Raw genomic sequence first — 72,089 nt, 5'->3', positions numbered from 1 at the left:
CTAACCTGCTTAATGACACTCATGAAAAATGATGAAAACAACTTCTAGGGTTTGGCTGTGGTGCTTATATTGACTTTATACCTTCCAAACTCTCTCACACACACATGTCACTCTTTAATCATCATTAACTATCTGTGGGGTCCAGTCCTACCTATTGCTCAATTCTGGCAAACTCAGACACTGAGGGAGATAAATTCATCCTTCTAAAATGTTGCATTATTTCTAAAGCTCTAAAAGAAACATAACAGTTTGTCAAGCACAAAATGTCCAACTAGGGAATGACTTGGTCATTTGGAGCCCACCAAGTATCTCCTATGTAGGATTTGAGGTTACATTGTTTGCAAAACCAGACCTGAACTTCAGAGCTTTCATGAATCTCCCATTGTCAATATTGCAATTTTGCCTGCTTCTGTTATGTTCAACAACTTACAAACAAATATTCTATGCATAATGATGATACATGGAAATCAACATGACCTTTAACTACACAGACGGGTCTCTAGGTGAAAATCTGTAGAAATCGTAATGATTTAGAACATTATAGAGAATAATAGTTCTAAAACAGAACACTTACATGGCAGTTGTGAAAAAGAACTAGGAACTTTTTCATTCCAGAGTCTGTATTTTAAAGATGTCGACAGCCAGGATATCAAAACAAACCATTTGTGTTATGTCTCCTGTGTCTATTCAAAATGAAAAGTTCAAGGAAATTTGCCAGGTATTTTAAATAAACACTGCTGGTTAATGTCCCTATACCAGAACAAGCAAAAGCTCGAGACTCTATTTCTGGTAGGTAGAAAATGCTTTTCATATCCAAAAAGGTAAATTCACTTACATAAATTACACATTTTCTTATTAAAATTCTTGAATTAAAAAATCCTCCAGAAGAGTATGAGTGACCATCTAGGGGACCAAAAACAAAACAAAACCTGGTTTTTTGTTTGTGCTAGACACCACCAGTTATATAATGCTCCAAAAGAAAAACAAGATCTTAAAATTATGAAGCCACAGTGTACCAGGCCCTGTAGCTCTGCTATAGAATGTGAACAGGAAGAGTGTCTCTGATAAATGTATCAGGTCTTGACTGAACCCCGAGCACCAACATGTGAAGTGTCATATGAATATTATTTTATTTAAACATTATCACAGCCACCTGAGGATCATTCCCATTTTATAGATCAAGACACTGAGGCTTGAAGAAGTCAGTCATGCAGCTAGTAAGAAGTGATATTTAAGATTTGAATCTACTGCTACCTCACCCCTCTGGTCCTCTTTATTTCCTTCCCCTTTCCAAAGTTATATGTGGTTAATTACTGGGTTACCTTATAGACAGATTTCTTATTGCACTTTTTGGTGCTACTGTTCATCATTATTCACCCCTTAATCTGCTCTCCTAAAATGTGGATTTCCTAAGACAAGTTCTGCATCTCATTTATCTCCATGGTCCTGGTATAACCCGTAGCCTTGTCCCTCTCAAAGCAGAAACTCAACTGAAATAACCTAAAAGAATCTATTGCTCTCAGGGTCTATAATAGTTCCCTAAATTCAAAAGCAGATCCAGGTAATACTTTGTTAAATAACTTTATGTAACTTCCACATGAGAGTCTTCACAACTAAGAAAACAATTAACTTTTCAAGAACTGCAAAATAATGGAAAAAGGACAAGTGAAGAATCTATACACTCATACACGTATGCACACATACCCCCTCCTCCATGGGAGGAATCTTTTCTTTCTGATAACAAAGGAATATCTCTCATTTGGTTGATAATTTCATAGCATTATTTTCCTTAAAAGGTACATTTAAGGCTCCTTGAAGAATAGCACAATATTTTGATAGATATATAGCCATGCAACCAAGTGTGCAAAGCTATACTTCATTTCTAGTAAGCTGTTGCTCTCAAGTACAAAACATGAGGGAGACTGGCTATTATTCAGAAATTAATTTTGCCACTCCTGCTGCTGCTTAAGCCAGATGTCTTTTTTGAAGCAGTAATTTTCCTTCAAGAGGAGAACATTCTCTGAAATTTAAACAGTATTTCGTAAGTGTGGCCCTTGTCATTACTTGGCTTGCTTGTTAAATAGGACAATTCTTAGGCTCCTCCTCGAGCCTGGTGAATCAGAACCGTAAGTCATGCTCAGAAATCTATCTGACAAGTTCCCTCAGTGATCCTGATGCCCAGGACATTGGAGAACCACTCCAGTCTAACTGATGAGATCTCCTCCTTCAAGGGTTTTCCTGTTCCCTGGGGTCTGCACGCTCCAGTCTTGGGGCGGAAGGTCTCAACTTTAACAACCTAAATGTAGTCTCAAGTTACAGCCGAAGGAGGGGGCTTTCAAATTACTGCCATTGGAATGTTTGAATCCATGGAGCAAGTTAATTCCATCTCCAGATACTTGAGTGAAATTTTTACAGAATAAATTTTCCACTGACACTGTCTATGGGACCCTGAATAAATCCTGCCAATATCTACCTTATCAGACCCCTGACACTACCTAGGTATTCAGCTGTATTCCCTCTGAATTGAGCTAGACACAACATGCTGCTGGACCCCACCATTCTGTTTTTCTCTGTTATTCTGTGTCACCAAATGATCCTGACATCATGGTATCATTTCTTGTGCACTTGCTTCACTGCTAATGTCCATTCTGCTGATGTTTTATCCATAGATCCCTTAGACCCCCTTCCTGCCCTCACTGAAATGTTTCTCCCCTGATGATGCCTCTTCACAGACTACCGAGAGCAGAGGCAGCTCATCCTACTACATCACACTTGAGACTCTAAGATCCTGTCAGCTGTCCCCTCTCCTCTCTATCCTCAGAGGTTCATGTTATCTAGCTCAGGAATATTTTTCTCCTCAAATGCCTCTTGACAAATAAGTGTCCTCATTCCTACGAATCATTAATTTATTCATTCATTCAGTAACGTTTATGGAGTGTTTAATATGTGCCAGGTGCAAGAAATAAAAAAGATAAATGATAGACTGGTAAGGGAGACATATTGTAAGAAAATGCTTAGATTGTGTTATGATGTTATTGTAATAATAGAGACTATATTGAAGAAATGATCACATCCAGGAATTCAACTAGCCTCTTAGAATTCCAAATCTTAACCTCCAGTTCAGATGTCTCTTTCGACTTTCTAACAGCAATTGCCAACTCTGATGAAACATCTAAAACCCAAGTTGTCAATCCCTTCCCCTAAGCTTCTTCCCCTGGATTCCATCTTCCTCATCGTCACAAGTCACATAGATCCCTCCATTAGAAACCGTAGTGCAAGGAGATAAAAGTCAAATGGTTACAGAAAAAAAAAGAGAACCCATAAATGAGTGAAGTAGGACAGTGGTAAATAACTGAAAATGGTAGAAACTGGCAAACTGAAAACGGTCTCATTTTTAGGAGATAGTCATTGCTCCCTTTCTAACAATTACTATAATTTAGGACTAAAGGCCCCAATGTTGCTACATCTTCCAATTTTTAACAAGAATCTGGAAATCCAGGTTTTTGTGAGCAGTTTCATACGTTTTCTGATATCGTTCAGGCAGCTAAGGATCATCAATGTATGCTAAAAGTTCTGGGTGAAAGGTTGTTAGGAAGCAGTATAGACATAACATTTTAAAGTTACCTACCCCAGGGACTGCTTATTAATTATAAAAAGGAAAAGGCATCTTCACAATGGAGGCTGACAGAGGCCACCTTGAGCAAGTGATCAAACTTAACACCACCACCAACAGTGAGAGGACAAACTGAAATTACCTGCCCCTCTTACAATTCAGTGGGACGTATACTACAGTCCCAGAAAGGTTTTACCTGAGGAAACAGTCAGACAGATTAAGACTGAGGGACGACTCTAAAACAACTGACTGGACTTCATCATAAATACCGCATAATGTCACAGAAGATGGAGCTGAGACACTTTCACATTATAGGAGAGGAAAGAGTCATGGCAGCTAAATGCAATGTGTGATCGTTACATGGATCTCGGATTTAAAACACATGGACACAACATTGTTGGGGCCGTTGGGAAATTCGAATATGGACAGTAGAGAAGCTAATGTTATTGTATCATATTAAATTCCTTGAGTTGGATAATAATTTGGAGATTTTTCTGGGAAAATATCCTTTTTCTTAGAACACATATGCTGGAGTTATTTAGGAGTAAGGTGGCCTGTTTTCAGTTTACTCAGAAAAAAAAAGTGAAGATTAAATGTAGCAAACCTAAAAAAATAAATAAATAAATGTAGCAAACCTAATAGTTGATGAATATGGGTTATTTATGAGCGTCCTTGAACAACTGTGTGTTTGTACAATTTTCTTTCAAAATAGTACCTAGAATCAAAACTAACAAACAAAAAGCCCATTTTGCTGGACCCCTTGTCCCCATCCTGAAAAATCTCCAAATTTATAAGCCTGTGACTGAGAGGCAAGTAGACTACAGACCAACACTAGTCTGCATTGGTTTATAAGACCTACCTTCTGCTTTCGCATTTAATTTCTGGTCCCATTCTCATGCTGAAACTTCTCCATCACCTGCTCGCTGCTCCCAGCCCTGTAATCCCCACTTTCCAACCCTCATCCCCATGCATCTCTAACCTGCTCTACCACAGCCCCCACATCTACCAATCCACGTTCTAAAAAGCAATCTACCTAATAATCTCTTGCTCTCCACAATCAGAAGTCTAAATTTACCAGCGTGTGAGTAAAATGACCTTCACAGTGTCTCCAGACTGCATGCCTTCTCCCTTCTTTTCCAAAATATTCTCTACCCATGACCCCAAACTGCTTACAAGTCCCCAGTACACCACACAATCATATTCCTTTGTTCAGGTTGTTCCCCTCCCTACAGTGACCCGCCTTCCCTTATCAGTCTAGCAAATTCCTGTTCAGCTTTCAAGACTCCAGTTAAAAATCAACTTCCCTGAATATCACCCCTCTCCTCTGAAAGAATGAAGAGGCTCTTCCTTTGTTCCCGTCCGTATCTCTTGTCTTACAGTCTTTACTGTGTCTCTGTCTTCCCCTTCAAATCATGTTTGTTGAGAAAATACCCAGGCCTAGAATAATGCCTAGGGCTTGGGAAACTGTGCAAACATCTGATGAGCTGATTGACTTTTTCAAATTGCTATATTCAGCCTGTTTCGATTCCAGTACTTTCTCTGAAAAAGCTTACCTATTCAGAAAAGGTCAAAGCTGAGTACGCTGTCAGAAGTAACTAAGCATCAGGAGGAAGGTAATCGAAAACTAATTGACAAATGTTACACGGAGAATTACTGGCTTCAAAAGCAAAATTAAGTTTCTGGGCCTCTTTTAGATGAGAAGAAGATAAATCCCAGCACCAAGGCCTTCAAAGCATGACAGAGAGTTTTGCTGCTGTGAGGTGTTAAAGGCTTAGCTTCTCTGCTTCCAAATGTCTGTGCTCTCGAGAACTCTGTTTCTTGGGAAATTCTAAACATATTACCATAGCCTTTTCAATGTGAGGGTCTGTTTCCTGTAACTCTGTGCCTCCTTTCAATTAAGATCAAATGGAATTTAACATTAAGCGGAGCCACCACTCTTTCTCAAGTTAATGTTAATTATAACTTCAGTGGATGCCTCGCAGCTTATTCTCAGCCTATCTGATTTTATGAACAGACAGGGGCAAAGCTTCAAGGAGACTGAGCACTCTGCCTCTATTATTATCGTGTTTGCCTGTAACAATGCATAGGAATTTTTTCTTCCCAGGAAACCTTCATATAACTATTTCTTATATTTATTTATTTTTTTATTTTATTATTATTATTTTTTATTTCTTATATTTAAAACAGTAATCTATTCTTGAAGCTAGGAATAAAATCCCCTTTATTCACTTCTACTATGTTCTTTAGGTAACTTGGAAAAAAAACCTTGGATATTCTTTTTTGACATATCTAATGTGATATACGCCTAAATATCACCTCATATCTAATGTGATATTCTTTTTTGACATATCTAATTCTTAAAAATAGAATATTGAAAGAATTTACTATGTGTAAAAGGAGAATAACCATCTCTGGATCAACCTTCAGAATAATATATGTTATACTAAATGAAGGTCATGGGTAAGCCTCAGAGGTGAATACACAAAAGAGTCAACATCCCTATTGTTTACTTAAACTAGAATTTGCAAAGGGATGGGTGACTGATGTTAGATTTGCCTGATGAAATACAGATAAACGGATAAACAAATTCAAATGTAACTGAGGGTTCCTTCATTTTTATTTGCTAAACCTGTCAACTCTAAGGATAGGCTGGTTTTATTTAATAAATGTATTGTTTTTAAAAATACAGATATCAACTAAAAAATATATAAAAGATATAGCGCAGTGGATTCACATTCTTGCATTACATCAGCTGGAGCTGAGTATGTATCGCCCATTTTATTGACGATCATTTGCTCTCTAGTTCAATGCAGTCGCTACCTGCCCAATTCCTGGATCCTGAAGGCATGAGTTTTCAACGCTCAATCCACTCTTTATGTTTACAAACTGTGTGTTTACATACATCCACCAACAGTGACATCTGCACATGACGGGCATTTGACCATGTCCAAATTCCAATTGAGAAGGAGGAAATTTTATTAGAATGGTGTGCATCTGTCCTGAGTATACACTGTTGTAGCCCATCACTTATACCTTAAAAATGCATGTGATTTTTCACATACTTTATAGCTCTTGCTTTTTTTCCAGAACCTCCAATCAGTTGAGCCTCAGCTCTAAGCACTTTAGGTGAGCTAATATGCCACAATGGAAAAAGTAGTGGGTTTTAAATGAGAATGTTGAGCATTTTAGTCCCCTCTCAATACCTAAAACAATTGTATATGACTTTGGAAGGTTATTTAAACTCTCAACATCTCAGTCTTTCCATCTGAAAAATACAGACGTTGGACAAAATAATGATGGCTTTAAGTCTCTATTACTGTTAAAAATGGATGATTCCATGAAGTTAGTTTATGGGCGAGTCTTTCTAAAACTGTAAAATCAGGACATTACCTTCTGAAGTAAACAGTTAAGTAACTTTCCTGTATTACTGTAAAATTTTATGACATTGGAAAACATTTATCTATTGTCAGACTTGCATAGCATCACTGCAGATTGCTAGGAGACAGTAAATGTTTTTACAAGCAAAAAGCCTTCACTTTTTCCAACTGCAATCTACAGCAAAAAAAAAAAAAAAAGTTTGCACAGCTACTGGTCCATATTTCTTTTATTGACTCAGAGCAATAGATATACCTTTTAAAGATCTAAGTTGAAGAAAAGGATGAAACTTATCATAATTTAATTCCTTTAGCAGAACGGAAAGTGGCTGTGTAGACCAAGTTCAAATAAAATAGTGTCATTGAAGAGCTATCCCAAGCAGAGGTTTGGTTGACTTAGATCTACCTAAAACTGTGGGTTTTCAGAAGCAGGAAGGTGAAACTGTCGTCCACACTATAGAGACAAGACCACACCTGAATACACCCACTCTCTCTGAAAGCATTAAACACTTACCTCATTATAAAAACTTCCCTTTATGCAAACTAACCAAATTGCCTCAATCTTAGAGGAACACAATTAACACTTTCTCAACAGATGCACTTATCTCCCCTCACTGCTTTTTTCTCAGTTCCTATAATCATAGATCATTGCTTCTTAAAAAAGGCAACATTAATCCTACCCTCATTCCCACAATTAACTTCCACAGTTAAATTATTCTGTTGTAAAAACTAAAGAATGAGCCAGACAAGTGGTATCCTGGAGAGAGAATTGTTAGCCATGGGACCAGGAAAATACTTGTAGTTTATTAGATTGCTGTCTTTAAAAGAAAAATGATAATAATCCACTGTTATACTTGGTAATTATAGAATTAAGAGGCACCAAAGCAATTAAGGTGAAATGGGAAAGCACAATAGAAGATGTGATCAGAATTTACAAAAAAAATTCAAGTCTTTGCAATGACTTTGTTCTGCCTATTATTTTGTTTAAAAGAATATCACAGAAAATACAAACTATCCCAACTATTTAGTCCTTAAAATAGATTATGTGTTCAACCTTACTTATTACTTAGATCTTCAAAAAGTTGCATAGATAAAAATTTAGTTATATTATTTTAAAACTAATAAAGGCATTAATGCAGTTATACCATGTAAATATGTAAAATTATCCAAAAACAAAGGAGCATTCTAAACTTAATCTACTTCATCTCTGTTTAAGACGCGTTTGACCACTTGTCAATGAAATATAATAAGCAAATAAAAAAACCTGTCATCTCAATAAAGATGCCATGTCAATGCCCTGTCATTCCATCATTAGCGTATAAATAAGTCAGTAAATATTAACTTTATATTGTATTTGCATATTTGGTAATAGACCATAAAATGCTTGCAAAAATAACAAAAATTCTAATTAATAAAGGTTAGGGGGAAAAAAGTTGGAGGCCATTAGATCAACTCAATTAAGAGACTTATTTAACAAAGATTCTAAAAGTTCTATTTACCATATTTGCTATGGTGGTATAGCTTCTCAAAGGGGAGTACTAAAGAAAATGACTTTGTGTCATGCTTTCCAGAGAAACTTTCTGACCCTTTCTTTTTCTGAAAAGAAAAAAAATAAACAATAAGATTTATGATTGCTTTGAGATAAAGTATAAAAAAGTATATACATACACACAGACTCTTAAGAACATTGCTTGGCATGGCAAAAAAAAAAAAAAAATTTAGGGGTACCTGGCAGGTTCAGTCAATAGGCATGCAACTCTTGATCTTGGAGTCATGAGGTTATGAGTTGGAGCCCTACATTGGGTGTAGAGATTACTTAAAAAAAACTTTTTAAAAAAGATTTTATTTATTTATTCATGAGAGACAGAGAGAGAAGCAGAGACATAGGCAGAAGGAGAAGCAGGCTCCCTACAGGGAGCCTGATGTGGGACTTGATCCTGGAACTCCAGGATCATGCCCTGGGCCCAAGGCTCAACCACTGAGCCACTCAGACTTCCCTCCCAAAAACTTTTTTTTAAATACCACCAGTAATTATTACAATTTTGGTTTGTAGGAAGACATAGCAGGAGGAAAAAGGCATATGAGAAAATACTTTTTCCATAAAAATTTCTCTCATGAAAGCAGAAATAAATGTTCCAGATTATTTTGAAATATATTGTCTTTTGAGCTACCTAAATAACAATCCAAATTCTGACCTTTTTAAATTTGATAGAGAAAATAAGACATGAGACATCCGTAAAGCACATGAGGGTGGATGTAGAGCACAAGAAATATAAAATGGCAAAATTATCAGCTTTTCAAGAGGCTTTATAGGTCTTATCTTCACAAGACTATATCACAAAACCCATACTATTTTTTGTTAAATGTGAGTAGAAAAAATTCTAAAAATAGATATACTTAGTTGTGGAGCCCATTCTTATACAATTGTCTACTTTGTAACACCTTTAAAGTCACATAATCACACATTTCAAATACATCTAGAAAGTAAAACATAGCTTTGTCAACTTTTTGTTATTACATTCATGTGAGAAAATGAAGGGGTTTATCCAAGACTGAAAATATTTACCATTGGTTCCCACTTTGTTCTAAATAGTGTGCGAAAAAAAAAAAAAAAGTGTGAAGCACTGAAAATTCAAAGATACAAGCAGAGTACTTGTCCTCAATTTAATCTCTTAATTTATAGGGAAAACAACTTCTTTTATGAATCAAAGAGTGGTAGAAATTTCATCTTCAGCAACCAGGGTAACATTCACATTGAATATGGGAGATAACTTGGAAGAGAAGGCAAAGGAAACTATTTAGAAAAAAAAATTAAAACTAGAGAGAAAATATAGGAAAGGACAAAAAGAGAATCCCAGCTAATAGATAGTTGAGAGTTGTGATTTTCATAATATAAGGGTTTTGCTAATTATGCTTATTAAAGGTTAATATGATTATGAAAAATCAAAATCTCAGTTTTCTAGCTTTGGAAATGTAATGATAATAAATACAAGATGAGATATCTAGAAAAGTCAAGAGATTAGAATCAGACCAAAGGATGGGTTCTGTCATGGCAAGTCTAGGCCTCCTTCTCACCCTGTAATTCTTTTTGAAGAGTGAGTGAAGTGAGATCATCTTGGTAATTCACAATGATGGGGCAAGAAGAATTGGCATAGTTCCCATATGAGTAACAAATGTTAAGTGTGAGAATGTAGTTACCAGTCTGTGGTCTGTGAATAGTAAGAAAATCTTTAAATTTAAAGTTAATAGAAGTTAAAAATGAAAGGACAGTTCTTATGGAAATGGCAAAGGAAAAGTCAATTACCATTTAATTGCATATATTTGTTTCTACAGTTTCAACAGCAAAACACTGGTCAAGTTTGATCCCAACATATAAATATTTCTCAAGTAAGAGTCTCCATGAAAGGGGGGAAGGGGCATTACTTTAATTAGGCCTTTATATTCTAAAGCCTGACCCTAGAAATCATAGGTGAATTTGAAATTGAGAAGTCATAGATCATTGGGTTAGCTAACTCGAAACAGACTGTGTTATAACGGTAGGGATAATGGATTTGTGTATTTGTTTATATTTTGGAACGTAGATTCATGCAGCATAGCTATATTCTTTTCATGTAGGCTGGTCTCCATGGAAAGTCAATTTATGATAGAATCATTGAGTATGAAAGGGGAATCAGTTATATGATTGAAATATTTAATGGCGTTAGATTCTGAGTCCTACATCTGTACTAAAGGGGTTAGATATTTGATTCAGAACTTTCACTGTATTAGCCCATGTCAATATCTGACTCATTGTAATTATGTTTTCTGTTTCTTTTTTTTTTCTGTTTTCTTGTTAAGTATCTCTTTTCAATTTTAACTTTCTATACATTTTGCATTTGATCGAATTTGAGTTTTCTAAACATCCAAGTGAGATTACACCCAGAATGATTTGTTGGGGTTCCAGGTGTTTACAATGTTTTTAGTTAGAAATTTAAACCATCTTTTTTCCTCCTACAAATAAGTAATCTTATTGAATAATTGTGGATTTTACTAGTTTAACTCTCAGAGGCCATTTTCTTTCCCTAATTTCCAAGTGCTTGGAATAGCACAACTTGTTTCTAGGTTCCACTTACAAACTTTATTTTTGGTCACCCAGAAACTTCACAAGTAGAATTTGATTAGGGAAGAAAAGTATACATTTTCTCTCATTTAATTAACAAAAATATGCAATTTTTTTGCATTATACTACAAAAAATATCCGTGTATTCCCAAAACCAATATATCTGTATAACATGAAGCAATGAAAATGTAAATATTAATAACTGAAAGTATATCAAGCCATAGAGCAAATATTGGTACCATTTGTGACCTATGGAACTCAAGCTAAGAAGTAGATTTGGGGGAAATATGATTAATTTTGTCTGGTACATGTTCTGTTTTGCATTCCTTTGAAATATCCAAGTACTTTCCAGAGATAGTTCTGAATCCAAAGAAAGGAGTTATTGATAGTGGCATATATGTCACAAGGATCAAGCAAGAATAGAAAACTGTTTCTTGAGTATAAATCTAAATGTTACTGGGGCACCTGGGTGGCTCAGTGATTGAGCATCTGCCTTTGGCTCAGGTCGTGATTCCGGGATCCTGGGATCAAGTCCACATCAGGCTCCCTGAGGGAAGAATGATTCTACCTCTGCCTATGTCTCTGCCTCTCTCTCTATGTCTCTCATGAATTAAAAAATTAAATCTTTAAAAACAAAAACAAAACAGTTTATGTTACTGATGACTACATGAGAATGGATTCTCTTGGACATAGCACAGAAACAAGATTTCAGTGGGTGGAAGAGTAAAGTGGGACATGTTTAAGCAGATATAGAGGAGATTCTTTCAAGAAGTTTGTTTGTGAAGGGGAGGAAAGAGAGGACCAGATTGTTGCTAGACAGAAGCTGAGGTAAGAGAGGTTACTTTTGGTTACGTTTATTTTGTGCTTTTATGGGAGAGACTTGGGCATATTCAAATGATGAATGAAAGCTTAAAGAAAAGAAGAGGTTGATACTGCAGGCAGTATCTTACCATATTAACATTACAAATATTTACACAGATTAAACAAGTTGATGTCATTTTATTCATAAGCCAAATCTAAAAACTGTGATATTTTCTGAGGGTTAGTTTAAAAAGGAAAGACAAAAACCAAAAAAAACAGCAGTCAGTGTGATAAACTCAGGAGGGTCACATACAGGGGCTTAAGAGTCATACCTGGAGTTATATTATTGTGCCAGCAGCAGAACACTGTTTCATCTGCAGATGCAATTGAATGCTTCTCCCAACTTGTGGAGCTCGGTGAGAACCCAGGGAAAGTCAGGAGGAGCTTTATGCTGGTTTTGGAAGTGTTCTTTCCTTTCAGTTTGCTCTCTGTACCAAGATGATTTTCATCCACCTTGGGAAGTTATCCATAAAAGACTTCAACTTCATACCTTTGTTTTCTAAAGAACAGCTACCCATATTTAAAGCTCCAAACCCGAATATATGAAGATGCTTAAAGGAAACAGAATTCAAGAACAGCTAGCTCCAAGTCAGACTACAACTTTGGAAAAAGAAGTCTTGCAAAAACTTTGAAAAGAAAGTGTTAAAAGAGAGGGGGGAGTTAATAATGTGTCAAAAATGAAAAGCCCTTGCTCAGTTCATAACATTTTTGTATTTGAAAGCTTCTGAAAAGCTAAGGATGGTTCATCATAGGTGAAGCTGTGACTGTAAGTGAAAACTGAAAAAAATCTGTCTAGTCTTAAAAATATGTATATGTTGAACTTGTTAAAGATAATAACATTTGTTATAATAAATAAAATCTTAGGAGAAATAGTTGAAGTTGGATGTGTTAGAAAAGAAATAATAGATCCAAAATGGAGTCACCTGTGCTAAGTCCCATTTCAGCCAACCAATACTTAACCTAATTGTAGTTTCAGCCTCATCCAAGGAGTGGAATGTTAAGTTAATCAATCTGGAATGGTCTGATCACCACTAATAGAGGTAATCCACATGATAGACCCTTTCCCTTCCCCACTCCCAAACCCAAAAGGCGACCTTGCCTGAAATAATCATTTCTTTCATTTATGGCTCCCCTGCTCCTACCCACTTTAGCTTGTAAGAGGCTTCCATTTTATACAACTTCTTAGAGTTCTTTTCTGCTTCCTGGATGGGATACCAGCTATAAAATTAGGACAAAATTGGTAAGTAATTTATATTCAATTATTCAACTCCTTTTCTTCAGCCCATGAACTTCAGCCAATGTAATGCATTTTGTATCAATATCCTGCTTTGGGAAACACGGATATAAGTACATGCTAAATTTATTTTGAGTTTAGGAACTACTGAAGATCAAAATCACCTAAGCAAATACAACATGGATTATTTTTACCTTACACAGTTCAGACTGTGAACTTCATTTTTACTGGATGATATGAAAAAAATCATTCTTATTTCTTTATATTATTGAGGCAGGAGTTTCCTTTTCCAAATTGACTCAAATTACAGGCATACCTCAGAGATATTGTGGGTTTGGTTCCAGAATACTGCAATAAAGTGAAAATTGCAATAATGTAAGTCAAATGAATTTTTTGGTTTTCTGGTACATATAAAAGTCATGTTTACATTATACTGTAGTTTATTAAGTATGCAACAGCATTATGTCTAGAGAAACAATGTACATTTCTTAATTAAAAATACTTTATTGCTACAAAATATTAACCATCATCTGATCTTTCAGCGAGTCATCATCACTTATTGCAGATCACCATAACAAATATAATATTAATGAAAAAGTTTGAAAAAAAGAAAAAAGAAAAAAAGAAAAAGTTTGAAATACTGCAAGAATTATCAGAATGTGACACAAAGACATGAAATGAGCAAATGCTGTTGGAAAAATGGTGCCAATAGATGAGCTTCATGCAAGGTTGCCACCAACCTCCAATTTATAAAAACTTCAGTATCTACAGAGTGTAATAAAGTAGAGCACAATGAAACAATGTATGACTTTATAGAAACTACAGTATTCTATGATTGTATATTTTTTCTAAAAACATCCAGGACTCATCTAGAAATATTCTCCTTCCTACAGAAAATTTCATATTGTTATCCAGAAATGATGGTTTTACATGTAAGTAATTCCTAGTATTAGTTGCAACATTTTATAAAAGGAACTAAGAGATTCATAAACATTTTTTTCATTGCCTTTTCTTTTTCTAAAGTAAAATTTAAAAATTATGTAGCAATTGTAATCTTTGCTTTAAACAAAAACAAATAAATCTGCCCTAATATGCCCTTAATCCATTCCTCTTCTAGTGTAATGAAACAAACTGATAGAGAATATTTCTAGTATATTTTAAATGAACAGTTTACATATAACATTTTGAGTCCTATAGGGTACTTTTTGCTTATTGACTGATTGACTTGACAAATCAGAGATGATGTATGTTTCTTACATAAGATTAGATGTTTTTCATAGATAAGATTATCTATTAAGGAAAAGAAATGTTTAAAAAGCAATTGCAAATTCCCAAATATCTTAGGGGGTCTTCCCCTTCATCAAGTCAGGTAGCAAAAATATTAAAATATAGTAAAAAGATATTAAAGCATAAAAATTATTTCATAAAATTATCTTGCTTATCTCATAAAATTGCCTATGTTTATTCAATTTCAGTGTTGACTCATTAACTCTGTAATCATCATAAACCAATGTTAACATCCACCCCAAATTTTCACCTTATTCAAATTACCTGAGAGGTTAGAGTCACCAGATATGTGTACAAGTTTTCATATTATATTTAGTGTCTAAGTTTATATGGCAGAAAAAAATACTATATTTCAATGATTGTTTTAATTTCATATTATAAGGTATGGTTGAAATCTAATTATATTTCCACAAGAATCTAATCATATCAGTTATTAAACAGAAGGTTTAAATATTTACTCCATAGTGAAATACTAGAGTTATGATATTAAAATGTGTCTTCAGTTTTCAAATTGGTAGTGGGAAAATTTACCTCAGACAATAGTTTCAGAATTTTACTGGGTTTTCAAGATTGACATAACCAATTGCCTAATTCAAATGTCTATGAAATAAAGAGTGAGAGGACATTTTCCTCCCTTTTCCCAAATCTTCTATTTGTCATTTGCAAACAGCTTATCTATGTAGGGAGAAAGTTATTGATGAGGCCATTTGAACCTGATGTAAAGTACCATAATTATTTGGAAAACCCCCAATTATAAAATTAGAATATCTATTTGGGGTAACATTCCTTCCTTAAGTTAAAATTTTCAATAGGCCAAAAGTATTGCATTTTGTGACATTGTGTATAAAATTCCTGGAATTATAGATGTTCCAAAGCTTTCATGCTAAGTAGATTTTTTTAATGAAATGGATTTTTCCATGCAATGCTGTAATAACTTATTTTTTAAGGAAGTTAAAAAATGTAAACAACAATACTGTTTCATTGCCATCAATAAAAAGACCAAAGGATTGGAAAGAACATTAATAATTCATTCTGAATAGCAGTTTTGGAAGTTAAAATGTTTCACTAGAAAAAGATAAAGAAGGAGTGTCTGTGAAGGATATGGTGTTACATTCCCAAGCACATTAGCAGCTAATTCCTGTGGTTCTCCCTCTATGATTTTAAATTTAAATAAACGATTAGATACACACACACATACACATAAAGTGGATGTTTATTTACAGGCATACTTCATAAAGGTAATATGTCACTGAGGTTTTGATTTCTATTTCTCTAATGCTGAGTAATGTTGAGTAAGTTTTCATGTGTCTATTTCCTGTCTGCATGTCTTCTTTGGATAAAGATCTATTTAGATCCTCACTCCATTTTTTTTTAACCAAAATTGTTTTTTGGTATTGAGTTGTAGAAGTTCTTTATATAGCTTGAATATTAACCCCTTACTGGATATATCATTTTTGAATATTGTGATCAGTGATCTTTAATTGTACTATTGTCATTGTTTTGGAGTGTCATGAACTGCACCCATATAAGATGGAAAACAATCAATAAATGTGTGGGTTCTTCTTGCTCCACTGACCAACCACTCCCCTATCTTTGCCTCACCTTGGACCTTCCTACTCCCTGAGACACAACAACATTAAAATTAGGCCACTTAAAAACCCTGCCATGGCCTTCAAGTGTTCAAGTGAAAGGAAGAGTCACACATCTCTCACTTTAAATCCAGTGCTAGAAATGACTAAGATGAGTGAGGAGAGCATGACAAGAACCAAGAGAGGCCAAGGGTCACATGAGTCGCTCAGTTGATTAAGCATCAGACTATTGGTTTTTGGCTCAGGTCATGATCACAGAATTGTGAAATCCAGCCCAGTGTTGGGCTCTCTTTCTCTCCCTCTGTCCCTTCCACTTGCTCCTTTTCTTAAGGAAAGAAAAAAAAGAAAGAAGAAGAAGAAGAAGAAGAAGAAGAAGAAGAAGAAGAAGAAGCAGCCAAGAGAAGCCAAAAAGTAGGGCTCTAATGCCAAGTACCCAAATTGTGATTGCAAAGGAAAAGTTCTTGAAGGAAATGAAAAAGGCTACTCTGGTGAACTTACAAATGATAAGAAAGCAAAACAGATGAAAACAGCCTTATTGCTGATATGGAGAAAGTTTCAGTGATCTGGATAGAAGATCAAACCAGCCACAACATTCCTTTAACCAAAGCTTAGTTCCAGAGCAAGGCCCTCCATCTTTTCAATTCTATGAAGGCTGAGAGAGGTGAGAAAACTGTAGGAAAAAAGTTCAAAGCTAGCAGAGGATGGTTCAGGAGGGTTAAGGAATGAAGCTATCTCTGTAACATGAAAGTACAAGGTAAAACAAATGCTGATATAGAAGCTGCAGCAAGATATTCAGAACATCTAGCTAAGATCATTAATGAAGGCAGCTACACTACATAACAGATTTTCAATGTAGACAAAATAGTCTTATGCTAGAAGATGCCATCTAGGGCTGTAAGAGCTAGAAAGGAGAAGTCTGTGCCTGGCTTCAAAACTTCAAAGGACAGGCTGATTCTCATGAAGGGCTAATGCAGCTGGTGACTTTATTTATTTATTTATTTATTTATTTATTTATTTATTTATTTATTTTTTAGATTTTATTTATTTATTCATGATAGAGAGAGAGAGAGAGAGAGAGAGAGAGAGAGAGGCAGAGACACAGGCAAAGGAGAAGCAGGAACCTGCCTGCCCAGAGCCTGACGTGGGACTTGATCCTGGGACTCCAGGATCACGCCCTGGGCCAAAGGCAGGCGCTGAACTGCTGAGCCACCCAGGGATCCCCAGCTGGTGACTTTAAAGCTGAAGCCAATGCTCATTTACCATTCCCCAATTTAAAACCCTTTTTACCCTGCTGTGCTCTATAAATTGAACAAAAATGCCCAGATGACAGTACATCTATTTACAACATGGTTTACTGAATATTTCAAGCCCACCATTGAGTCCTACTGCTCAGAAGGAAAAGGTTCCTTTCAAAATATTACTGCTCATTAACAATGTATCTGGTCACCCAAGTACTCTGATGGAGATGTACAACAAGATTAATGTTGTTTCATGCCACAGTATCCATTCTATAGTGCTCTACTTCTATAGAGGAGTAGTTTCAACTTTCAAGTTTTATTATTTAAGGGCTATAGCCTATTATATAGGTGTATAGCTTCCATACATAGTGATTCCTCCGATCCGGTCAAAGTATATAGAAAGCCTATGGGAGAAAAATTCATTCTGAATGCCATTAAGAACATTAGTAGAACAATTCATAGGAAGAGGTCAGAGTTCTTGAAGATGGGATTGAATTGGTGCAATCTCGTGATGAAACTCAGAATAGATGAGGAGGTGCTTCCTATGGATGAGCAAAGAAAGTGGCTTCTTGAGATGGAAACTTCTCCTTGGGAAAACACTATGAAAACTGTTGAAAATGGCAACAAGGATTTAGAATATTACATAAATTTAGTTGATAAAGCAGCATCAGGATTTGAGGTTTTGGCTCCAATTTTGTTTTGTGTTGTTTTGTTTTGTTTTTTAATTAATTAATTTAAGTAATCTCTATACCCAACATGGGGCTTGAACCCATAACCCTAAGATCAAGAGTCACATGCTCCACCAACTCAGCCAGACAGGTGCCCCTGCTCCAATTCTGAATGAAGTTCTACTATGCATGAAAAACTATCAAACATCACATGCTCCAGAGAAATCATTCATGAAAGGATAACTCAAGCAATGTGGCAAGCTTCCTTGTCTTATTTTAAGAAATTGCCCCCACCTTCAGGACCCACTACCCCGATCAGTCAACAGCCATCAATAGTGAGGCAAAACCCTCCACCAGCAAAAGATTAATGACTCTGAAAGCTCAAGTGGTAATTAGCAAGTTTTAGCAATAAGCTATCTTTAATTAAGGTATGCATATTAATTTTTTAGACACAATGCTATTGTATACTTAATAGGTTACAATATAGTGTAAACTTAATTTTATATGCACCAGTAAAACAAAAAATTCACTTGATTTGCTTTACTGCAATATTTGCTCTATTGCAGTGGTCTGGAACTGAACTTGCACTATCTCTATGTTATACCTGTATAGATGCATTTATCTTTGCTGAATGTGTCCATTAAAAGAGACTAAAGCAGTGATATTAGTTATCCAGATTAACTTGAAGAAACAGCTGATTCTGGGGCTGGGGTAGGCAGAGTTAAATATGAGCCTTGAATACCTTGTGGTGCCAGAAAGTAAAAAATTGCTCAGAAAATGATAGAGATATATAAGAGGGACCCAGCTTGAAGCGGTATTATAGGCCAAATTTGGGATGAATTGATTATCAAAATTCAGACTGTGACAAATCTAATTATATTGCAAATGTAGGACATAACCTCTCTAAAGTAGGTGCAGAAAAAATTTGCTGACCTAAGTAACTTTGGAAAACAGTATCTCGATTGGAGACCATCAGGCTAAAGACAAAAGAAGTAGGCATATATAGTGTACTCTAGTTTATAAACTTGTTCTTCAGTGGAGTAGAGTTTGACAATTCTGAAAGTATGTTACATCTATCCTTGGATTAAACAAATAAATAAATTAGTGTTAGATCATGGGAACCAGGTTTCTCACTGTAACATGTAACAGAAAGAAATTACAATCAAGTGAAGAAATCTAGAACGAACTATGTGGAACTAAATTAGAGTTGAATCTTTAGATTTGCTTGATGTTATTAAGGTTGCCTCAAAGTTTTAAACAAATTGATTGAATAAACTGAAAGTATTTTTCAAAAGTATCAAAATACTTATCTTTAATTTGTCTGCATTGACGCAGGGTCATCTTAAATGTCCAATATAGACAAGAATTCTCTTATAATAACCTTGAATAATTACAATGACTGCCCTCTAATTTGTATGTATTTTGTCTTTTCTGCTCTCCTATGACAGTGAAGTGGCTAATTGCTCTTTGAAATAGCCAATTAAATCCACAGTTAATTAACTGCATTAATTATAAGACTTCTTGTACAATAGAAAGTTTCAGGTATTACAAATAAAATTAACTTCATTTCTTAAAGAATGCAGGTACATTATATTCAGTAAATATGCATTATTGCTTATGGTAAAAAAAATAAATAAATAAATTAGAGTTGAGACATCAGTATGAACACGTGTTTAGTTTTATAGATATGTGGGTAATAAATAAATAGATATATAGATGATGATAGGTGATGATTGATAGATAATAGATGATAGAGATAGATGATGGATATTTGATAGAGAATTTTAGGTATATGCATATACATTGATTAATATGCATTCAAGTATCCCATAGCACTTTTCACTAGAAGCAATGATACCCCAATAGCAATGGGGAAAGCTGGACCCAAGTCTTGGTTTTTAATGCCATTCTCAATTGAAAGAGAAATGGTTTTTCTAGGACTGGGGCAGAGAAAATAGAATATGAGTCTGGAGCATCTTTTAGTACAAGAAAGTAAGTAATTTCTCAAAAAAAAACAAAGAATACAGGCATATCAAAGATACATGTGAAAGATCTCCCACTGGCCAAAGCTGACAATTTGAGAAACACAATAAATACCATACAATTGGATTATAATCCAAAGTATAAAATAAATATACAAGAGTTCATAATAATATAAATAAATAATTGAATGAAGAAAGAAGAAGGAAAGGAGGGAGTAGATAAATTCTCCTTATAGAAGAATTATAAACAATAGATGTAGATATTTCCCTCCTGGAAATGCAGATTAATCCCCTCTCTCCTTCAGTGTGGGCTGGATTTAATGATATCTCCTAAGAATAGAGCATGGAAAGGGAAAACCAGCAAAGACTATATTAATGAGGTGATCAAGGCTAACAGCACCAGTGATAAATTATGTTGATATCATATACTCCCTGATTTAATGTGATACTGTTCCTATGTAAGAAATATTCTTTTCTTAGGAAATGCACACTAATAATTCAGTGTTTAAGGGGCATGATGTTAACTTACTATTACATGGTTCAGAAAAAATACTCACACAACACATAATATGTGTATATGTATGTATGTATACACACAGAGAAAATGACAAAGAAAACATGGCAATTATTAACAGTTGGTGAATTGAGGTGTCAGGTCTATTGTAATTCATTATACTATTCTTGCAATGTTTCTGAAATTTTAAATTTTTCTTTTCTTTTATAATATTTTATTTATTTATTTGATAGAACACAAATAAGGGGAGTAGCATGCAGAGGGAGAAGCAGGCTCCCCACTGAGCAGGGAGCCCAATGGGGGGACAGACTCCAGGACCCTGGGTTCATGACTGGAGCTGAAGGCAGGGGCTTAGCTGACTGAGCCACTCAGGTACCCCTGAAATTTTAACTTTTTCAAATAAAAAATTAACAAAATTTTAAAAGTAACAATTTTTCTCATTTTCTTAAAACTTTTCCCATTTCTTACTACAGGATCAATACATGGTCATTGTGAAATAATTTTTAAGAAACAAAACCAAAAATTTTTAAATCAATAATAACAATAGATTATGAATATTTGATATTTTCAAAATGCATTTATATTTTCTAAAGAAGCCATATTAGACAAATTGATTTTTAATCTTTTTTTTCCTATATTGTGAATGTTTTGTCATATCATTATAGTTATACTATCGTAATGGGTGAGTGAAATTTCATTATAGGATTATTTCCCTGATTCCTAATGCTGCTTATTCAAATTGTTGACATTTCAGTATAATAACCAACACTGACATGAAACATATTCATAGCTATATCTTTTCCCACATGCCTAAATATTTTCTGAGTATAATTTTCTGGCAGCTATCAATTTTTCATTACATAATAACATTATATATATATATATATATATATATATATATATATATACACATATATAAACACAGGAAAAAATTTCAACAACACCTAGGGAATCCACAAACCCCAGCACCCTAATTCTTTTCTGCAGATGTCATGACCACAAATGTACTGTTTTCAGTTCTGGTGATTCCATTATAACTTTAGATCACAGAACCGTTTCTTTATCTGTTTACTTCCAGATATGAAAAGTGAGGGAATTAGTGCACTTAACTCAACATCCACCTTTCTTTCCCCTCTCAACCTTCTAAATTATATTATAATCTTAGATTTATTATCAGTCAGCATGAACCATGTGCCAGGCACTACATAAAAAGAGGAAGAGTGTCAGAGAAAGCATAAAGATAAAATAAAAATATTTTCTTTTTCTTAATTGATCTATAGATAGCAATTTGTTCAAAGTAATAACAGCAACAATGTATTGGGGGATTATTCTTTATTAAAAAGTGAAATAAGTGATATCAATGTTATAAGAAGAGGAGAGGAAAATTGAGATCACTTTTATAAGATATCAGCACTATCCATGAAGCATTACAGTGTTACTTGAAGATGGACTTAGTTTGCTGTAAATGTATATTGCAAAATCTAGAGCAACCACTAAAAAGGTTTTAAGACGTATAATTGATATGCTAAGAGAACAGAGGAATGGAATTGTGTTAAATACCCAGTTAATGGTGGAGAAGGCAGGAAAAAAATGGAAGATAGAAAAGAGAAAAAGAGTAAGAAAGCAGTTACAAATATGGTAGATATTTTTCTCCCATGTGCTCAGAAACAGAGTTATTCTGCTGTAGGGTGGTGGCAACAATTACCTTCTCTTCTCTTGGATCACTTTGGTCCCCAGCTGCCAAGGATTCTGATACTTAGAAGCTGTCCCTGCTGCCACTAGTGATCAGAAGAGTAGAAAGAATGTGTTATATTGAGGCATGTGTATCTTAAAGCAGTGCTGCAGTGAGCTAGCATCTTGTAGAAATTTTAGTGAAACACTCTTTTCAGTGTTTATCTCCCCATGCTTTTTTCCTAGGAAAAAGGCAAAAATTCATGGGCACTGGGCCAAATGATTGTCTGGATGACAGAGACACTGCTTTACTAAGAATCACTGTCTCTTCTTTCTCTTTCTGAGATATTGTCCTTAAATCAAGCTCTATTTATTTATTCTGAGAAGTTATAATACATAGTGGGAGGCACTGGCGACCAACATGAGTATAACCCAGTTCCTGATCTCAATAACTTCACATTCTGGCAAGGTGGAGAACGGAAATAGGATTACATGATAGTGCAACAAGTGCTATGACAGAGAGAAGCATACTATAGAAGCACAGAGTAGAAGTAGCCTAGACTGGAGGGGGTATCCAGAAAAGATAAGATGACCAAGATAAGCTTTGAAAGGTGGGGAAGGGCAAGTTTGGTGAAGAAATATGTGGTAGATGATGTGAGCAACTTATGCAGGGACAAGGATGTGTGTGAGACCCTGACATTTTCAGAGCTGTGTTAGCACTCTTAGGATAATTTCTCTTTCAAAAGGTTTTTTGGTTCCTTTCACAACATGACTGGTGTCTCGGCCTGCACCTCAACTTATCAGACATCTAGGGACATTTCTTAAAGCAAAGGTTAGCAGTTAAAGTGCAAAGTGGAATCATAACTGAGGAAAAGTCATTGTTAAATCATAGCTAAAAAGAGAGTACAAGAAGCAAAATAAGGAGAAAGACAACACCTAACTCCTCTCCTCATCAAATGTCAGAAGGTACCATACTTGAGGGTTTTGGTTCTGAGTTAAGAAGTGGCCTTGGGAAATGATAGACAATCAGACATGTGGTGCAGAAGTTATTTGCACTAGCATATTTGTGACTTGAGAGATGCCAATACCTGGCAACTTAAACTAGAAGAAAATATAAGACTTTGTCAGAAACTTTCAATGACAGGTGCTAGCTTTCCTACTATGACCTTATCTGGTGAGTTCTCATCCTTTGCTATGAGAACAACTCCAGAATTTATCTAATGATCTGACATCCTGTGTTAACCTTGGTTTTTCGGCTGATATAACCTTCAGGATGTTTGGCAGTAAGAAAAGAGTCAGTTGTGTTTTTAAGGTCCATACTTTGTGGTCCTACATTTCAGCATCCACAGAAAATCTAGCTAATTTTTCTTTAATTTCCTTTTCACCTTAATACATAGTGTCCTACCTGGAGTTGAGAAATCAGCCAGTTATCCCTAAGCAGACTTAGATGTCAAAATATATCATACTTCATCTTACAAACAAGTCCAACAAGTTGCAAAAGCTTGAAATGTCATCCTCACAATATGTACCAATACGTACCATGTGAATTTAGCGTGTCAAGAACACATCAAGGTAGAGCCTAATGTAACTGGCCATCTAAAGTTCTCTCTGTAATGAGCCTGGATCTCATAGGAAAGGACTTTTTAGAGCATGAGTGAAAATGCATACACTTAACTCCTTGTCTTTTCTTTCTACTCTGCTCATTCTTGATCAAGATTACTAAATCAACGAAGTAGTTTTGAACTCTTACCTTGATTTCACAAACGTTATTATCTCTAGCTTCTCATCTTCTTACTTTTCCCCTGGATTCAATTCAGAAGTTAGCAGTGTCCTCATTGGCTGCGTAAGCCACCACAATTCTCCTTCATGGCAATTCTCTTTTGCATTAATGTCCAGACAATTCAGTAAAATAATTTATTTCCTCACATTAACTTTTGAACTAAATGAAAGTATTAGGTAGATTTGGTTTCTAAATATGTTTTCTGAAAGTTTTTACATGAAAAAAAAGAAATAATATGCTAATCCAGAAATTCTTGGCTTATATAAATCTTTTATGTATGGTAAGAACCTGAGACCTAACCAAGCCTTTGGATTTAGATACACTTGTTTTGTTTTTAAAAAGTTAAAAGGATCAAAGGAAGCATCTGGAAAAATAAATAGATAAGAGAAGTTAATAAAAATAGATTTCAAAATCATAGCCTGAGCTCTAAAATGCCCTTCTAGATAATAGAATCTACTCTGAAATTAGCATAGCTTTTATGAGGCTGTTATAACAAAATACTAGACACAGTTTTCAATAAAACAGATTTCATGGACCAGAACTGACTCTATTATATATAAATTATAATATGATATAAGAAGCATCACAAATCAATGAGAAACAGATGGAGAATGTAAAAAAATCCCATTACCCCAAAATTCAATGTCATAGAAAGGGTGGAAAGAGACAATTAGAGACACAACAAAAATGCAACATAGGGACTTTGGTCTCAGATGCAAAGAAATCAATTATAAATAGACATTTCTGGGGATCCCTGGGTGGCGCAGCGGTTTGGCGTCCGCCTTTGGCCCAGGGCGCGATCCTGGAGACCCGGGATCGAATCCCACATCGGGCTCCCGGTGCATAGAGCCTGCTTCTCCCTCTGCCTGTGTCTCTGCCTCTCTCTCTCTCTCTGTGACTATCATAAATAAATAAAAATTAAAAAAAAAAAAAAAGACATTTCTGGAGTTTCAGGTAAATCTGGATATGGACTTCATATTAGTTGATATTAAGGAATTATTATTAATTTTGTTACATGAGATAAAGACATAGTAATTATGTATTTTAAAAAGAAATGTCTTTCTCAGTTAGAGAAACATGCTAGATTATTTACAATGAAAGGACCAGATCTCTAGGATTTGTTTTAAAATAGTCAAGATTAGAGAACAAACAAAAGTGGGGAGGAAAGAAAGAGATAAGTACAAAATGGTCATTGGTGAAGTATGGGAATTCATTACATTATTCTTGCTACTTCCCTGTACTTTTGAAAATTTCTATAACACAAAATTATTTTAAAAAACACTGGAATCAGTTCTTCAAATAAAATCTCATATCATAATAGGAAAAAAGGGCAAAGTATTTTCCTGGAAAAAGAGAAAAGAGAGAGCTACAAAACCCTAGTTTTTCACCCTTTCCCAAGAGAGCCCCTGAAATGTCTCCATGGAACTTGGTTTTAAAACTGCTGCGTCTGATTCAACTACCAAAGCTAACAGCAGAGGCTCTCTCTGAGCACAATAGTTTCAGAGTTGACCATCCTACAACTAACCTGTTCCTAAGAGCACATAGGTACTCACCTCCCAGTACAACTACCTCCACCCACCTCCCCAGGTAGTGATCTTTGTATTCACACTGACATGACTGCTTTCTTTGTTTTTGATGTCTAAGAACTTGGTAAATATGTTCCTCATCTTTTGATTTATTGTCCACACAAGGACTAACCATAATTTTCATATTAATAAAGGACTAATATATTGGAAAGAAAATACTGTTCAGCAATTGGTCAACGATTCAGAAAAAAATTTAGTATATGCCTTAACATACATTCACCAAAATTTCAAAAACTATTAAGAGTCATGTAAAATAAAAGTAAAAGCATAAAATGAAGAGCTAAGATAAAAATCGTAGTTGAATATCAAATCTACATGAGACATAGGATTTTGTAATCTTGAAAGTCAAGATCAAAATTTTAGTATATGTGCTGCCACAGCAAGCACAAGATCAAAAGTTTGTACTATATGGAGTCTAAGAAATTTCATACATACCAATGTTTTAAAGTTTAAAATCACATAATAAGCTATAAAAAGCGCCACAGGGGGAAAGAAAAAAGACATATCATTGTTTTAAAGTTAAAATCATACTATAAGCTAGAAAAAAAATTCACACCAAAAAAAGGACAAGTGGTTTAAATTTTTACTATAAAAAGAGCTCTTAAAAAACACTAAGAACAAAAAGAAAGAGCAAATGGCAAGTGTCATAAACAGTCATTTCATATGGGAAAAATACCATAGGCATATCTATATAAATACAGATAGTATTATTAATGTCTCTATTAATTTAAAAATGTAAAATAAAATCAGAGTTTTATCTATTAAAACAGTAATAAAATGCATCAAATATAATTCTTGCTAGGTTCAAAAAAGCCTTTAAAACATTCAAGCCTTAGACTCTACTTTTTAATACATTTTTTTTAAAGATTTGTTTATTTATTTTAAAGAGAGAAAGAGCACACAAGCTGAGGGAAAGGTAGAAGAAGAGAGAGAAGGAGAGAGAATCTCAAGTGACTCCTTGATGAGCACCAAGCCCTTGAAACAGAGCTTGATCTCACAATGCTGACATAATTGATCTGAGCCAAAATCAAGAATCAGATGCTCAAACTAACTAAGCCACCCAGGTGCCCCAAAACCTTTGACTCTAATTCTTAAAACTAATCCTAAAGAAGCAAATCTTAAATTTTAAAAAGTGAGCAAGGTTGCTCATTAAACATTACTTATAATAGCGAAAAATTGAAAAAAAAATTAAACAATAGAAGATTAAGTAAATAACAGCTCAAATGCTCAATGACATTTGAAAAGATTGTTATGAAAAAACAATCTACCAAATGGGAGAAGATATTCACAAATGATATATTTGATAAGGGGTTAATATCCAAAATATATGAAGAACTTATACACATATAAACCAAATAATCCAATTAAAACATGGGCTGAATAGACATTTTTCCGAAGAAGACATACAGATGGCAAACAGATACATGGAAGGTGCTTGACATCACTAATCATCATGGATGTGCAAATCTAAATCACAATGAGATATCAGCTCATATTTGCTACCAAAGCTTGTGTTGGTAAGGATGTGGAGTAAAGGGAAGTCTCATGCACTATTGGTGGAAATGTCAATTGATGCAGCCACTGTGGAGAAGAGTATGGAGTTTAATTGTAAACAATTAAGAATAGAATACCATATGATCCAGTAATTCCACTACTGGGTACTTACCCAAAGAAAATGAAAACACTAATTCAGAAAGATATATGTATTCCTATGTTTTTGCAGCATTATTTAGAGTAGCTGAGTATTAGAAGCAACTCAAGCATCCAACGATAGATGAATGGATAAGGAAGTTTTATATATATAGAGAGAGAGAATGTTACTTAGCCATGAAGTAGAATAACATCTTGATATTTGTGACAATGGGAGGGACCTAGAGGGTATTATGTTAAGTGAAATAAATCAGAAAAGACAAATACCAAATAATTTCACTTATATGTAGAATCTAAAAAACAAAGCAAGAGAGTAAACAAACCAACAAAAACCAGAAACAGACCTATAAACAGAGAAACTATACTGATGGTTGCCAGATGAGGCAAGGGTGGGTGGAGGGATGGACAAAATGGGTGGAAGGGATTGGGAAATACAGGCTTCCAGTTATGGAATGAGGAAGTCATAGGCATAAAAGGCATAGACAGGGAATATAGTCAATGACAGTGTAGTAGCACTGAATGGTGACAGCGGTAGCTACACTTGTAGTGAGCCTAGCATAATGAATAGACTTGTTGAATCATTATGCTATACACTGAAATATGTATTCCAATAATAAAAAAATTAAAAATTAAAAGATTATGTTAAGTCAAAAATGCTTATATTTTATAGTTAAGTCTAAAGAAACTGGGGGCACCTGGGTGGTTCAGTTGTTTAAGCATCTGCCTTCAGCTCAGGTCATAATCTAGGGGTCCTGGGATGGAGCCCCATCTCTGGCTCCCTGCTCAGTGGGGAGTCTGCTTCTCCCTCTTCCTCTGTTCCTCTTCCACTCATGCTCTCTCTCACCCTCACTCTCTATCTCAAATAAATGAATAAAATATTTTTTAAAAATTTGAAGGATGTAGGTTTCCATATAAAAACTATCACTAATATTTTCAAAATAAAGGCAGACCTATTTATAGATTCAAAAATAATAAAACAAAATCTCTATATTGAGTCATTCTTTTCTTTGGATACTGAGATTGAGTTTTTTTTTTTCTTTTTTTTTTTCTTTTTTTTTTTTTTTTTGAGGTTTTTTTTTTTGAGTTTTTTTTTCTTATTTCCTGTTAAGTTTTACATTTCTTTCAAATTTTCTCCAATAAATTTTCATTGCTTTTATAATTTCATTAAATATTTTTGGGAAGGATATATGCTGTACTTAGAGTGCAAACAACTAGTGTTTATTAGGAAAAAATGACAAAGAAATTGGGCAATCTAAACTGTTCCTTGATCTTCATAGTGATACAGTATGCTGTAATGAAGCTTATCTTGTCCTTTAATTATAGATCTTTGTATCAAGCTGCTAACTAGGCAGAAAGTGAAAAAGAATTGCTGAGTGCACATGAAATAGAAATCTCTTTCAGAGCTCTTCAGCTTCCCTTCACCGAATTCTTAGAGATTATGAAAGATAAAGCCTCATATTATTCTAAATCAAAGACTTTTTATATCATAAGCCAAACATGACGTCAATCACATTAAGAACCATATGCAGATTATGGAGAATGGTGAAATAGTTGAGATATATCATTTTGGGGGGAAATGTCAGTTCAGCTGACATATCTTCTTTTAATTTTAAATACATGGGGCACCTGGGTGGCTAAGCAGCTCAGAGTCTGCCTTTAGGTCAGGTCATGATCCCAGGGTCCTGGGATTGAGTCCCTCACTGGCCTCCTACTCTGCAGGGAGCCTGCTTCTTCCTCTACCTCCCTCTGTTTCTCTCATTAATAAATGAATAAAAAATCTTTAAAAACATTTTAAATACATGGCTAGAATATGTGTATAAGAATTGTAGTATTCTTTGAGATAATAACATATTGGCAAAAAATTGAAATGCCCAATAACAGAAGAATAATTAAATATCATACAGTATATTCATTCTGTGGAATGTTATATAGCCATTAAAAATGAGATAGGTCTGGGGCACCTGGGTGGCTTAGTGTGTTAAGCATCAGACTCTTGATTTCAACTTATGATCTCAGGGCCATGAGATCAAGTCCCCCCTTGGGCTCTGTGCTCCATGCTCAGTGCAGAGTCTCCTTGAGATCTCTTTCCTCTCCATCTGCTCCTTCCCACACTCATGCTCTATAAATAAATACATAAATAAATAAAGTATTTTTAAAAAAGGTGGTAAATCCATATAGTTTGACATGAAAATTTACTAAAGAATAAATGATTCATAAGCAGTATATATATGTGAATAGTTTGGTAATTTTTAGGGGGTAGATAATAAGGAACCTTCCTTTTTTTATATATATTTCTCCTTCTGTTTGCATTTTTGTGATGAAATGGCATTGCTTTTATAACTACAGGAAAAGAAGAAGAAGAGGAAGAGGAAGAAGGAGGAGGGGCAGGGAGGAGGAGGAATCAACAGTAACTGTACCACCAGCAGCAGCCCAGCAAGGAAAAAAGGAAGGAAGAAGGAGGGAAGGAAAAAAGGAAAGAGAATTTGCAGCTGCAGCCACCAGATCCATTCTCTAGAGGTGGCCTTGATTATCCAGAGAGGGTTCTCACTCTAACATTATCTTAGTGAGATCACTGTAGGCCAGGGTATGGTTCTAAAATTTTGCAGCTTGAATGTCCATTTACCAAGAGCTAATCTATTTGTGAAAGGTGAGCCTAAAATTCTCTCCAAATATGAAGCAGTTATAAAAACTGGGAAACCACCTTGTACATTTATAATTGAAAATAGATACAAATATTGGACCAGAGCCTTATATTATCTGATGAGCCTAGTCCCCTCTACAAGGCCATTTGGGACAGCAGAGTAGTAAAAAGATGCAGATGTGGTTTCAGATCTTGACTGGGCCACTTAATACTATTGACTCCGGTCAAGTTACTGAACCTCAGTTTACTCATTTGTGAAGATACTAATAATGATCTCTCAGGTTTGCTGTGCAAAAAAGGGAGTATTGGTATACTGAGGAGGTAATTTAGTGAGCATAGAAAAAGAAGGAAGAGATTCGATGTGAATGGTTAGCTTCAACTTATGCATATTTCCCTAGTGGAGATATGTCTGGTGTAGAACTAGAGAGTCGTGTGTCCTACAACTGCACTCACAAGGTAACAGTCAGGAATTGTGAGGTGTTGCTGTTATTACTATGGCAGATGCTGGTGGTAACAGCAGAGAAAAAGACAGAAGAGGCTCCTCTTTTCATAATGAGTACAGTATATGCAGGAAGTCAAACACGGAATCATTAAGCCTATGTTGTTACAAGAAGAGAGCAAGGTGCCATAGGAGTGTAAAATGAGTATAAAAAGAGAAAGGTTCCAGGAGGAAGCAAGATTTCAGCTGAGAACTGAAGGATGAGTAGGAGTTGGCCATGTGAAAGGGGAAGAGGAATGAGATTTGGGCAGAAGGAACTGTCTGTGCAAGAACCACTGGTGGGAAGAAATTGAGAGCTTTGGAGGTATTGAGAAAAGTCTAGAACAGCTATGGCTCAGAGAGCTATGAACAGCAATGAGACAAGAGCCCAGGTCCAGCTGATGTAATGTCTGAGAGGCAACCGAAGGATTGCAGTCATTATTTCCATAAAGACAAAGGGAGCCAGTAAATATTGCTTAACTGGAAATCTATCCTTCCTTCCCTCTATTCTTTCTTTCTTTTTTTTATGTTAATATGCTCTAGACTTCTAGCCACTCTATATGATGGAACACATTCTGACTCATCCTTACAGGTTTATATGTATCAAATTCTCAGAGTTCTGAAGTTTACTTGCAATGTGTGCCTATCTACTACAGAACTGAACTGAATTTACTTAAAGTGCTTCTCACCTTGTTTTCTTTTCATATTTATACCGTTCTTATTTTCTAGTCCTTGTCTACATTTTTGAATATGGTGTAGGACCCTAAAGTTTGTTTCCCAGTGGCCTTGTGATACACGAATTGACATACCACTGTTTCATTTATTACAATTTCTACAGAAGTATTAAACACACACACAAAAGAAAAAGAAAACACAGAAGTAGTGTTTTGACACTCCGAATTTGACTGTACTGGATTTGTGTGTGTGTGTGTGTGTGTGTGTGTGTGTGTGTGTGTGTGTACTGGATTTTTTGCCCCAGCATCACCATCTTTCCCTTTGTTCATTTCCCTTGAAAGAAATTGTAACCATTAGTTACTGCTTTCCATTTATCAAGGACTTACGGAGTATCCCATATACTTTATTCATATCTCATTTAATCATCACAACAACCTTGCAGAAATGATTTTTTATTTTTGTTTATATCTGGAAGACTGAAGCTCAGTGGTTAAATATATCTTGTTCAAATTCACACAGTGAACAAATGGCAAACATTAACCTGAGTAGTTTGTTTCAGTTTACCTGTGCGTCTGCCAGCTTCAAAAATTCTGAGAACCAGAAATTTAAGTTAAATTTAAATTTTAAAAACAAGTATTTCTAGATAGACTCTCAAAAAATTCATGTTTGAAATTATGGGCACGGAAAAGTGTGAGAAGAAAAGTATTCTACTCTTCAAACCTCTGGCCTGCAAAAAACACATGCAAAATCTAATCATTGATGAAAAATACATGTTACTTGCTATAAATGGAAATGAATGGCAAAAATAAAAGTACACCATGTCCAAACCATCAATACAGCTTTACCCTGACATATGGTTGTATTTATGGTTTGGGGAGATACTAAAAATAACAAGAAAGGGCACCAGACTTGTTTTAGCACCATCTTTTGAAAATATGTAGTGTATAAGGATAAATACAAGACGAAATCTTATTTAATGCCGCAAGAATTTTTTTCAGACACTTTTTTTCTTCAAATTTCCAATTTCACTTATGTCATTTTTTCTTGACATATCACTTCCCCACACAGCGCACTTGTATTGATTATCTGGCGTTTGTGAACACTTTTCAAGAAGTAACAGAATTTATGTTCTACAAATATTGGAAATTCCCCAGAAGTCCTGGGATTTTTGGAAAATCTTAAGACATTCATGCTTCTAATTCTTGAAACCATTCATAGTCTTAATGTAATGTGGCTTTTAAAAACAGCGCCTGCATTTTAAAGGTCATCCTGAATTTAGCCACAAATTGAGAGGATTGTTAAAAATAGTCTTTAAATGAGAAACAAAATCCAGTCTAAATACCTGATCCAATCATTAGGTTATCTTTATCACTACAAACTACAGATCTTCCTTGACTTAGGAGGGGGTGAGCTCCCAATAAAACTCATTGAAGTTGTAATGATCATTAAGTCGAAAATGCATTTAGTACATCTAACCTAGGGCACACTATAGCTTAGACTACCTTACATGAGCTCAGAACACTTACATTAGCGACAGTTAGGCAAAATGTCTAACACAAAGCCTGTCTTATAATAAAGCATTAACTCTTTCATGTAATTTATCTAATACTGTACTGAAAGAATGACTGTACGGGTACAGAATGGTTGAATGTTTACCTTCCTGATCACATGGCTGTCTGGGAGGTGCAGCTCCCTGCCTCTGCCCAGTATCACAAGAGAGGATCTTACTACATATTGCTACGCCAAGAAAAGATCCAAATTCAAAATCTGAAGTACAGTTTCTAGTGGATATTATCACTTTTGCACCATCATAAAGTAAAAAAAAAAAATCCTGTGTCGAACCATCATAAATCGGAAATCATCTGTATGGGCTTTGCACTGTGTTAGACTGGTTTATGACAAATTGAAAGAGTGAAGTGTTTTTTTGTCTTAATGATTTATTTCCAAAGCTAAGGTGCTACTGTAAACCTATGGAAGCTGTAAATTCCTCTGTAAACTAGATAGCCACATTTTTTTTTTCTATCAGAGCTATTCTTTTTTGCCTCACGGTGTCAGTGTATTTTATGTGAACGGATTCCCACATTGAAATTTTCCTCTGGTTTGGTGTTAGTTGGAAATACGTTATAGCTTCTTTAGCTCTTTTTTCACTGACACCTAATAGCTAATTATCATGGAGAATCATCAGTTCAGAGGCAGAGCTTGGCTATAATGCTGACTAAAAATGACTGGTCAAATGCCAAGACACTCTAGTTCCCACATTTGCCACGTTTGGAGTTTGAGATAACCATCACCTACGGTTCTCATACTCTTTAATTATAAATGCGGCAAGTCCTCCAGACAAGTGAGAACCAGAGTAAAGATGAAAATCAAACGAATATTTTGATGGTTTTCAATGATAGTCTTTAATTACAGATGTTAAACATCTGCTAGATTATTCCAGAGTTACTATTGAAATGTTTAACTTGGCACTTGTTTGTTAAAAAATAAATATTTATGGGAGCAAGGAAAAGGTATATAGGACGAAAGGAAGTGTTTGGTACCACAAATTAATAAACAACTAACAATAATCTAACAACAAAACTATTTTACATGTGGATAAGAAATAGAAGGGAAGGAGTCTGATGGAAGCTTTATGTCATTTCATTCTTTTGGTCTTTAATTGCAGATTCATTGTGGAAAAAATTACACAACTGAAACTTGCTATGAGCAAAACCTGAAAGTCTATATAATATAAATATAAATATATTTATATAGAAAGCTATGACAAACCAGAAAACTCTGATAAAAGGTTAGACCAAAGAAACAAAGAATGTGAAAGTGGAGAAGAAATGTGATTTAAAGTTCTACATTGTAATCCCCTCAATCACAATCTTATTCATTGTATCTGCTGTCATTTTTTTGTTTTTAAAATTATGAGTTACAAAATTATAAATTATGATATATATATATATCTTAAGTATATGGAAAATAATATAACAGGCAAATCTCTGCTATAGTTTTAACTTACATTGAATTATAGATGGCAGGATGCTGAATATAATTACGTTTAATTTTCAAATTATTTTGATCTCACTGAAATTTGAAACTCTTGAATGCAAAGTGGTTCCTCCCAGATATTTTTAAATTATCCACCCCAAAATATCATTGACAAGCTTGGCCACCATATGGAGTTTTCTCAGAACAAATGTTGTCTTTAACTAATTCTCCTGTTGTTCTATCTTTGAATAAATCTTTATATAGTGAGTAGCTTGGATGATTAGAAATTAATAAGGTAGAGCACTATAAGGGCCAATGTAATTCCAGTTGCTCTGAGTTGAGGAAAACTTGAGCTAGAGCCACGATGACATCAAAGTCTTCAAGGGCAATGACCAATTCAACTTTGGGACTCTGGCTGGGGTTGAGGCTTCAACCTGTTTTAATGAACCTCAATATTTTCCCCTTTATTCCCCGGAGTTGTTTGAGTTAACCTCAATTTTGGTCATTTTCATAGAGTTTAGGCTTAAGGTTAGTTTACATTTTAAGTAAAGAAGCTTTTCTAAATTAATTGTGTTGAGAATTAATAAATATGCCTGAAAATATGAAATATAAACTCCAACCCAAGTTTTTCAAAGCAGAAGAAAGTCTTACACTTTTCTACACTTACTTTTAAAATAAACTTCCTGGTTTCTGTTACCATAGCAACTAAAAACTATCTTGACATCTGTACTAATTCCGATTAAGTTTTGTAAAGAGTAACTGACTGACAAGAGATTCCAGAACAAATACTCGACTAGGCTCTAGTTCCATGTTGCACAGAGGCAGATGGCTCATTGCATTAAATAAGACTTGGGCCCAGGCTTTGCTTTCAGAGTGGGTGCCTCTTGAGACAGTTTTTTTATTTATACAGGAAAAGTGTGTGGGCATTGAAATGACTCTACACGTCATAGACCAAATAAGCATTTGTTTGAAAGAAACATCCGGCCACCAGAAGAAATAATCTGACTTGAAATTTCAACACTTTTGAAGACCAGGCAACGAATGCAAAAGTTTTCCTCCAAATTAGCTTTCTTCTTTACATGATACTCTTTATTATTGTTGAAGCACTGTCTCTGTGGTGTTTGTTCCATGCCTGCTCTTGAGTTCTGAAAATTGCCAGCTGCGAATTCTGACATGCCAAGGGCTCAGCTATATTTGCCCAACCAAGAAAAGGTAAAAACAGAATCTCTGAGCCAGTAAAGATTATAAACATGTTTCTACACTGTTGGTGTACTGTTTATAAAAAGAACTCACTTTAAGACTTTAATAAGCCCCCAAACTTCATTATTTTGCTCTCCTCCAAGTACAAAGCACAGATGTTTTGGCATGTTGGAATCTGAAGTTTGGAATTTTTAGGAGAGGCAGTGTGTGGGCAGAAAACTAGCATCCTGGGCAGGTTGAGGTTCAGCAATTTTCTCAAAATAAGGTAAAAGAGCCCATGGCCTGAAAACTTAATAAAGATTCACAGGGGCTAGGGTGTTAATGCACTGAACCAAATAAAGACGCTGAACTTCTTCCCAATATTTGAAGACATTAGATGATTATACCACTTTTAAAAACAGGCAGCATTGGGATCCCTGGGTGGTGCAGGGGTTTAGCGCCTGCCTTTGGCCCAGGGCGCGATCCTGGAGACCCGGGATCGAATTCCACGTCGGGCTCCCGGTGTATGGAGCCTGCTTCTCTCTCTGCCTCTCTCTCTCTCTTTCTATGTGACTATCATAAATAAATAAAAATTAAAATATAAATAAATAAAAGAAAATAAAACTGACCAAAAAATAAAAAAATAAAATAAAAACAGGCAGCATAGACTTGTGTATAAAATTCTGAAGTAAAACAATGGTAACATAAAATATATGATTATCTAACAAGATTGGAGATTTCACATAAAAGCAGAGACTTTGTTTAAAGTAAGTTTCCTAGTGTTTATAGAATAAGAAATACTGTTGCAAGACTATGAAAAGTACCTTGAGTTTCTCCTCCTAATTTCTATTCTAACATGACCGTCCTCTCCCCCATTTCAACTCAATATTAAACTTCTTTTTCCCAGCAGACTCTAGAACTGTCCTGCTCAATATGATACCCACTAGCACATGTGGCTATTTAATTAAAAATTGAAATTCATTTCTTTGGATTCACTAGCCACATTTCAAGTGCTCAATATATGCATGTGGTTAGGCTATGGTAGTGGAGAATAAAACATTTCCACCATCACAGAAAGTTCTACTACTTCTAGAAGATTCAAGATTTTCTGATTTTTTTAAAGATGAATTTTTTTGCAAAAAAAAAGAAAAAAAATGAGCATCTTAATATTTGTGGAGTAAAATAACATTGTTTTCTCATAATTTTTAAACAGAACTCAATTTAATTTTTAGCTGTGGAAGGCAGGCAGCCAGTTAAGCAAAATGAAGAATGGAACATCTTTTTTAAACTTCTGGAGGGGTTCACTTCATAAGCTTCCTTGGGTGGGAATTGTGGGGCTATTCTAAAAATTGCCACTCCTTAACACACTACCTGATATATGGTTGGTGACTGACTTTTAACAGTGATTTCCTCTGGGAATTAGAATTTCTCCCACATAGGTATACATTTACAAAACTATAATATGCCTAATTATTTTTAATAAATTGTGAAAATTTCAAAGTTGGGAAATATTTAGAGCAAACTATTTCTGAAAGATGTAACTTGCCCTCCCACCTCCACACACCTATATTGGAAACCTATTTCATACCTCCACTATGCTACTCCACCACTCAGTGGCCTAATCATTTGTGCATCCATATCCTGTGAACCCTACATGTGTAGTATGCAGAAACATACGTATTCAAAGAAAATCGCTGTTTTCTCTCTTCCCCAGAGTAAATGCAAACACGTATGCAGAGAAAACTTGCCTCTCCCATTGGTTTCTCAGCCAGCCAAATGATGATACCTAAAGAAATGTTGACATTACCAACAAAAAGAAAGAAGAAAGAAAGAAAGAAAGAAAGAAAGAAAGAAAGAAAGAAAGAAAGAAAGAAAGAAGAAAGAAAAGAAAGAAAGAAAGAAAAAGAAAGAAAGAAAGAAAGAAAGAAAGAAAGAAAGAAAGAAAGAAAGAAAGAAAGAAAGAAAGAAAGAAAGTTGACATTACCAATCCTAATTGGGAAACTGGCGATTTGATAATCCTTTGATTTTAGGCAGATCTCTTAACTGTTGCTCATAAAAAAGCAAAGAAACTGAACTAGATTATTTCTAAACTAGTAATCTTATGCTCTAGTAATTGTGGTGTGTATGTAGAGGACTCTTAAAAATTATACTCTTAAAGTGTGACTTAGAAATATACTTAATATATTTTATGCTAAAATTATAGCAATATTATACATTGCCCAAAACTGTTCTGCTCCCTCTGAAGGATTCAGTTGTGGGGGTGGGTGGGAAGAGAGTGTTAGGAATTCCTAAAACCTATTTTCTGTATTTGCACAATGTCTTGGAATAACAGACTCATGGATCTATTTCAATCTTTTGTCACAGAGCATAACCATACTTATACTAACTTTGTTCTTAGTCTTTTATCTCCAGGAGGCTTCACAGGTTTAAAATGTCATCAGCTATATCTTTTTATGCTTACTTCTGTCATGTAAGACCTGCTGAATTACTTAACCTTACCTTAAGCTTTATCACACATCTCATTAATCTTATATTCCAAATTCAACACTTGGGTATTTATCTTCTTCTCAGTTGAACAAATACCCCAAAACATTATCAATATAGCACTAAGCCAAAAAAAAATATATATATATATATATATATATATATATATATATATATTATATATGGCACTAAGCCTAGCTAATGGCTGTTATTTTTAAAGACTCCTGAAACTTGTGAGTCTTACTTGCCTAAATCATCATAACCAATGGAAATGTCTTTGTTAATCATGAATAGATGTAATACAAGTTAAAAAAAAAATCACACAGGATATAGAGGCTATCCTTATACTAAATTAAAACTTTATTGAATAAAGAACACTCTCCAGAACACATGATCTGATGGACTAGGTCTACATTACATGCAATGAAGCTGAACATGACAGTAGTTTAACATGGAATGTCAAACAAATTAGTATTTTTCATTGTACAAAACTGTTTATGTAGCTGACATGCAAGAAGAAAAGTATGATACTCTGCATTTTTACTAATCATCTCTGATGAGTTTTAAAAAGGCATTTGAAGAAACTGGTAGATTTCTTTAGGGTACATTTCAAATAAATTAGTTACATGTGTACTACTGAAACCTCTTTCAACCTCTCTTGCATTCCAAATAAAATCTTAGTGCAAACATCAAAGTTGCTGGTCATTCCAAAAGACAATCTAACTCATAACAGAATACAAGTTCTGAATTAATGTGTATTAAGTAGGACAAAACCAAGAATACCAGTTACTGCAAAATTCATTTAGGCACACTTAAAAGCCCACTCTAAGCATTTCTTCTAAGTGTCTCACATTAATTACTAAAGCCTGTTTACAGTACTAAAATTCTATCATTCAAGCATCCATGATTACATTTTAGAAAAAGAAAATCATCCATTTCAGCAATAGCATTACTGCTATATTCTAAAAAAGAGAAAAAAAGGAAAAAATCATAATTAACAAAACCAGTATCCACAATAGGATACATGGGAAAAAAACACTTAGGGAAAGAAAAAAAAAAGTGTGCTTTACTTGCACAGCAGGAATTATATAATGTAAACACCATATTGGCCCACACCACAAAATCCATGAGAAAGGCTCAAATTTGAACACTATGTGTGCATTATTTTCAAATCTGTGTTTGTGAGTTTATACTGCTCTGCTTGTACCAATACATGACAAATAAAACACACTCTTCCACACACATACACATAGAAGTGATTGTTAAATATTGAGCATGGCTTGATTCCCTGACTCTAATTCAAAAAATGTTAAGTGATATCCCCACGGTTTAAAAATCTTTACAGAAACCATTAAATGAATGTGAACAGTAGTTGAGGAATGATGAAAAAGTGATGGCATTAATAGGATGCAAGTAGATGTTAAAAAAAAAATAATGTACATATGACTGGCTGAGATTTGAAAATGCATGGAAAGTCTTTTCCACAGAAGTGGGCCCTATCTGAACTTTTAACTGATACCAAGAATAGAAAATACAGTATCACAAGTCCACAGACACCTGGAGGGTCCCACCTAGGACGCTTACCTTCAAAGTGCAAATTTTAACAATGGAATGTTTTTTAGCAGGGACATAAGGACAATCCTCCAACTTCTTCTTGATAAAAGGAAACAAGATGTCCAGGAAGTATTTCTTTCTTCCTGGCCAAAGTTATCTCAGTTTCATGGTAAAACAAAAAAGTACTTAACCAAATATATCACCCACTCTTTCACATATACAGCACTATTCTTAGGGGGTGTGGGGGGGAGAAAAAGCCCTTACCTATGTATCACCTAATGCAACTTATATTTAGAACTAAAGTTCTTTGAATAAACTACATTAAATACCAACTTGTACCTCCCGGTTCCCCTCCCTCTCCACCCGCCTATCCCAAACACCCCCAATGAACCCAGGTATTCTAATGTCTTTGTGTTTTCTAAGCCTCACGATGAAGGCTGTTGAGTACCACCTCCACTGAAACAAAATGAACGCCTAAGGTGCGCTTTCTACAGCACCTTTTCTCTTCTCCACACTGAGTGGAATCAATGCTCTCAAGCCTGGATCTAGATCTCCAGGTCATCAGGCCGAGGTCGGCTGCTGGCACGGCTGCTGGCTCTGCTGGAAGGCCGCTGGTCCACAATGGCTAGTGGCTGCAGTTCGTGCCCAGCGGCTAGTTTTTTAGAATTCTGGTTGTCATCAGGGAAATCAAAAGGCTGTGCATGGGAGTTGGAGATGGTGCTTCCTGCCTGGCCCATTCGATTTTGTTCTGCACTGTAGTTAGCCCAGTTTTGCTCACTTGCTTGTTTGTTGTAATTGCGGCAAGAAGAATTATTTCTGTCTCCAGTAACCAGCTTGTACCCAGGAGGAGACATGGGGGAGAGGGGAGCCGTGGGTGAGGAGCAGCCATTGAAATATGCATATTTCGGAGATCCACAGTCTTTGGAGGGGCTCAGTGGGCCAGTGGTAGCATGGTAAGGATCGCTCTTGCCTTTCACGCGATCCTTAACACCCTTGAAGAAGACATAGAAGAGTTCGATGATGTTCAAGGCAAGAGACACCAAGGACACGACCAGCATGAAGATGATGAAGATGGTTTTCTCCGTGGGGCGAGAGAGGAAGCAGTCTACCTGATGAGGGCAGGGTTCTCTTTTGCAAGTGTAAACGGCACTCAAGCTGAATCCATAGATGTACCACTGGATCAGCAAGAAGGCCACCTCGAAAACAGACTTGAACAGGATGCTGATGATGTAGGTTCGCAGCAGGCCCCCTCGCATTTTCACCTTGCCGTGCTCTTCAATTCCATATTTGAACTTCTTTATTTCAATCTGCTTCAAGTGCATGTCCACGTTGGCACCATCGGTTTGGGCAACTTTGAGCTCCTCCTCTTTCTTGTTCAGTTTCTCTTCCTTGCGCATCACGTAGAACACATGAGCCAGGTACAAGAGTGTGGGGACAGACACAAATATGATCTGCAGGACCCAGAAGCGTACATGAGAGATTGGGAAGGATTTGTCATAGCAGACATTTTCACAACCAGGCTGTTGAGTGTTACAACGAAAGGCAGACTGCTCATCACCCCAGGCCGACTCAACCGCTGTCCCCAGTAGCAGAATTCGGAAAATGAAAAGGACAGACAGCCACACCTTCCCTCCAGCGGTGGAATAGGCTTGAACCTTGTCAAGGAGTTTGCCTAAGGCACTCCAGTCACCCATGTTGCCGGGGCACCACCTGAAAAGAAACGAAAGACTACTAAATGATCACAGACTGTAAAGTATGAGTTAAAATGTATAGTTGTCTCCAGTTGAGAGTCAAAATAAGATAAAAGGTCTCCTATCTTTCTAGCACTCTTCCAAATTAAAAAAAAAAAGTTCAAACTCTTCCTGTCCCATTTCCCCCTGCAAACAAGTCTCACAATTTTCTTGAGATATGGTAAATCTTAGAAGCAATAGAGCCGATGTCCCCAGTAAATGGCAATCTTAACTTGCAAAGGACAGGTTAACTTGCTCAACCACTGCCCCATCATGTGACTCGAAAAACTGTCTATGCTAAGTGCCTCTGCTTATTTTATCCGTCTGATAAATGAGGGCAATTCTTGCCGGGTAGGCCTGTGTCTGGATGCATGCCTAAGCAAAATGCTGAAAGGACAGTTTTCAAAACGTACAGGTGTTTAAGAACTGAAGTAAGAACGCCCCTGAACACACACACACACACACACAACCTTGTTTCCAAACCTCCATCCTATTATATAGAATTTTATCCCTAATTGTACTCTGAACTGTTTCACCTTGCTCGTTCAAGTGTAATTAGTGCATATTTTATAATAGGGTCATTTATACTTCTGTTTCTTCTTAAGCAGTGACTTAGGTGGTTCAGAAGTCTGTCTTCTGCCCAGAGAAAAATATGTTGTACTAAAATACGCCATTTTGACACGATGTGTCATTATGTGCAGGAAACTACTTTCAAAAAAGCAAAGACTAAATGCACGTCACATTTTTTTTTTTCGTCACATTTTTTTAAGATTTATTTTATTTTGGAGAGAGAAAGAGAGAGAGTGCACGAGCAAATAAGCATGAGTGGGGGTGGAGCAGACTCCCTCCTGAGTGCAGAGCAGAGCCCCACATGGGGGCTCGATCTCAAGACCCATGAGATCATGATGGGAGCCAGAGCGAGCCAGAGACCTGACCTATTGAGCCACCCAGGTGCTCCTGCACATCACATTTCAACTAAAGGTTCAATTTGTCTCAATACTAATTATAGCCTAAGAAATTTTTTAAAATTACCATCTTAAAGTGTCATCTCTAGCAAATATGATTGGTTTTCATCTTTAAATTACTATATACCTTCAAGTTCCCTTATCAGGCTTTGCACCCTCATCCTATACACTAGATTTAACTTTCTATCAATACCTAGATATCTTAAGCCTAGGACTTCCCCATTGCTGGGAGTATGAAATGGACTCAATTCTGTGGAGATGACATAGATCTCAAAAGTTATTTGGCTAATTTAATTTATACTTCTAATTGCCAATAGTTCATTTAACTGATGAAAGTTGAGCTCTTAAAGGTATAGGAAATATTCAGCTACCAGTAGAGCTACAAGACTAATGATCCCAAGACTAAGGATTTCCAATGCACCACACACTGGTTTTAAAATTATAGTGAAGCTGGATTAAGGCCAGAAGTGTTTTCATGCTTTGATACAATCTTAACAAGGGCTGAGAGCTGGGAAGAAATGAGTGACATTACATGTGACAGGCATAGAGAATATAGTTTAATTTTCAGCAGAGTTGTAAGCAGAGAGTAAAAAAAAGGATGAAGTGGTCAAAGATTACTCAATAATCAAAAACAAGCAAAGCAAAGACTTTCCAGGAGCTTAGTAACGAATTTCAGATAGTACAAGTGAAAGTAGGATTACATAGGCTTCCTGGAAATACATTCATTATCTGAATATAAAAGTTTCTCATCTGGTATTGAATTACGAGCCACCTTCTTGTAGAAAGTAAATGAAATCCAAGGCAGTCTCCTCCCCCCAACATGCAACATTATGTTGCCGTTTAATGCCTCCATCTCCGGGATACAGAGGCCAGAAAAAATGAAATGGAAACCTGGCCTACGATTTCCTGGATGGAACAAAGAAGAGATGCTGATCCATAAAGTGAAACTATGTACCAGCTATCTACATTAGCAGTTGATGGGTATCTTTGATGGCAACCCAAAGACTGGTGCCAAAGAATGCTGAGGAAAGAGTGGGAGGTGGGTGGGCAGTTCCAGAAATAATGCTTTTCCAATGGTCATAAAAAAGGGAGCTTCCCTTCTACTTTGGGAAGGGCCATTTTAGATTCTGGAGTGACAGGTTAGACAGTGAAACTGATGTATGAAGAGAGCAGTCAAAAAAGAACAAAGGGAAAAAAGAACAAAGGCTTATTAGGTTGACAAAGAGTTAAAGAGTCAAGCAAAGTCTCAAAGTGATAGGGAGTAATTTAGCTTTGATGGACAGTTTGATGGTGAGAGAACATAAAAGAAAAAAACCTACAATTTAGCAGAAAATACTACCCTGGGAATGTAGAAGTACAGTCCATGAGGGTCAAACAAACATAGCAGAATTTTTGGAGCCATATCAGTAGATAGTTTCTATGTGATGATGTGTAAATTGGCCTTAATTCTGTTTGCAGAGAATTACAAAATTTTGCCAGTGTCATCTGCTTTTGCTCAATACTCCAATTGCCAGGAGGGAAGAGAGAACCACAAAAACAATCAACTATAAAATGATAAACTGTCTGCATACATCTCATCATATTCACTCAATGATCGAGCTCAAGGCAAACCTAACATGTTTAGATGTATTATTGGGCAGACTAAGAAGAAGTCATCTTGGTCAGTGTTTCATCATTATTCAAGGTTCAACGTCAAAATATGATTATGTAGATGCTTGTGGCAATTAATTACTAAACCTCGGTACATTCTATGGAAGAAAAAAAAAACAACCTGACTTTTATGTAGATTCCCCAAAACACCCCACAGCGCCACCATATGTGAATTGGGTCACTGGGCAGTTCACTGGGTAGTAGTTCTTTATTAATATACCAGCAACTTAATTGCAAAGTTGTCTTTTCTTTAAGCACCCGCACAGTTGTCATTTGCATTAATGAGTTCTACCCTTTCATCTGAATGAGATGAATTATCCAATTGGACACCTAGGATCCTATACCCTGTCATTACCACTATCACGGAGACATCAGATTATGTTTAATGTGATGGTTTATAACGCTTGTGATTTTCAAGGAGAGGTAACAAAAATAGTTACCTTTTCTGGTAGTTGTTCCCTTTGTTGTGAGTCAAAAGTTCTATTAACTAGTTGACCACCTCCCCATTAGTATTTTCATTTTTCGAAATCTTAGTCAAAAAATTAATGTCTTTTTATAATTTACAGAATCCCCGCCGTTGACTTACAGACTGTATACCTCATTCATATTCACCAGCATAAGACAGGTATATTTCTTATGTGATACATGAGAAAAGCACAGCAGTGGAGTACACATCATGCATATTCATGCCTTCACCTCTAGGTTCCCAAGTTGGAACTTTATAGGTAGAATAAGGTCCTGGCTAAGGAGTTATGCAAAGTTCTCATTAGAAGCAAATGCTTGACAGCAGCTGGATCATCCTCCTGTGTCTTCTGTGTACCACATTAGGTCACATTTTCCATTGCCCTCCATGGCCCTCTAGACTGGAAGCCAAAAACCACAGGCATGACCTATCGGGGCCCCTCTGGACCCTCTGTGATGGTTCCTGGGCTGCCCTGCAATCATTTGGTAGCATTTGTTAAAAACACACATTGTTGGCACTCACCAGTCTGACTGAATCTGATTCTTGGGGGCAGGGGTGCTGGGAAATTAATTTGTCTTTTTTTTTCTGTTTTTTTAAATAAATGTACCCAGGTGATCCTGAAGTTTCAGGCCAGGAGGCAAGCAATGGTTCCTTGACATTTCCGGTGCTCTGTTATTCAAAATATTTAGGATTGGGGAAATGTCAGAAGAGCAAAAAGGGACAGAGAGTACCTAAGAAGGCTGAAAGGGTAAAGCAGAGGCTGTCTGGGCACCTGGGAACTAAGCTCACCCTTCCCTGCACCACCTTGTGTCATCCTACTTTCATCTGATGTTCCCCAAGAGCACAGGAATTCAAACACTTTATTTAGGATGAAAATAAAGCTTTAGTTTTAAATTACTTTTGACTGTCCCTTTTGCCAGAGCAAATCACCGTGCCAAAGCTGTAGTCCAGTCGTTCCATGTCATTAGTGTACTAATAATTGTCAGGAAAACTAGAACACATTTTAATTTCAGTTTTAAAGGATTTCCCAAGTGACAGCTGTAATGAGCTTAGAGTAGGGACTTAAATAATGGTAGATAGGATTGCTAAAAACATAAGTGAGACTTGACACCTATCACCTTTTAATGATTGAAAGTAAGCACTCAGAGAAGATGAAGGAAAAATAAAGTTATGAGGGCTAAAAATACGTAAGAAAATGACTATATAAGGGATCCCTGGGTGGCGCAGCGGTTTAGCGCCTGCCTTTGGCCCAGGGCGCGATCCTGGAGACCCGGGATCGAATCCCACGTCGGGCTCCCAGTGCATGGAGCCTGCTTCTCCCTCTGCCTGTGTCTCTGCCTCTCTCTCTCTCTCTCTGTGACTATCATAAATAAATTTAAAAAAAAAGAAAAAGAAAATGACTATATAAGTTCCTCAGAAAAATCATTAAACAGATCTATTTGGGAGGTTAGAGGGCAATGCCGTGTGCGTGTGTTTAATACACTAAAACCAAAAAAACTTTAAGCCCCTGAGCCAAAAATGGAAACCCTCCTCATGTTTTTCTTTAGCTTTTATAAGAACTCCTGTCCCTTGCAGTAAATGTCTTTGAGTGGGCTCAGTCATGACCGTTCCTCTACGGTTACAACAGCCAGATGTTCTTTGGTAATATTCATCTCCACACATAATTAACATAACCCACATTCATACTGTCAGCAAATACTATAGGCTTTATCTTCCCCAAAAACCCAGACGGGCCGAATCTCACCACCACCCATGCTCTTAGCCTGATCTCAGCCATCATCACCTCCTCGGGTTTCAGGTCACCAGCCTAGTCACCCTGCTTGCCAAACTATTCTCCTCCAACAGCCAATCTTGAAAACTAACAAGTTGATCCGCCTTGCTCAGCTCTGCTCTGTCCACGCAGTTCACGTCCTCACCCCTGTGGGTCTCCACTCCGGTCTCACTTCATCAACCAGCCCTCCAGGTCCTGTCACTTCCTATTCCCTTGGTCTTGATGGTCTTTAATTTATCTGTTTGTTATTGGTCCCCCTCCGTGACAAGGACTTATTTCTATCTGCTCTCCTCAACTAGAATGTGAGCTCCACTAGGGCGTTTCCTACTGTCCACTGCTGTCTCCGCAGTGGAGTCAGAGGTACTAAATAAATATCCATTAAATGAATTAAAGGAGGCCTGTAAAAACAAAACAAAACGAAAAAAGACACCAGGTTTCATTCGCCAGTGTTGTTTACCACCTCTTTGGGGTTCTCTTATATATACCCCACACTTCTGAAGTTTCAAATTAATTAAAAATGGAACTTTTGCAGCAATAAATAAATAAATAAATAAAGGTACTGTTATTTAAATAAATAAAGGTTGAAATTTTCAAGTGATAACTGCTGAAACTGAGAACTGTTGAAACGACATGCTTCAAATAATTCCTGAGCAGGCAAGAAGAACTGATGTAGGAAAAAAAGGCTCCTTAACAAAGAGCTTCTTGAATTTATTACATGACATCATAGTAATTTGGGATTCTTGCAGCACTGCGTCAGGTATCATAGATGTTTACTCCGTCTCACTATTATGCTGTGACAGGTTAAGATCTTAAAACAACAACAAACTTGTGCTGTCACCCCCCAATTCTGCAGTATTCTCACTCTGTCCTACGTGACGTCATCGTTGCCAAGAATAAGTAACACCACAGTGTCTTGCAACAGAAGAAACAGCCTGTTTAAACCTGTTTTTTATTTCAAGAGTGACAAATGTGGAGGTAGGCCTAGGGCTCTGAAGGGGAAGAGCAACGCTGATAGCAACCCTGGGTGATGGAACCTCTGGGTGTAGCCGACTCTGCAGGCAGTTTAATGATCTGAATTGGGGACCAGGGCAAATATTCCCAGTTCATCAAATAACAAACACACTACCTTTGCTTCCTTATACCTGGACGGTAAGACTAACTCTGTGGTGTATCAAACCCCTTCCATTTAAACGTCTATTCTATTTACAATTCTGCCTCATGGCTCCCCGGTTATCCTTAGATTCCTCTGGAAAGAATGATGCCATTTTACCTCCTTAGGTATAGGATGCGATGCGTGGCATAGAACGGCCTGTTTGTTTGTTTCCAGGGGTGGGAGGGGTTGGGAGCCGAACCTTTCTTTCCTTGCTTCTTACCCCTGTCCATCACAGAGTTAACCTACCTCAACCTCCACAGAACAGTGATATGAGATGGAGGGTAAGGTGAGGGACTTCAAGGACAGTACGATGCCTACCAAATAAAGACAACACCCCCCATCCCCAGTTCAGCAGCTACCACTCAACATCCCACTCCCCGCAAGAAGTGGCTCATGGCCACTTCAGGGGTGCTAGAAGAAATGCCCTAAGCCAGAAGCTGCAGGCAAGGAGCTGTGTTCTTCTATTGTGATCTGATGGACTTAAAAAAACATAATCCAGGGATCCCTGGGTGGCACAGTGGTTTAGCGCCTGCCTTTGGCCCAGGGCGTGATCCTGGAGACCTGGAATCGAATCCCACGTCGGGCTCCGGGTGCATGGAGCCTGCTTCTCCCTCTGCCTATGTCTCTGCCTCTCTCTCTCTTTCTCTCTCTGTGTGACTATCATAAATAAATAAAAATTAAAAAAAAAAACATAATCTGTCAGTTCTTGGTGTTCTCCCACTCACCTCCAAACAGACTATTTTCATGAACAGCCTGGTTATTTTGTCATCATGTAAACATACCATTAGAGTACCCATAAGTGCACGGATTAAGAACAGTCAATTTTCGGGGCGCCTGGTGGCTCAGTGGTTGAGCATCTGTCCTTGGTTCAGGTCGTGATCCCGGGGTCTTTGGATCAAGTCCTGCATCGGGCTCCCCGCAGGGAGCCTGCTTCTCCCTCTGCCTCTCTCTGCGTGTCTCTCATGAATAAGTAAATAAATAATCTCTAAAAAAGAAAAGAACAGTCTATTTTCTTCAGTGAGCACTTGAGTAAGATAACAGGTGCTCGAAGCTCTTATAAGAGCTTAATAAAGTTTAGCTATTATTCTTTAAAAGATCTTTAGATACAGATATAGCTTATTTATTTTCTTATCTTGTAATATTTTCTTTAGCAAAACAGCACTAGGAAATGATTAACATTTTCCTAATGGTGATCAAAATTAGTTTTCAAGATGCTCTTGTAATAAGTACAATGACGCTATTTTAGCAGGTCCATACAGACCTGTGAGAAGAATGTACCCTTTATCAGTTGATAAGGAGAAAAAAACCATGAAGACTGTCTGCCTGTCTTTGTTTCTATTTGAAGGCATCTTCCCCAAATCATCAAGAGTCATATCCTATAGAACGTATCTGGCTCACAGAAATTGCTAAAAACAAAACAGACAAACAAAAAAAACCCACCACTCCATTTCTGTAGTATTCTGAAGGTTAAGCATTCCATAAAACATATTTTCTAGAAATTAAAAAGCTAGGGAAACTTGGAGATGAAGATTATGGGAAATCTATCTAAGGATAAAGCCATTGATACACATATCTCACCAGGCTTTATGTTTTCACTTTGGAAAAAAACAATATGTACACACATAGTTAAATGGTGAATTTAGACAGGCAAAGCGAAGAATTTAGGTAGTTATCCCAAAGATCAAAAAATATATATAATTAATTAACCACCCATGAAGGAGAAACTTGGGATTTTTTTTTTTTAAACTTGACTTAACCATATTGCATACTGACTTTAATGAAAAATACTAGATAACTACTTTTCCCTGGTGAAAAGACACCAGAGCTGAACTGGTGTCTGTGGATAAGCTTCAACAATCTATTTAAACAACCAAGAATCTTGGAGGGAAGTCAGCACAACAGGAAAGGTGGAGTAGAAGGTATTAATCACTGGTGACTCTCCTATCATTCCCTTCCCTCCGGTATCATATATAAAGGGCTCTTCGGCTTCATACCAAGCTACACCTCTGGATATTATAAAAGAAAGGAAAGAATGCACTGTATCATGAGTTTCCATCCTTCTCTATGCAGGAATTGGAAACATCTAAGTAAGAAAACAACTCTGAATATCTGAAAACACACCCTTTCAGATGCTTGCTACTGAGTTTCTTTGAAATCTTGTTTCCCAGAGAGGGTCAGCAAGGTAGGAATCAACACAGGAAAGGGTTGAGAAACCCCACCACTACCGGGGCAGCTGTGGCCATAAGCTCTACAAGGCATCAGAAAAATGTGGAACCTGTTTGAACAGTGAAGAAAGGAGCACAACACTACCACTGTCATTTTTCCATGCAAAGGACAGCTCTACGCTGACTGTGGGAAGAGCGAAGCACCACACACACACACACACACACAAACACACTGCCAGGACAGAACCGATTCCTGGCCACCGGTATCCTCTTCAGGCCATCTGGGCCTACCTAGAAAAATTAATTAGCCTTCCCCAGAGGCATTTGCTACCTAACCAGTTTATTTCACTCCTTGAGATGGGCGTTAATTTGAGCTCTCTGCATCACTACAGGCTTTTATTTCCAAAAATCCTTGTACACAAGTGAAAAGTAGGCTTCCTTAAGAAACCCCCATCTACTGCCCACATTGCAAAAGGGGCCCTTTGTGATCAAATGTGCCCAATTTTCAGAGGCTGAGAGTAAACCCATCTTTTCACTACTGACTTGGTTGGAGGAACAGAACTCAGACCCCAATCTCCTTTCCCCAGGAGGTACACACAAAGCTCTCCTCTTCCCACCCCCACCCTGCACTCCTAAAGAGAAACACAGGGTGAGGATGAGTAGGAGGCCGGTCCAGGGGAGATTATGAAAACCTTCATCAGAGACGCTTAGTAAACTCCTGCATGCGTATGAGGATGGAGTGGGCAACCCGCTGCTCGGAACTGCGACGTCTGAGTTTCCGAATCCTGCTAAGGATTGGCCTCTGGACACGTCATTAGCCCTTTCCTCATTGCATTAGGGGCCACCTCCCCACCCTCATTCTTGGGAAGTTTCGAGAACTTCCAAGAGTTACAAGTGCAAACATAAGCACGGTAATTCCCAAGGTCCTCGGATTGCCTTACCCATGTTTACACAGTGGGATTCAACACGTTTAAGAGGAGGGGAAGGAAAAAAAAAAAAGGAGGGAGGAAGACAGGCAAATTAGATTGACACGTTTAATTAAATTAATTGCTGGCTGCGGGCTGGACCCCTCGGCGCCCCGCTCCTCTCCCCCTCCCCTGCTTGGGAGGGGCCGCAGCCCTGCGCTCCGTCCGACTGGCCTGGATTTGGGGGGGGCCACCCTGCAAACCTCGACAGCCCCCGGGGTGGGGGTGGGGGCCCCGCCGGATGCGGAGACGCCCCGCTGCACCCCCTCCCCTCTCCGCTGCACCAGCTTTCATTTTTCATCTGCTTTTCAGGCTTCGCCCGTGCAAATACTTCCAACTGTAGGGTCGCACCCAAGAATCTAAGCTAATCACTTGGGCCCGGGACCCTGGCGGGCGCGATGATGCACGGCTGCATTCCTGGCTCGCGGAGGGTGTGCGGCCCCGGCCCGCCCGAGGCCCTTCCAGCGCCCGAAGCCTGTGCGGGAGCAGCTCTGCGCGGCCGCCGCCTCCGGGCAGCCCGCCGGCAGGCGCCGCCCGCTCGGCCGCGGGTCCCGGGGGCGCAGGAGCGCGGGAGCCCGGCTTCCCTGCGGCGCCCGCTTCCCGGAGCTCAGTCTCGGCTCCCAGGAGCTCCGGGCTCAGGCAGACCGGGTGGGGATGCGCCCCCGGGCAGTCACTTTTGTTCTCAACGTCTCTTCCACCCCGTCTGAGGCTCTGTGCACTACCACCACCCACCACCCACCACCCACCACCCACCACCCATCCAAGGGGTTCCCTCTGCTGAGCTGCCAACGTGGTCCAGGAAAAAAGGTGGCCCTCCTGAGGGTCTCCTTTTTAAAAAACAACAATAACAACAACAACAACAAAAACACAAAGTGATAGTAACTGTTGCTTTTAAAAAAAAAAACCTCACTATTACAACTCGGATTCTCACATCTTTTTGTCCGCTGGGGTAAATCCCAGGAAGGGACCACGTGGAAGTCAAGCAACCGCAAAGTCTTTTTAACAAAGCACTTTGTTAACAAGTCGGCTTCGCCCGGCTACAGAACAGCAACCAAGATTTACATATGAAAAGCACAAAGTGTCGAAAATCTAGAGTAAGCAGGCTGAGCAAATTTGCACTTTGATTTCTGCGATTGTTGTCAGTCAAATCCCCAACCCAGGCCCCAAACACCACCACCACCATCCCCACCACCACCACCACCGCCGCCACCGCCACCCGTTACAAAACACCTAGACTATTACCGATTACCAAAAAAAGTAAAATTACACTCTAACACGAAGAGCCAAACACCCAGCAAACTAGTGCTTCATTCTAAAGGTCTGAACCTTATTTTACCTGTTGCATTACTGCTAGAAAACTTTTCAGCCGTCAAGAAAATAAATACCAAACGTTCAATTTTAAATCTAAAAACTACAGAACACATTTTCAAGCTCATCCTCCCACTTACAGTATCATATCAAAGCTACATTTAGCACATTTTCAAACTTTAGAAAACTTTTACTTGTAGAAAAAGAAACGAATAGGTAAAGTTTTTTTTGTTTGTTTGTTTGGTTTGGTTTTTTTTTTTTTTTTAACTTACTCTTTCTCTTAAAAGAAGTAGGCACGCCAAGTGATTGAACTCCTTGGAGGATGAAGTAAAATGAAAAAGCAAGTTCAGGCACTCAGACCTGTCTATTTAAAGTTTAAAAGTCTGCTGCTGTTTGGTACTTTCTTCACTCCTTCCCCTAATGAAAGAAAAGTGCTGATACCTCGTAAAAGCTTTTTTCTAATTGGAGCACAGAGCTTTTAAAAGTTTCAAGCCACTGACTCAACGAGGAGGAGGGGCTGAAGAAGGGGAGGGGCAGAGGAAAGGCGGGGAGGAGAGTGGAGCCCAGGCCGGTGAACGTGGAAGGGGGGGCGGGGGGAGACCCAGAGGAAGAGCCAGGTTGAGATCAAGCTGTAGTTTAAATTTGCTGACGAGTAAAATGGAATAGCATTAGAGACGGGAATGCCACTGCCTGTAGTTACTCTTTATAGATAGCAATTACTGCCGTAAGTTAGTGCTTGTTTCACCAAAAGTCCAGGGATAATAAAAAGTTCTGTATTTTATAATATCACACTCTTTTCTAAAATTATATAGAGTGCATGTTTCATGTTGCAGTAAATGAAAATGGTGGAACAGAGGGTAGCCAGTGCAGACTTGTTTCGTATTGGCCAAGGTGTGTGAAGTTAAAGGTGGGTGTGAGTTATTTGATGATCTAATTCCTTTACTCTTAAGCTAAGGAGGGACAATTAACAAAGGAAATGGTGGGATGGGAGAGAGACATTGCAAAAATGAACACAGGGGGTGGGATGCCCATCCCACATCTACCTTCCAACCCCCACCCCCACCCTGCTGTGAATTTTTACTCTTTTCTTCAGTTTAGCAGAAACTAATATTTATATTCACAACTGTATTATATATATATAAAACATTTTGACTGTGAGATGGTGGTATTTGACCTCCACCAGATCTTAGAGGAACTGAAAATTTATAGTATCTCAGCCCCGCAGATGTCAATGCGTTAAAAAATTATGTGTTTGTAGTGAAATGTCAGGATTTTTTTTTAAATGAAATACCTGCATGTAAGTTGGCATTAAGTGGGTCCAAAAACTATTGACCTCTTGGTGACCGTCTCCTCCAAAACCCACTGTAGAGTTTTCTGCCCAATGACAGTAGAACTGTGCATATAATTTTTATGTGATTTTCCTCCATTTACATGGCCTTCCCTCTTCAGCACTCTGCATGAGGGTTTATAATAACCTGAGTCATGTTGCCTCATTCTAAGAGTTGGTAGCTCCTTTGAGGACTCCCCAGATGCCATACCAGAGGGCTGTGGTAGGACAATTCCCCATAAACAGGCTTCAGTGATGCTCCTCAAGTTGGGCAGGGAAATCTCTTGACCATTATTTTCTGGAAACAAAGCAAACTCATCAGCGTTAATATTCCTTACTCTTTTACTCACTAATACAAATGCCAAGGAAAAGGAGATGGCAAATATTTCCTGACAGATACCTTCCCCTAAATGCACTTTCATTAAAATGATTATAAAACACCTTTTGAAATGTAGTTTTAAGATGCAATTTTTGCTCTCGTTTGCTGGGCTCAACTATTTCCAAGGGTACATTTTTCTTTAAGTTAAAGAAGGTGAATAAAGAAATAGAAATAGTAATCTTTCATGTCTCCAAGTTCAGCAACCCATGAATATTGTTTTGGTCTTGTATATATAATTTGTCTTGTCCTTCAAACGAGTCTATTGTGTGGTTCTAGCTAAAAATTATTGTATTCAATTCAGAACACATTCATGAAAATGTGATTTGTTTTCCCTTTATAAGAAAATCTACTTCCCCCCTTTAAAAAAGAAGTCTGTGCTTCATTTAGTTTACACAACTGTTTTACTTGAGTAGAATTATCAAGTACAATTATTGTTGAATTTATCCATTTTGTTTTTTAAATTTCCTAAGATGCTAATTCATTATTAGTTGCATGATTAGAAAAGTTGAGATTATTTTATAACAAGGTTTTTAAAACAAAATATTGTGTTTATTTTCAACTATGTTTTGTCAAGTGTATAAAAGGATACTGATGTTTAAGTATCTTAAAGTATCTTTTCTTTTTAGTTTGTGCCTATAAGACCAACTTGAAATAAAACTAAAGAAATTCTTTATACCAAGTTAAGTTATTCAGATACCACTTCAACCATTTCCTGAACCAAAGGATTAGTCAAAGCATGAGCCAGTAATTAAATGTTCTCTTAACATATGGAATATACCATCCTTTTATTTCTAAAACAATTTTCACAGAAAGACACTAGGTAACTTTTTTCTCTTCTTCTGGAATAATTCTACCAAAATGCAACCCTATAAGTAATAATGCTCGAGGAGAGCTGGGTTACAGTGAATAGCTTCCCTGTTACAACACTGACCACCCATCTTCTCTCGTGAACACCTACCAGCTTTTCCAAATGCCTGGTAGAAACTCCTGTTATACTTCTTACTCGAGCAGTGCTCGGATGAGTTACATTTTGACCCGTAATGTGCTTTTAGAGAGAATCTCAGTTGCTTGACCTTAGAAGCTTATCTCAATTGAAATGTTTTGTAAATATTGTGGGACTGACTTTTTAAATGTTTTTCTCATATTCCCAGAAATACTAATACCATTTCATCAATATAAACGCTGACTTCCTAGAACTATATATCTTCTCTGATTGCTAAGTCTTGTCTATGCAGAAGAAATGGATGCGGTCTGATTTGCCAGTGGAATAATACTGCTTTTGAGGGATGAGGGACATTCACAGTTGCCATCCTCTGCATGGCTTCTGTCAGCACCACCATTGGCCAGGCTTAGAGTTTGCTTTATCCTTGTTGTTCTGTGAGTTGAAAAATGCACATTATTGGCACAGTGATGAGTACTCTTTTTTCAGAACTGTGAGGATTTCTTAAAATGAGAACTAACTGCATTCTTGGAGTTTTACCTTTATTCCAAAATACCAATTTCTGGAATTTTTAAAGAGATAAATGGATGGATTCATTTTTAAGGACTTTAAATGCCTATCTCACACAAACTGTGGTAGATTCCTCTCATTTCAATGAGTAGCATAAACATTCCAAGATAATTGGTGGCTGTGGATTATAGATTAGTAAGGAGAACATTATTGTACTGGTAGAGGAGTGAGTTATAAGAACTTGAACTAGGGTACTAGGAGTAAGAAAGATAAAGGAAAATAGAATTGTCAGAACTTGATGACAGATTGAATGAGGAGGACAAGGGAGAGAAGGTGTGGAAGCAAAGTTTGGGGTTTTGATTGGGAAAATGTTACTAAGGCAAAAAAGGACATCTGGAGGAGGAACTGATTTGCTGAAAGAGATATAATGATTTCAATTTGGAATATTCCTATTAGTATGAAGAAGTGAAACATGTAGGTAAAGATATCTCACTGGAAATTTAAAATGAGGGCTGTCGAGTTCAGGTTAAAATCATTATAAGATTTGGGATTATATTCATAGAACCTAGGTTTGAAACCACAGGTACAGATGAGATTACTAAGAGATATGATGATTTAGGCCATATGCCAAAAAGACAGCACACACAGCCTGAGTGGATTTCCTCATTTAATATAAGCAAATAAAATGAAAAAAGAGGCAAGATAGAATCTGGGAATGAGAAGGGTATTTAAAATGACCACAAGGGCTTATTTGTAAGGGTATTTCATCACCTGAGTACTGGGGGAGTCTCAACTTTGAAAAAAGGGACAGTGTTTCCTTTACAACAAGAGTGAATGCAGAGCATAAAGGAAAAAAAAATGTTTTAAGGTGGAGAGTAGGAGCATTAGGAAGCTAGAGTTGGAAGATAGCTTCTTAAAGTGGTGAGGTTATCAGCTGACTACAAATGAAGAGTGATTTGAGCAGAGTTAAGTTTGCAGTACCTCGAGGGGACTCCAAAGACAGCTGTAGATGAATAAAAGGATTACCCAAAACTGGGAGGGTCTAGGATGATTGTGTATTGAAGTAAGATGGCATTATTTTATAGATTTCCTGTCATTAACATCAGAATAATCCTTTATGCATCAGATTTCCATTTTATCTAATATTTATCTGACAGTAAGGAAGCAGAAGAGTTAATTTGGACCTCAGTAGTATGCAAACTCAAAAATATTCTACCTAAATTGGTAAAAACAGCCATAAAATGTGTTCTTAATGGGACTGTTGATCATATTTCCTTCAGAGTAGATTTCCCAACATATTACTGACTTGTGCTAGAATTATTTTTCAATATATTTCTGGGGTCTGACAATTTGCTTCATAATTCCAGAGAATTCACTTCATTGAGACTTGCTTCCCATTTATTTAGCATTCTATCATCCTTGAGAGAGATTTAAGGATCAAAGTTTGTCTCAATCTGGATAAAATCTGAATTTCTCCTGATAGATAACCCACATCAGTCTTTAAGTGAATCTTACTATAAGGATAAATACAAATAAATAAATAAATAAATAAATAAATAAAGATTTGTCAAGGGAAGAAATGTTTTGTTTTGGTCTGTTTTGTTTTGTTTAATGGGAGAGTCCCAGCCAGTAGATAAATATGTCTCTGGCTCCACCTTCTGTACAAAGTGAAAATGAACATTATCAGAAGTAACGTAAATCATTTGATATTTTCACTTTAAAAAATTCCACCTTTTTAAAATTAAGCTTGGTTAATTTTTATGATCATTTGTGATTGTTTATATTCCTTCATGCAACAAATATTTCCTATGTCTGAGGTACTATCCGAGGGAGGATTTTCTTAGTTATGCAGTGAAAACAAAAACAGTATTAGGTTGAAATTCATTCAGTTTTAGGGTTTGATTTTTATTTAACTGAATTTTAACAAAGCAAACAAATAATTGTTGGAAAAATAGTAGTTTTTTTTTTTAAGTAACATGTTCTTTTTTCTACAGTTCTACAGGGGATTGCTATTTTTAAGCATCCTATTAATGGTATGCCCCCTTAAAAAATTGCCAGAAGCAAAGCTAGAAGTTTTGGATCTGAAACTATTGATTTTACACATATATTAATTTACATTAAAGACACACAATAAGGCATTTGAAAGGACTGACAGTTGGCTATTTCTTCTAATAACTTAAGTCAGCTGAAGATCACCTAACAAATGAAAAGATATTGTATTTTAGGGCAAAGGAAATGAATATGATGTAATTAAATAAAAATCATTCAATGAAGTAGTTATCTCGTCAACATAATCATCCACCATCATTTAATATTTGGCATTGTACTAAACGCAGTGGGAATTTGGAGAACTTAAAGCGTATTTTCTAAGTGCAGGGGATTCCTTTATATGCAAAATGTTTGCAGACAATCAATGTGAACAAACATATAGTTATAATAACAAATGCATGGACAAAATCATTCACAAAGGTGTTAAGTTGATGCCAAAGAAAAGGAAAAGACTCAGCATTGCTTCAGAAGTCAGCTGAGATAAAAATTCCCAAATGAAATATTTATATGCTTGGTTATAGTATACCACTTACTAAAGTCGTTAAAATGCCTTTCTGTTGTATGTCTAAGTTGGCTTTGGTGCACAGGGAAAGGTACCAATGGGCAGCTTTACACAGTACATGTCCTTTATGGACATCACCAAATTTAATAGTTTTCACTTAGGATAGCATGAAACAGCAGAATTATCTATAAGAAATTATGTTGCAAAATAACTATAAATTCTATCTGTAGTAAAAATATTACAGTCCATATACCTCTAAGAATGACAAAATTAACAAACTCTGTTAAACCTTAAAAGAGTCTCCAGTTTCTTATTACTTAAATATTTGCTACTGGAAATGAGTAGTACTTTAGTGTCCGGTGGTTACTGATATAAAAACAAGGTCCAAAAATGTTGTAATATGTTTGGAAGGTGTAGGTGACTTTTTAAACTCTTGAAGATTCATGTAGTCACCTACAATAAAACACTAGAGGTCAGAGCCAGCCCAATATAAAGTCAGAATATTACCACCCAGTGAAGTATAGGACATTCAAAGCTTTCAGGCCAAAACCATCTTCCCTAGTCATTCACTAATCGAGGATAGATTTTCCACCATTAAAGTCCTACCTGTGGATTAAGACATTGGAGTCCTTAAGAAGGTGGCAAGGTACCTACTGGCAATTTAACAAAAATCAATTTACCATTGTAACTTATAAAGATAGCTTTAAAAATCTGGGGATATAAATTTGGGAATGCAAATGGGAATAAGCAGTCAAGGGATCTGCAAACCGCACAACTTTTATGTTCTTTTTGGCATATAATTAGGGACCATCACAAAAGATTGAGGTGTATTAAGTCTACTCCCCCTGACATTAGTGCCATATTAAAATATATTAAAATATAAGCTTTTAGACCAAATTCAGCCTCACATTTAGGTACTCATTTAATAAGCACTTAGTAATAAGGAGGCACTAAACATTTTGTATAAATTGCTTTGTATTCTCTACGAAGTCCCAACTTTGTTCTTTGTAGGTGCTGAGACCCCCCCACTCCACATGAAAAGAAATGACAATACTCCAGAAACAGTACTCATATTGTAATAGAAAGACTTGCCCACCAGATATCCTCCAAACCAATGACTAGACACAGAACAAAGGGTCAAGTAACTAGTTTCTTATATCCTGTTCGTGCAAAATTATAGCCATATGTCGAATGTAGCCATATACATATGTTGAATACCACTAATTTCACCAAGAAGAGCCTATTTCTAACATTAATTTTGCTGATTAACAAACCACTAATTTTGCTATTGAAAATCCATATCTGACATTTGGGATGCTAATTAACAAATGTCTGGTATGTTTCAAGGACGTGGGTACAGAAGCACTAGTAGTTATCTCTGAGGTGGCCTTTCTGACGTGTATTTGCCACCCACCCTTAGACCCTGAATTCTTGATTAAGTATCCATATTCTACATGTAACTTCGACCAACCAACGCACACATTTATAGTACTGTGTCTTTGCTGAAGTTTCAAAAAGTGAATCATGAAACAGGGAAAGTATGTATTCCCTATCCAGTACAATTTAGTATACTAGCAAATGGAATTAGCTTTTGGATTCCTGGTGGTAACAGGGTAAGAGAAAGCCGGGAGTTGAAAGGAGATACCAGAAGAACTAGAGGATATTAAGAACACATAGGGATATTGTAACAATTTTACATTTGAATGGCCCCATCTCAAGAAGTTATATATTTACTTCTAAAAAAGGCATGGACATTTTAAATGCTTTTAGCTTAAAGTTAACATGTGTTCTTAATACTCTGTAATACTTGTACTTGCTTTCATAAGTAACTTGAATCCTATATTACGTAAGGTCTAGATTTACTCCTTCATGTTTCCCACTGACCTTCTCTATCCCACACCCCTGCCATTTTCTTGACTCTGGATCACTCATTTTGAAATATTAGTAGGCAGGTTGTTATTACCTGACTTATGATCTTGCAAACAGCAGAGACAGCTGATATTTTGATATTCCTGACAGTCTTGTTTTACAAAATTGCTAGTCAAAATAGTAGACTTGGTATATTTGGAAGGTTCAGGTGATTTTTTAATCTATTATAAATTCATGCAGTATTAAGTGGAATTCATTTCAGTATCAATTTCCCTTCCATAATTTTAGTAATTCTTTTCATTCTTGAATAAAACACCAATGGTTTTTAAAAATTGAAATTTAAAATATTAAGGCATGGAAAGTGGAAGAAATCAAGTTATAATTATTCTAGGTAATGGAGCAATTTTAAAAACATTCTGAAGCTTTAAGAGAGGGAATAGATGTACTTCAGTGATGTAATTCCTGTTCCATGGATTTGTATATAAAGATTTTCAGTGACTTGGCTTCTTTGAAATAGTTTAGCCAGTAGGAAAAAGACTACAGAGTTGTGAATTGGACCTTTTGATTATACTCATCCATAAAAAGATAGCATATTGTGTGTTTAGACTAAATGCTAAAATATAGCCAGCTTTAACAGATATTTTTAATGAATTGACCACTAAAGCAGATAAGACATAAAATCAATCTTTATTTGAGACCTTAATTAGGCAATGAAAACTGCAATTTTGGATTCAGATTCAAGAAACAGTTATAGAAAAACTATTATGTCTTCACTATTTTTCTGGTTTTATCTGAAAGCAAGCCTGATAAGTCAGATGCATTTAGAAGGGCTTCCAATATCCTTAACTATGAAGACATGCTTAAGCCAGATTATAAAATGCTTAGTATAGTTTAATATTTAAATTAACTAGTTAATAATTTTAATATAAAACTCCACAAAGCTATATAATTTGCCATTCATATCACAAATTGTGGGATATATTTAAAACAATAGAAAATTGTCTAATAATTCATCATGAGGCAAGATGAGCCCATCATGTTTAAAGGCTTTTGAAGAATATATTCTTCTTTTCATATGTCAGGTTATCTAACTATATGTATAATCTTATTTGGAAATGATATCAAAACCCCACAGTTGAGGCCTTTCCTGAAAAGAAGGCCCAGACCAAATGGCCCTTCTGATAATGGCCTTTCTGGTTAACCCCTATTCTGTGCTCTGGCCTCTTAGTTAAAGGATCTGTATTCCAGGCTGGAAGTTGGAGTTTCTCCTTTGCCGTTTTATTTGCTGGTCACTTTTGCTTTCAATAATTCCCTGACTCTTTTCTACTAACTTTTGGATGTGTAACATACCTACAGAAGAGTGAACATATCCTAAATGTATCATTTGAAGGACTTTTACAAATCAGATACATCTGTTTAAACAGCAATCCTACCAAGAAATGGAAAATTACATCAGCATCAACCCCGTAACTTTCATTGAAACTCCTTTCTTTGATTACTTCTCCCAAAGGGTAATCACTGTCCTATTTTCCTATTTTTCCCCCTTCTCTTTAATTAAGTGGAGTCTTAAAGAATGTGCTTTTTTGTTGTCTGGATTCTTCCAGTATCATCTATATTGCTGTAGACAGTTACAGGTCATTTATTATTATTGATCAGTAATATAGTCTTGTACGAAATACCACAGTTTATTTTTTCTGCCTTTAATGGACTTTTGGGTAATTTCTGATTTTTGGATTTTACAAATAAAAATCCTCTGAACATGTCTTTCAGGTTTTATGTCATTTTTTACTTATTTGTAGGAGTCCTTTATTTATTTATGAATCTGTTATCAGTAAGTATATTGTGAAAATCTTTTCTTCCTCTGGTTGCCTTTTTACTTTCTTCATGGTTTCTCTTGACAAAAAAAAAAAAAAAAAAATCTAGATTTAATATACTGTCAATTTTTTCTTTACATTTAGGATCTCTTGTAATCTTTTAAAGAAATCTTTTCCTATACCAACTAAAATCAAGAAGATATTCTCCTATGTTTCCTTTTAAAAGTTTTATTGTTTTACCTTTCCCCTTTAGATCTGCAATACCTGTGAAATTGACTTTGTGCATGGCATGAAGTAGGGGTCAAATTACATTTTTGTCCATATAGAAATTTAGTTTATACAGCATCATTTACTAAAAAGACCATCTTTTGGGTGCCTGAATGGCTCAGTTAGTTAAGCATCTGCCTTTGGGTCAGGTCATGATCTCAGGGTCCGGGATTGAAACCTGCCAAGCAGGGAGCCTGCTTCTCCCTCTGCCTCTGCCCTTCTCCCTGCTTATGTTCTCTCTCAACCTCTCTCAAATAAATAAATAAATAAAATCTTAAGGAAAAAAAAGACTATCCTTTTTCCATTATACTGTAGTGTTCTCTCAGTTGTAAATCAGCTGACTATATATGTTTGGGTCTATTTCTGAAAACCCTTCATTCTGTTCCATTGGTCAGTTTGTCTATATTTGTACCAATAACATGTTCTCCTAGTAACTAAACTTCTATGAACGATCTTGATATATGGTAGTATAAGTACTGCAGCTTCATTCTACTTTTTCAGATGGTGTTGGCTGTACTTGGCCTGCATTTTCATATGATTTTTTAAAAATCATCTTAGTTTTCACATACATACAAAAGAAAAGGTAAATAAGAAAAAAATATTTTGGGATTTTTATTGTGAGGCATAGGATGATTCTATGGATTTTTTATTCTTTATTTTGCCTTCATTTTCAAGGATATTTTCACTGGATATAGAATTTGGGGTTGATAGGGTTTTCTTGGTAAGTGCTTACATGCATCATGTTCCACTCTTTCCTAGCCTCATAGTATCTGAGAAATGAGCTATTAAATAGATTGTTATTATTCTTGTATATGTAAAGTCATTTTTTTCTTGATCCTCACAGATTTGCTTTTTGTCTTTGGTTTTCAACTGCACAACTATTGTAACTGAAAATTTCTGTCTTTCATCATATTTGGAAATTGGGGGCCATTACATCTTTAATTGAAAAAAAAGTGTTTTTTTTTCTGCTACATTCTCATTCTCATGTTTGTTTTGGACTATGATGTATATAGAAATAAGTACCATCATCTAACAGGTCCCTGAGGCTTTGTTCATTTTTCTCTCCTTATTTTCATAATAGGTCATTTCTTGTGATCTATCTTTAAGTTCATTTGCTTTTTTGCTTGTCATCTCCATTCTGCTGAGTCTACCCACTGATTATTTTTTAGCTTATGTTATATATTTTTTGGTTCTAAAATTTCTATTTGTTTTTTCTTTTATCATTTTTATTCTTCTGAGATTTCATGTCTTTTTATTCAGTTGTGAACATATTTTATTTTACTTCACTGAAGTTAATTAAAATAGCCACTTAAAAGCTCTTAACTTCTAGTGCTAACACTTGGGACATCTTTGGGCTGCTCTTAGTTGATTTTCTTCTCTATTGCAGTATGTTCCATGTATATGGTTTTTCATGTCAGGCAATTTAAAATTATACCCTAGAAATGATAAATGTTAACTTGTTGAGATTCTGGATTTTGTTATTTTTCTCTGTTGTGTGTTATTTCTTTTGTTTTAGCCAGCAGTTATCTTATTGGAATTTTTGTAGGATAAAATTATTTTACAGCTTAACTGGGACAGCTCTATGTTTATCTTTGGGACATTTGGAAGTCTCACCTAATCTTGGCCAAGAAAATCAGTCAGCTAACTAATGATTTATAATATGTTGTTTTAAGTTCAAAACTCCACTGGAGGCACCCGAGATTGGCTTGTTTGTGGATGAATTATACCTGGCATGACCAGTTAAGCTTTTGGGCTTGGCTCTTATACCTAGAAGAACATTAAAGGGCTCACTGAAAATTTTTGGGCAGGTCTCCTAAAACCAAAACTTATGAGAGAAATCTTGGCAATTCAATCCCAAGGTGAAACACATACTCATTTTGTGAGATGACAGTCTGGGGAGCTGTGCCTGGAGGTTTCAGACATCCTTAGTGCTTTTTGGGTGGGGGTTGGATTTTTTTGTTTTATTTTGTTTTTTGCTTCCCGCCCCCTCCCTTCTTTTGTGCCATATCCTTTGCGTTCAATAAATGTCTTACATGAGGGTTCTCTGTGGAGTCTTGTAAATCCTTTCAGTTATCTAATCTATTGTAATCCATCCAAAATTGCACTGCTAACTGTTTCTTGGGTGGCAGAAATTACTATTGGCCAAGATCCTTCCAACTATTCCACACATGTGTAATTAGATGTCAAAGATATGGGCAGGATGAATTTGAACAACCCTTTCTTATTCTTTTCCTTCCAAAATTTACCTACTCTCTTTAGTGGTCAGTTTTCTGAGCTTCAGTTTTATGGTTCACCAGGCCATTTTCCATCACAGCCCCAGTGCTTCCAGCATCATCTGTACTTGGCCTCCAGCTGAAAGTTGCGAAAAATGGGAACTCATTTCATGGGACTCCATTTTTCTAGACAAGTACATAGTTGATCTTATTTTGTTTACTTTCGAGTGCTATAAGTAGTTGCTATTTGTATTAAGTCCAGATTTTATGGTTGTTTTCTGGGAAGGATTCAGGCTGGTTTGATCTTACTCTATCATTATTGGAAGTGGAACTGCTTTTATGAGATTTTTAAACTATTGCCTTTAAAAAAAAAAAGTTGTTTTAAGGTGGAAAAAAAAGTGCTACATTTAATTTGTTTGATGTACAAATTTTACTGCAAACCTTTGAGCAAATGGAATGTTTAGAATCAGAGCATAAAAGGAGAGGCTGTCTTATCTATGCTAAGAATAATTATGAATCCATTTTGTCAGAAAAAATATTTTTACCAAAAAATAAAAGTTTCATCAGTTGTCTGCTAATTCTAAGTGTTCTAATGTTGTGTTTGATTTACTACAGTTAGCATTATTGGATAATGACTCATAGATGCCAGTAATATCTAGGGGAAAAAAGCTTGTTATATATAATACATGAATATAATCCCTTATTCTTTCTCACTATGTTAATATACAATTTCATCTTAATCCAGTGAGGTGGGTATTATATACCTATTTGATAGATGATCAAACAGATGTTCTGAGAAATTAAGTAACCTGTCCAAAGTCACTGTGCTAAATAATAAGGCCTGTTTTTTTTATTTCTACGTCTGAGCTCTTAGTTATATATAACACATGATTACCTATTGTGAGTCAATTTGTATTTATAAGGATGTGTGTGTGTGTGTGTGTGTGTGTGTGTCTAAGTATGCTTTTAGTATACTTTTAGTAAGTGATATTCTTGGCAGAGGGAAAAAGAGCATTACTGAGGGAAAGTACACAAATGCTAACTTTATAAATTTCTTGTGCATAATGGTATTACATTTATCAGCAAATGAATATGGTTTTTATGAGGCATATAAACAAGTCTATATTAAACCATAATTATTCAGTTTTCTTTAGTATATTTAAAATAATTATGTCCTACAGTTAATATTTCTGGAAGCACAAATATATTTCATAATATTGTAGGAAGATCTATAAGGCTGATTGGCAAACTGTGATCCGTGGGCCAAGTCCTGCTCACCATTTATTTTTGCAAGTAAAATTTTATGTTGTTATTTTATTGGAATATAATCATGATTATGTTTGTACTTATGATCTATGCCTTCTTTTGAGCTATAATGGTGGAAGTGAGTAGTTGTAGCCAATACACTATGACCCCCAAACCTAAAATATTCACTCTCTGACTTTTTTTTAAAAAATTTATTTATTTATTCATGAGAGACACAGAGAGAGACAGAGACTTAGGCAGACGAGAAGCAGGCTCCCTGTGGGGAGTCTGATGAAGAACTTGATCCCAGGACCCCGGGGTCATGACCTGAGCTTAAGGCAGATGCTCAACCACTGAGTCACCCAAGGTGTCCCCACTCTCTGACTCTTAACAGAGACAATTTGCCAACCTCTATTCTTAAAGTATCCTTGGGGTTCTCTAATTTTTCTTTCTCTTTCATCTTCCACCTTCCCATTTTATTCATAAGGTATTTGAGATCCAAAGAGGCCTAGTAAACAAATTAGCTGTACATCTAGGACTAGAACTCAGGTCCCTTATTTCCCAATTTGGAACTTTGAATTAAGTCTTTCCCTCTTTTTTTTTTTTTTTTAGGTTCATGTTTATAGAAAGACATGATTCTCTGATCTCTGAGTGGATTTTATTCCGGCCTTTCTCTAAATTATTTCCCACATGATGAATTAGGTTTATAAGCTAGGGAGGTATTTCCTTCAGGTTCACAAACACAGAATAAAATCAAAGAACAACCTGTTTTAAAAGGCTATATTTTTACACAAACAGTACATGATTTGGCAGACTAATATTTAGAAGACCAATGTCAGTGGGTAGAAACAGTTTGTTCACTTTATAACCTGCTTTTCTTAATTTACCTAACCTTCATATTTGCTGAAATTTTCAGATGTGTAATTGACCTGTCTAAAGGCGGTTGCTGGTTATCATGCTAATTTCTGAAGCCTTAAGACAGATAGTAAAATATTTCAGAAAGTTAACAATCATTGACTTAAGAAGAAAAATACTGCTACAACAGGTGTCATTCTAATGTAGTATGTGATTGCATTTGCCCTTTTGGTTTCCAAAGTATAAAGTCTTACTCTTAACATTGATTCCTTCTAAAAAACCAGATGAAGATTTGGACAGAAGACTTCCAGCCCACAAGTTTATTTGTGTATATATGCTAAACCCTCCATCTTTTAGCACAGATCATGATAATGGGACAGCAGATGCTGCTGCACAATGAAAAGCATTTTTATCATTAAAATCTTCTAAACATTATTCACAAAGGCTTTTACTTATATCATTGGAACCCCTCTAACTTTAAATAGGTTCTAGAATAGTTGTGCAACATTTGTAAAATATGATATTTAGGTGGTAAACTTTATTTAATGCAAATGATTGGCATCCGCCAGAGCTATAGCGACTCTGAACCTTTGGGTGGGAGAAGTTAGGGATGTATGTTTTTAAAGATTTTATTTTACTTGTTTATTCATGAGAGACACACAGAGGGAAGCAGAGACATAGGAGAAGCAGGGTCTCCCCAGGGAGCCTAATGCAGGACTTGATCCCAGGACCCTGGGATCATGACCTGAGCCAAAGGCGTGCCATGGGATGTATGTTTTTAAAAAGATCAGGGGATCCCTGGGTGGCACAGCGGTTTGGTGCCTGCCTTTGGCCCAGGGCACGATCCAGGAGTCCCGGGATGGAGTCCTGCGTCAGACTCCCGGCATGGAGCCTGCTTCTTCCTCCTCCTGTGTCTCTGCCTCTCTCTCTCTCTCTCTCTCTCATATATATATATATATATATTAAAAGATCTGCATATGACTCTGAAGCACAACAAAGTCCCTCTGGTAACAAGGAAACTGTTTTTATCTGATAATCTAGGAAACTGGGGTCTAATCCTGGCTATCCTGTTAAATTATAATGCGGCCTTGGACAAGTCACTTAAGTAGCAAACAAATAAACAGGGAGGAAGAGCTCCTTTTGAGAGTTCTTGCCTTCCTTGTAGTTGTTCAGTTTTCTTGTCTGTGAGATCAGGATTCATCTTGGAATTCTTATAAGAATTAAGATGATGCAGATCAAGTATTTAATGTAGTGCCTGGCACATAATAAGAGCTCAGTAAAAGTTAATTCATTAGACTTATTATGATCATTATTAGTACTGATATCAAAATGACTTAGAACTATGATTTAGTATAACAGACATACTATTTGACCCCTACAAAACCAAGAAAGAGCTGGCCCTGTTGACTTGCTCATTTATTCATCCATTTATCACAACAAATAATCATTGTGGCCTTCGAGGGTACAGGCATTGCACTACTCACTACCCTGCATGCACTGAGGATATGATGTTAAATATTATGGAGTCTCTGATGTCAAGAGATTTATATCCTAGTGGAAGATACAGACCAAAAGACCAACTCAATATTCCTATATTCTTCCATTTGAAGTACAATCATTTCACTGAAAAAATAAAATGACAATACTGTGGGGCATCTCTAGGATTCTGTTCTTTCCTAATGAAACACACAGTGCATTGCTCATGCTTAAATACTCAACAAGTGAGAGAGATAATGGCTCTTTTCAACAATTTGCAGTGTCATTTTGGTATTATCATAGAATTTATATCTGCCTTGTTAAAAGACATTAGTCAAGAAACAAGCTGCTGCTTTTATTAAAAAAAAAAAAAAAAAGGCCTAAACACTTGGTAAAAAGCTATTTCATCCACTTCCAGAAAGACAATAATAATTTCCATTAGAGAGCTTCATCTCTCTTGTTGAGTAGTGTGGTATATACATATTAAACAAGTCTGCATTTTTGAAGAATTTGTTGCTATGAGAGTAGTTTAGATAAAATGAGCTAAAAGCATTCAGTCAAGCTCCCCTTGGTCTGAAGGCACTCACTGTCTTTGACATCTAGAAGAGGTTTTATAATCTTTGTTTGCTATAATTTTAAAGACTTAATAAAATTGGTAGTAATAGCCTTTTCATCATTTAAACTGTATTCCCTTGAGTATTCCATTATTGCTTCTGATAAATTCCTTATAAGAGTTGGAGAATTGGGAAAGAGGATAGGAAATGTTTAGATGATCATGAACATATACAATACCAAAGTTTACTTTATTAGAAATAACACTAAGAATATTGAAAAAGAGCCAGTAAAGAGATGCTATGCTTATTGTTCTATAAACTAAAACTTGTGTGTGTGTGTGTGTGTGTGTGTGTGTGTGTGTGTGTGTTTAAGAGTTTGTTTATTTATAAGAAACACACAGAGAGAGACAGAGACATAGGTGGAGGGAGAAGCAGGTTCCCTGCTGGGATCCCAATGTGGGACTTGATCCCAGGACCCCAGGATCATGCCCTGAGCCAAATGCAGACACTCAACCGCTGAGCCTTCCAGGGATCCCTAAAACTTATGTTTTCTACTAGGTAAGTTAAGTGAGACTGTAGATTGAACATGCTTGCTTTTCCTATCAGATCTCTCTTCCTCAAGTTTGAATTAGAGAAATTTCCCTAGGGGAAAAAAATAGATCCTACACACATAAGAGTGAAGCAATAGATTAAAAAATATATTTGTAACACACATAGAAATAAAAGTTAGAAAAACCTAGAAAAAGACTAATTTGGATTGCATAAAACAACATCTATAAGAATAATAGATACATAGGTAAAGTTATTAACTGAGAAGTCAAAATAGTTAACATATTAAAAAAATTACCACCACTAGTATTTTAAGAAATATAGATTAAAATAAAATAGTATTTTCTCTATAGAATTAGTAAAGATAAAAAAAAGAATTAGTAAAGGTTATAAAATAGCAATATGTAACACTGATAACAGGGTGTAATGACACCACTATTCAATGTGCATAACTTAACAATTTTTAAAAAGTAATTTAGGGGCATCTTGGTGGCTCTGTCAGTTGAGCAACTGACTCTTGATTTTGGCTTAGGTCATGATCTCAGAGTCATGAAATGGAAGCTCTGCACTGGGCTCTGTGCTCAGCACGGAGTCTGCTTGAGGTTCTTTCCTTCTGCTCCTCCCCCAACTCTAATGCACACTATCTCTGTCTCTCCCTCTCTTTCAAATAAAAAAAGTTTTAAAAAAAGGTAATTTAGCAATAAAACATCAGTCTTAAGCATGTTATGCTTTTGTATTAGTCTGGTCTTTGAAGATTGCAAGCTATAGAAACCCTCACATGATACTTGCTTAGGTCAACAGGGAAATCACATCCTAGTTTCAGGATGGAATCTGCTACTGAAATTATGTTATTAGGAATCTCTAATCTCTTAAAACTAATTTCTGGCTTCTCTCTTTCCTCTGAGTTTCATACCAAGGCAAGCTCTCTCCAGTGGTTAATAGAAAATTGGGCTTATATCACACCTGGTTAGCAATCCCTAACAAAAGGGAATGACTTTTCCACAGTCAATCCTGGAAGAACCCAAGACTGAGTCTCCGTTGTCTGACTTGGGCCTCGCTGCTGAGCCTGTCACTGCAGCCAGGGGAGTAGATGCCCTAATTCCCAGGCTTGGGTCCTGCACACCACCTTTGGAGCTAGAAATGGAGTTGGCTTTAACCCAAACCTCTTTGGATACAGTTATTCTCCAAGGGGGACTGTCACCAAAAGGAGAGGAAATTAAGGCCAGTCAAGAAAAATAAATAGTTACTCCAGTAGAGTTTCACCCTTTAATAACACTCCTGTGAATCAATGCTGAGAAATAATAGATGTAGATTTACATTTATTGCAGCTTTAGTTATAAAGCTTTAGCAAAAACAGAAAACAACAACAACAAAAAAACCTTGAGCAATCCTGTTGCCCAACAAGAGAGGATTGGTAAATTAAGAAATACAAAATGTTTTAGAGAGTCATTAAAATTATATTTTCAAATGGTTTTTAGTGCTTATGGGGAAATGACTTTTTATAATAAAAAGCCATAAAGGCAGAATATAAGATAAAACATATAGTACAATTCCACTTTGTAAAAAGTGCACAGGAAAAAAACTTTGGAAAACCTATTAAATAATAATGAGCTAAAAAAAACTGTTGGAATTAACTTATTCATAAAACAAATATTTGTGAAATGCATATTTTATGGCAGGAATTTTTATTCTGAATATTATTGCCTGTATAATTTTCATATTTTTACATATGTTAGAATAAGCAACTGAGAGGTACACTGCATGTAAACTGAAATTCTAATACCCCTACTTAAATTCTTATGATGTTCCAAACATCATTGTATGGTGCTCTCAGGTACACTGTCTCATTCAATGTGTCTCTTATGAAATCAGTTGTCAGGTCTATTTGCTCCATGTGAGTATTGTTCTTCTGCAGAAGCCATAAATAAAATTTGTTGATTGACAGAGTGATTCATTTGTTCATTCATCCAACCACCTATGAATTGTTGGCGGGATTAAAAAATAACCCCTAAAGGAATTTCCTAAAATTGAGTAGGTAAGAAAGCTTTTAAATTATCATGGGTCAGTGAACAGGTTTTCTCCATGATTACAATATGTTAATTATACTTTGCTTTAAGTAAATGAAGAGCTAAATGAATGTCAGCAATTCTCTCAAAGCCATTGTATGTGAAGAGGTTATGCTCATATACAGTAGCATTCAACTGCAATCATAAAAATAATTTATGTAAATGGTCATTCTGAACAATTTTGGAATTACTGTATCTTACTGTGGATGTTTAAAAATATTACTGGCGTTAAATATACTATAGGTACTTTACATATATTCAGAGTTCATTTATTTTCCACACATTCATTTATGAATAATTTTTATTCATTCTGCTGGCTTAGGTGGAATAAACAGTTACAAAGTTTTCTGGCCAAGGGATTTTCTGGCAAGAATTTGTGGCTGCCATCCCCTGAAACTTCAGCTCATGAGAGAACATTACTGGGGGAGGTCATGCCTCCAAGACTCAGAGGTGATTGCTGTGGCCAACTTTCATGAGAAAAAAAAAATGTAAGGCAGTTGTTTCCAAAGAAAATTCTCCTAGGAGAGAATGCAGAATGGCCTTCAAAGTCAGCTGGAGGCAGTAATCTTGACTGTATAAGGCTGACTGGGTCAGTATGTAAGGGTACCAGGTGATGGTAAAGAGATTCAACAGACACAAGAGAAGTTTTCTCTCATTTTTACTCTAACTCTATCCTTTTTTTTTTAAAATTAGTATTTACTATTTTATTTATTATTAACTTGGAATATTTATTTTATATTTATTGGAATAATTACTTTAGAGTTAATACATATTTTTATCATATGTCACTCCTAGGCATGTCCCAAAGGAAATATAAACAAAATATGATTAAAATATTATTAAAAACTCATATTCAGTGTCCAACTCTTTTTTTTTTTAAGATTTTATTTATTTATCTGAGAGAGAGAGAAATCGAGATAGTGATAGAGATAGTAAGAGAGAGCAGGAACAAGGAGGAAGGGAGAAGCAGGCTCCCCAATGAGCAGAAAGCCTGATGCGGGACTTGGTCCCAGGACTCCGGGATTATGACCTGAGCCAAAGGCAGGTGCTTAACCTACCAAGCCACCCAGGTGTCCCAAGAGTCCAACTCTTTTGAGGGATTCAGAGTCACTGATACCCACTTTTCCTTACAATATCACTCTGTGCCATTAGAATATTTGTGAATTAGCATATATAACTTTTAATTGTGAAGTATAACATATCTAGAAGAGATTATAACATTTATCAGTATAGTTCAACAAACAATTAAAAAATGACTTCCTATGTCAAAGGAATGAGTATCCAAGAAGCTTAGCATGCACTCTCTTTTACTCCTTTAGAGTAACTATAATCTGTTTGGATGATAAACATTTACTTGCTTTTCTTACAGCTTTTACTAACTGCATTTGCATCTGCAGCTCCCACCCCTACCTATCCCCACCCCGCCCCCAACCTTTCTGAATTAGATCTCAAGTACCTGGATGTCTCCTTGAGTGATATAGAGGGAGGAGGAGCAGTTACTGGTAGATGGTCCCAGTGAAGTCAAACCCATCCAGAGCTGCTGGGGTTGGGGGTGGGGTTATGGTTCCTTCTAGGTCACTGGTTTATGTGATGGGCTCTTCCTAGACTTGAGATCAAGAGCTAGTCAGTCCATTCAATCTCCTGGTTAGGAGTCAGAATGGTCTATAAAGGGTCACAAAGCAGGCAGATTTGTGCTGCAAAGTCATGGGGTAGTTTTTGAACAAGTCAGAGGAGAGGCATTGTGCACTTCTTACTTTGGACACTTAATGTAAAGCCAAGAAAGTGACAGAAGGCTCCTTGCCTAAACCCAGAGCTTAGTGTGTCCAGATAACATAACAGTCATATCTGCCATTTATTGAATGCCAAACACCATTCTTCGTGATTTAAACACAACAGTTCGCTCCCCACTAAACCCCATAGGATAGGTACTATTAAACAGATGAAGGAACTTTTATTTTATTTTTATTTTAGCATATGAAGGAACTAAGGCTTCGAAAATTTACTTGTACAAGATCACACAGTTAGTAAATATCTGAGCTCAAATTCATGTTTAGACTCTCCAGAGTGGGTCCTAAAATGCTGAAGGAACATAGATAATAAACTACACTTGATAGTGGTAGGTTTTCATTTCCATCTTCAGGAAAAGCGTGTAATTTTCACACTGTAACTGA

At 36.3% G+C, this 72,089-nt stretch overlaps 1 protein-coding gene across 1 annotated transcript; it reads right to left on the bottom strand.

Moving 5' to 3' along the window:
* Positions 1-37,921: 37,921 nt before the first annotated feature.
* GJA1 (gap junction protein alpha 1) lies at positions 37,922-51,765 on the bottom strand. Its single transcript, XM_041744977.1, has 2 exons — positions 51,576-51,765; positions 37,922-40,843 (listed from the first exon to the last, which is right to left on the bottom strand). The coding sequence occupies exon 2, from the start codon at positions 40,825-40,827 to the stop codon at positions 39,679-39,681; it is 1,149 nt and encodes a 382-aa protein (XP_041600911.1). The 5' UTR covers positions 40,828-40,843; positions 51,576-51,765; the 3' UTR covers positions 37,922-39,678.
* Positions 51,766-72,089: the final 20,324 nt, after the last annotated feature.

The sequence above is a fragment of the Vulpes lagopus genome, chromosome 2 (assembly GCF_018345385.1).
Source record: "Vulpes lagopus strain Blue_001 chromosome 2, ASM1834538v1, whole genome shotgun sequence".
Lineage (NCBI taxonomy): Eukaryota > Metazoa > Chordata > Mammalia > Carnivora > Canidae > Vulpes > Vulpes lagopus.
Note: the sequence above shows the minus strand (reverse complement) of the source record. Positions and strands in the feature narration are given on the sequence as shown.

Coding starts and splice junctions, on each gene's coding strand:
- GJA1 (XM_041744977.1), bottom strand. CDS start 40,827: ATGGGTGACTGGAGTGCCTTAGGCAAACTCCTTGACAAGGTTCAAGCC.